This window comes from Melospiza melodia, chromosome 5, assembly GCF_035770615.1.
Source record: "Melospiza melodia melodia isolate bMelMel2 chromosome 5, bMelMel2.pri, whole genome shotgun sequence".
Classification (NCBI taxonomy): domain Eukaryota; kingdom Metazoa; phylum Chordata; class Aves; order Passeriformes; family Passerellidae; genus Melospiza; species Melospiza melodia.
Window position 1 is genome coordinate 20,041,701 of NC_086198.1, and position 62,341 is coordinate 20,104,041.

At 41.5% G+C, this 62,341-nt stretch overlaps 2 protein-coding genes and 1 long non-coding RNA gene across 8 annotated transcripts; 1 reads left to right on the top strand and 2 right to left on the bottom strand.

Moving 5' to 3' along the window:
* The first annotated feature begins 743 nt into the window (after positions 1-743).
* CSGALNACT1 (chondroitin sulfate N-acetylgalactosaminyltransferase 1) lies at positions 744-42,498 on the top strand. Of its 5 annotated transcripts, none has more exons than XM_063156518.1 (10): positions 744-856; positions 1,790-1,858; positions 24,676-24,929; positions 26,537-27,459; positions 34,234-34,450; positions 36,072-36,173; positions 36,967-37,145; positions 37,487-37,581; positions 40,588-40,669; positions 41,028-42,498. In XM_063156518.1, exons 4-10 carry the CDS (start codon positions 26,826-26,828, stop codon positions 41,309-41,311), a joined length of 1,593 nt encoding a protein of 530 aa, XP_063012588.1. In that variant the 5' UTR covers positions 744-856; positions 1,790-1,858; positions 24,676-24,929; positions 26,537-26,825; the 3' UTR covers positions 41,312-42,498. The 5 variants fall into 5 exon arrangements, with proteins under 5 accessions (XP_063012588.1, XP_063012584.1, XP_063012587.1 ...); XM_063156514.1 differs by lacking the exon at positions 744-856 and adding an exon at positions 1,171-1,314; XM_063156517.1 differs by lacking the exons at positions 744-856; positions 1,790-1,858 and adding an exon at positions 1,171-1,314.
* Positions 34,305-36,075, bottom strand: LOC134418355 (uncharacterized). The gene is made up of 2 exons (XR_010027761.1): positions 35,878-36,075; positions 34,305-35,828 (listed from the first exon to the last, which is right to left on the bottom strand). It is a non-coding gene; the product is annotated as an uncharacterized LOC134418355 (long non-coding RNA).
* Positions 42,499-45,047: 2,549 nt separating the features above from the next.
* On the bottom strand, positions 45,048-55,444 carry SH2D4A (SH2 domain containing 4A). 2 transcript variants are annotated; one of them, XM_063156520.1, is made up of 9 exons: positions 54,853-55,439; positions 53,920-54,079; positions 53,251-53,410; positions 51,135-51,200; positions 50,588-50,723; positions 49,145-49,361; positions 48,612-48,742; positions 47,988-48,208; positions 45,048-46,509 (listed from the first exon to the last, which is right to left on the bottom strand). In XM_063156520.1, exons 1-9 carry the CDS (start codon positions 55,025-55,027, stop codon positions 46,417-46,419), a joined length of 1,359 nt encoding a protein of 452 aa, XP_063012590.1. In that variant the 5' UTR covers positions 55,028-55,439; the 3' UTR covers positions 45,048-46,416. The 2 variants fall into 2 exon arrangements, with proteins under 2 accessions (XP_063012590.1, XP_063012591.1); XM_063156521.1 differs by lacking the exon at positions 53,251-53,410 and having other exon boundaries at positions 49,145-49,356; positions 54,853-55,444.
* Between the last annotated feature and the right edge of the window lie 6,897 nt (positions 55,445-62,341).

The window sequence follows — 62,341 nt, forward strand, 5'->3', positions numbered from 1 at the left end:
AATTAACCAGCTGCATATGTTTGTCCCCACTTTTAATTCTGCAGTCACATTGAAAAGTGCATTCCACAGTTTGTATTTTCCCTTTTCTATTCCTGTCCCTTACCAATGCCATTCTTCCTTGCAAGTTCTTTCTGCACACACGTTGCAGGCATTCATCGCCTTGTCATTTGGAGTGGCACTCATCTCTAAAAATGTTGCTGTCTGCAGCCTCTTCTTGGGAAAGCCATCATGGGTTCCCTTTGTAGGCAGTGAAGTCCAGAAGGCAGCTCAGCAGACCAGATGCAGGTTGGAGTAGGTTGAACAATGCTCTGAATGCCTTTGCTCAGATCTCCATGGCTTGTGAAAGGAATGCAGGGCGCTGTCCTCACCTGCAGAGATCTGTGTGCCAGTTTCCTGTATGTGGGGATGAGTGTGGCTTTACTAATGTTTAACTAGGTTATTCTGCTCACCTTATGTACACGGGTTCAGCCCCTAAAGATGTCCTCAGTGATGGAGCCATCATTCCTGGGAGGGATGGTTCATTCATTCCACGTAACTGCAGTCTCTGGTGGCCTTTCGAGCCCTCTGCACTACACACAAAGCTAGGCAGCAGCATGTGACTACTGATTTCCTTTAGTGAGAGAGCACTGCTGGGGCTGCAACATCCCAGTGGAATTGCATTAGAGGTTTCCTCTCTAAGTACTGTGCCTTTCAGAATTGCTTTCCAACAGCACACTGAATGGTCTAAGTGGGGAGGGGAGTTTTAGCAAGCAGTCAGTCATCAGGAGCATCCTGCTCTTAAGCCAAGGTAATGATGGCTAGTTGGAGTGTGCCTACATTTTCCCCAAGTGCCTGCAGGTCTGCTCCCTGAGTGCAGGTATGTATACGTGTGCAATTGCCCTCATCATGTGCAGCCAAGCCGGGAGAACAGTGTGTTTATAGAAACTGTCCTTAAGAGCGATTGCCTCTTGAAGGAGTAGAGCCCATATAAGAGGAGTGGGACTGTCTCCAGCCAGCCCTGGGAGACGATGCTGAGAGCATATTGAAAAGCTGTCTTCAGCAAAGGCTTGCCAGTTTAACAACTCTGTTCACTGTTCCTATTGCACAGTGGGCTCTTTGACGCAACAGAAAGAGCTGCCTTTTTTTTTTTTTTTTTTTTTTTTTGCTTCCTCTTAAATCCGCCTGGCCAATTTAAAGCTTGTGGATATTTCTTCCCCCTCGGGGAAAGCTTATGTGAGGATTTTCTTTTTTAACAGTTCATTCCGTGAAACCATTTTTTTTCTCCTTGTTTGCTGTTAGAAAATGTTGGAGCTGAACATAAGGCTTTCATTGCAGGTCAGTGACTGAACTCTTGACCAGAGCATTTAACATTTGAGTGTCACTTTTGTAAGCACTGTCATTTGGGAGGAAAAAGCAAGTTAATAAGGCTGTATCGTGTGAGCCCATGTGTGCCTACTACTGGAACAGAAATCTTTTTATGTCTCCAGTGTCCGGGTTCTGTGTGGATGAATTTACAATCTTCCTTTTGTGGACAAATGTACTGAATTAATATTTTAGTGAGCATTGAGGTAATATCACAGTTAAGTCTATATTATCTAATTCCTGAATGTCTCTACTCCCTTAAAATGCAATAAATCATACTATGAATTCCAAATATATAAAGTTCTTGTCTTTTTTTTTTTTTTGCAAGGATTGTCTTTTTGAGTTTTAATTTTTTTTTTTCTGCACACTTTATTGGGAAGTGTGTTATTCCTGGGCACATGCTGTCTGAAGGAAAGATAGTTATTAGCTACTTTGTATTTCTTCTTAGATTGCTGTCAAGGGAACTAAGAAAAGATGTAGGCATATTGTTAATGTCTCTCTTCAAGCTGTATTTGAGGTAAGGCAATTTTTTATCCTTATCTCTGAAATTAGACTATGAAGTAGATGCAGTATTTACTTTCATTATAGTTGCTAAGATTATCCTGTTGCTATTTGTTTTTCTTATTGATAAAATGTGTTTAGACTTGTCACAAAACTGTTCCTTCCCTATGTAAGAATGAAAATCCTGTATTTTTATTTCAACAATATCTACTACATATCTGCATGTTCCTATTAGCTTGTGTTCTCTGGATCAATGAAAGATCATTTTTTGTAGTTGCTTTGGATTTGTCCACTATGCTTATCATATTGTGTGGGAGTGAGTGGATTTCTTGACCTGGGTGGGCAGTTCTTATGCAAACTTTGTAAAACTGAGTTTCAAATTGTTTCCACTGTGAATCACTTTCCTTGTAAAAGAATTACTTTTATGGTAATGTTTAACTTGAGTAGAATTGTTTTCAAACATATACAATGTACTTTTTGTGTATTCTTTTTTAAGAGCAGTCCAAATAAAATAGTTATTCATATCAAGCTGTTTACTTCCTTGTGTACTTAATATTGCTTCTTACAGGAAGTATATAGCTTTAAAAGGTTGAATCATTATTTTTGAGCATCAGAATAGCTGAAAGGTGTCACTGCAACATTGCCCAATGCAACTGCATTGAAAATGGATTTGTGTGGGAAACCACTATTGGTGAGTTATGATTAGTGCATGGGGAACTAGAAAATACTATTTCTTGTTCATATTTCTTTTCAAACAATTTAAGAGCTTGCCATTCAAGGGATGTTAATTTTTCTTTTCTGTATCAAGGTTGCAGTTTTTATAATTCAAGATTTTTGCTCATGCTTTCTATAGTTTTCTCATTATTGAAAGCAATCTATATGAGTATTTGGGGCATCTTTTTAAGGCAAACATGCTGTACTGCATGTCCAGAAACACTTTCGATCTAGCAAAATGTTTTAAATCTGTCTTGTTTGGCTCCTCACATCTCTGAAACTGTTTGCTGTTTGAATTCCACCTAGTGTTAGTTCCATTCAGAAGTGTCCTTTAACAGTTTGTCAAGAGGGTTTTTTTTTACTTGGGATGGGGTAAGGAATGATAGAAGGCAGAGTTACAAAGTTACACTAAACCATTTTTCATTTTATAGAACAAAAATATTTACCCCTGTAAATATTTACAATATTCAAATGAATAAATTAATTCTAAGATAGTTTTAAACCCATTGAGGCTTAACTTCCTTTAATCAACATTACACCAAATCTTATTATTTTCTGTCATCTTATTATTTGGAGTTAGAAATCCATATCCTGTCACAGTGCAAATACCTACTTTATGTCTGCAATCTCTTTTCTCTGTCAAAAAAAAATCTCCTTTATTCCCTATTCTTAAAGTTATCTCAAGTTGAATGTTCCTTTAAAAACTGTAAATTAAGCAGTTTAATAAACTAATGCAGTCTTTATAGAACACGTTTTCTGAACCTTTTTATGAAAAAATAGATAGGATCTCTGATTCACCATCCCTGGCAGAGGGTGTATTGGGCTGCCTCCCTTCCCTTCTGATCTCTGGTTTGTGAGGTAGCCAGTACTGCTTTCCAAATCTTATTAGACTCCCACCACGAAGTGTTGACATTCTATGGACATTACTTTGCCAGAAAACATGAATAGGGAAGGAGGATAAGTGATGTGTATGGCCTGGTGTGTTCTTTGGGATCTTTGGAGTTGATGCAATATCTTACTGGATTCCATCCTTCTTGCTTCCCAAGACTTACTGGAAGGTGTTCATTTTTTTCCATGAAATTTATGGTGTCAGCTTTCTACCTAGTCAATGTTGGAGAGCTCATGGCTTGCTATATTTCACCTTGCATGCCCCAAACTGGGCTCCTATTACCTGGTTAACTGAGTGCTTATTTTCTTACCTGTGTCTTGCCAAGGAAAGGCTCATTAGTCTAAACCATGCACTATACAAGAGAGGTTAAGTGGAAACGCACTATCAACTTTTGTTTGTAACAGTTAAAATCAGCAATGCACTTAGAAACACTTACTAAAGATATGGACAAAAAACATAAGGCAAAAATGCTGAATCTATTTACACCTAGCTTCTATTTTCTTTCACCCTGTCCTGCTGACTTGATCCTCTTCTGACAAATTTTTTTTGTTTGCATGTAGCTTACCTTTCAGGTCACATCTCCTGGAGAAAGTCTTCTCACAAGCCTCCATCAGTTAGTTACCCTCTGGTGAGAGAAAGCTCTGTCACACTGCATCTTTGTCCACACCACCACACCTCAGGTCATTCTCTGATTCTTGAAGAAACTCTCATTTTTTATTCAGTTGCACTACAAAAGTTTTGAGACAGTGCAGTGTTAATCTTTCATCCTCAACTGTTTGTGTGTACCCAGATAAGATGTCAACATTGTCCTCAATGATTTCCTTGTTAGAGACTCACTGATATCTTTATTAGTGTAGGTGTTACATTCTTTTACTTGACTGGTTAGTCAAAATAGGAGTAAATGTCTTCCCCTCCCTTTGGGACTTAGTTTGCAGAAAAAATGTCTTCATGGTGAGCTGTATTCTCTACCAATGAGTAAATTAACACATTCAATGTTGTGCAGAGGTTTGTCTTTCTTCTGACACGGAGACAGAAAGTTGATTGTCAGAAGATAGCAGAGAGCTGTGTGTTTTTTTGGTTTTGTTAAGGTACCTCAGTGTTAGGGTAGTTACAGTTCTGGATTCTGTTTTCAAGTTCATCATCAACAGGTTTATATGTTTTAGGCTAAACTGTACTTTTTTAGGCCAGTTCCATGCCAATGGGAATGCTCCTAAAAGTACATTAGCATTAAACATTGTTTAAGGATCATCTAGTTCCAACCCCCCTGCCATAGGCAAGCACACCTTCCACTAGATCAGGCTGCATTGCCTTGATAACAGAAAAATGTTACTGAGTCACTTGGACATGACCATCATCCTCCTAAAGTAACAGAACAGTGATAGAAACTCTGCTGAGGTTAAATCCTCAGAACTACTTTTTCCTTTTCCCTCTCCCTTATGTGTCTGACAATGTTGTGGTTTGGCAATTTACTGGCAAGAAGACATGGAACAATATGCACTCCAGCAACATTGGAACAGTATGTAGATACCCCTGGGAATTGTTTCTACTGGAGATGATTGGGCAGCAGCAAGAGGTTTCTGGCTTACTATTTCTTAAAAGAATTTTTTTTATAGCTGAGGCTATAAATAGTTGACAGTTCTTAAATTGAATAATCCCAGCTTCCTTTCCAGGATAAGAAACTGGATCAAGATTTTCAAAGCCAAAAGTCTGCAGCCCAATATATCTATTAATCATCTACTCATAATGTTGCTCAGATTTTGAGGCAATTCTCTTATTGTTCCTGTTTTGTGTATGGTGAAAAGACTCACACAGAATCTTGCCACTGGGCCCGTGGCAGAGCCAAAAGCTGGACTTATATGTCCTGCATTTAAGGTCAGCTTTTTGCCTACTAGATTATGTTTTATTGTATAGCCATATTTAGAAATCAGAATCACTTAATTCAGACTAGTTGAGCGATCTGTAACTCCATCTGGTTTACTAAGAGATAATTTCTTTTGAAAGTTGGCTTAATAAAGAATTACAGGCCAAAATGTTCAAACCACAGGAGTGATTGAATATCCAAAGGCCTCCCAGGCACATGCACCAAGGCAGAGAGCTTCAGAGAGTTTCATGTTACCCAGACCAGTACTGATGGTCAGTGGTTTGTGTTGCACTCGCACCTTTTACTGGGATGTGAATGGTGAAAGGGAAGGAGATGTTCTGTCACCTGTGCTGCCATTCCTGCTACCGAGGTGGTACTTCAACTTCATCTGGGAGGGCAGAATATTTCAGTCTTAAAAGTGGTATTTTAATACTTGTACAATTTTAAGGTTTTTCCAGTATTTTCCCCTATGAATTGATTTAATAGAAGGTAGTTATGAAAGTCCTGGCCATGATCATAACAGAGGTAGACAGAGCTACATGTACCAGCGATCAGTGGTAATCACTCAGTGAACCAAGTGGCTTCCAGTTTTGAGGGGTGCATTTTTATTTTTTAGCTTTTGTAGCCAGTCACCCAACCCCTGATAGGACAGTTAAATTTCAGCTTGCCCAGACCAGAGTATGTCTGTATTTGTGTTCTTTGATTCATGTATCCTACAACTGATATTTTCATTAACATTACAATGACCGCGTACGTACCGTCTTTCTTCACAGAGGGAAACTTTGAGTTGTATTGATTTTGAAAGGAGGAGCTTTACATCAAATAGTCATTCCCATGTGTGCTTTTAATGTGGAGCCAGTATTTTAGGAAAGCATTCCTCTTCAGTTAGAATAGTCTGAAAATAGAGGTAATAGAGGTAAATTTTGAAAAACCCTTTGTACAGGAAACTTTGTATTATTTTATTTGTGAGAAGGTGTAGCCTTTAGATTTCAGGGAAGAGATTTTAAATAAACTTTGGGAAATCTTGTAAAAAGCTATTAACAAAATATACAGTGGTGTGCATAGTGAATCATGTTACCTGCACTGCTTTTTTCTCATCATACTGCTATTAAGTATAAAAAAACTGTCTGAAGGGAATATATAACACATCATAATGCTACCTCTAATCCTAGCAAATTTAAACAGAAATATTTTAGATTAATGAACTTACTGTGAAAGTAGTGGTTGCTAGCTTAAAAATTGATACAGAGACTTGTTTGAGCCACAGGGATAGAAAACATGCCACTGAACTTTCAATTTACAGGATAGTGTAAGGTGATTTCATGAGATAAAAGTCAGTGGTGAAGTTTTCTGATACTTAATTGAACTATGTATATAAATTTATGAATTAATAACCTACTCCAAAAATATAGCGGCTTTCTCTGAAAATTGTTCAGGAAATGAAAAGCACTTACGTAATGTTAAAGGAATGAAAGGAAAATTTCTTAGCATTAGAGAAAGGAAAATAAAGCTTCACTCTAAAATCCTTAGGAACTAACTACACTAAGAAACTAGATCTTTGCAAATGTAAGGTACCTGCAAAAACAGTTTTGAGACACATTCAGAACCCCTTAAGAGTGTTGTTATGAATTGGTGGCTCTAGTTTTCTGATGGGAACAAAAAAAGTTTAGAATTCAGTGGGTATGGATGTTTGCATTTGTCCAGTGTGGTTTAGACTTTGTTTTTCTTCCCTGCTATTGGATCTGCCTTTTGCTATGACAGCCAGGTAGAAGAAGTTGAAGAAGGCTGCTGTTACACACCTTGTTTCCCAGCAATTCCAGGGAGTGGCAGGAGAGACAGAGCTATATGAGGCACCTGCATGTGCTGTGCACTCCAGCCACAGGAGTATGTGGGAAGCAAAGCACTTCAATTTCACCCAGGCACCACTTATACTGGAGTGCTGGTTCTTCCTGGTTAGCCCAGGTGGGCAAGTGAGGAAGTGAGTCACATCCAAGGAAAATGTAAGCTTTTTTTAGAGATTTTACAGATGTATGTGACAGAATTTTTCCAGTAAGTTCAGGGCCATAATTTTCTTACTTTCTTTCAAGCAGTTCATCTGCTTGAGTTGGTGAAAACAGGCTCATCTGGTGGTAAAGCTTTTTGGTTTTCTTAGGGTATTTGTCTATTTCTCATACTCTGATTAGAATCTTTTGGGCTATTAACTACTACTAAGGTCAAAGCTTCAGAGCCCAAGTAAAAAACTTGCCTGGCAGCTACTTAGTAATATTGTAAACTTATTAAACATCAAGAGAAAAAGAGACACAAAGGTGTGGATTAGATTTATGAATTAGGATTTAAAATAAAATCTCAATTTTACCTCTTTCCTAGGAGAAAGGAGCTTGTAAAATGCATTTGAAAAGGCTTTGTATCCCAGCTGGAACCCTCTGGCATTTTATTGAAGTAATCTTCATTTGTTTTCTAACCTCCATCACTGATATAAAGGATTTTTCACTTGTTTAGTATTACAGTATGATTTCACTTTCATGCAACTCCAGCATGCCGTTTATGTGGGTCATATATTCCTCGTCCTCCTCTATATTGGTCTAGCATTTCTAATTATTTCCATATTCATGGAGCTCAGTCACTACACAGCCAATTGAAACAGGCAGGCTGCTCAATGTCTTTTCCACTCCAGGAGTAATTTAATCAGGGAGTGACTGCATTATTTTTTCAGAGCTGAACTGTGCATGCCAGGTGATCTGCAGCGGAGAAGAGCATCATTATTAAAAGGCTCAGACGTTCCATGCCATTTGTGCTTCTGTGACTTGTAGTGCAGCTAACGGTACTGTCCTGATGTTTTTTCTCATATGCATGATTCAAATGTAGTCAGTTAGAGGAGGTAGAAAAGAGGATGGATGTATAAGGGGACTGAATTTATGCTGCATGAGACTGAGTTTCAAAGATGTGGCGTCCTGTGAGATCCTTCATCGCTGCTGTATTTGTTTTACAGAAGTGCTGGTACTCACAGAGCAGATTAAGTGAATTTCTTTAGTTTCCTTTTGAAGTTCCATCCTAGAGTTAAAAAATCTTACATGGAATTTTGATATTGGTACATTCCCACATAAATATTTCAACTTTCATAAAGCAGCAAAGGAGACATTTGGCTTTGGGGGAAAAGCCATCAGGGATCCATTATAATCTTCATCTGGGCTGATAATGTGCTCAGACAACCAGAGGGAATAGGTAAGCCTTGGCTGTCACAGGTACCTTAGAACCATAAGGATTTCCTTCCACTGAGAAGAGCCGAATGGATGTCCCTTGCTATCAAAGGGAGTCCAAGGGAAGGGTAAGCTCTTTTCCAGAGTTACCAAGGAAAGAGAGAAGGTGTGGGTGATGCAGATCACAGAGTGCTTGTGTCATAAATAGCTGTGCTGTGTCAATTTCTTGCTGCTGGGGACTGTTATTTAGATGAACATTGGGTACAGGTGACAACTACATTTTTCTTTGGAGTCCTTGGGCTGGGCAAGTCCAAGCTTGCCCACAAGCTTGTGGGCATGATTTCATGATGGAAGAATGGCACAGGTGAGGTGAGCATTGCCTTGAGAGTGCCACTGCAAAACTATCCTGAGGGCCCCTTTCAACCTGGTATTCTATGATTATATGGTTGCTCAGTAAGACTTTTCTGCTGTTTCTTTTAGGAGTTGTGTTTTCACTTTTATATTGTCTTCAAAAAAATAGAAGTTGAAAATATTTAGGGATTCAAATAATGAGAGTCAAACTGTGTCCACAGCTCCTCTCTGCTGAATATGCACAATCATAAAGATGATTGGTGATAAAATCATCTGACTCTTATAGTCACAGAGTCAGTTAGACTCTGTCTAACTGATACTTGAACCTTTACAGTGGCATGTTAAAAGCTTTCACGTTGGTCTAGACTTCTTTAGTTTCTTATTTCCTCACTGCAGCTGCCATGGGCATCTCCAGTCTGGGTGCATTTCCCCCCTCCTATTTGAAGTACATAGACATTTTCCAATTAATATTTATGATAACATACCTGTGTAGAGAGAAAAACTCCCACCGTCTAGAGGTGATATTCTGATCTAGAGGTGAATTCTGATCTTTCACCTTGAGATTTTTGGAGAAGCAGTATTCAGCGTATTAATAGTGATGCTAACTCTTACACTGCTAGGGTTGAATTTGGATTGTCCAATTCCAGATGCATTTCAGTTCAATATCTTGTTATGCTTCCTTGCATGATAGTGAGGAGAAGAAGCCACAGCAAATTATTTCATCTTAAGTATGTATCCCCTTCTGTTTATTTTCAACATCTTATCAAGATGCATAATACAGTGGGCATCATCATTATTGTTTTTGCTACAGCTGGAAATATCAAGAGGAAGACAGGGAAATGACTTGCACAGGATCATCTTACCTTCAGGAAGGAGACTTGGCTTACTGCTGTTCAGTCCCATAATATAGTGACATATATATCTGTCATGTAGGAGTTGATCAGGACTATCTTCCAGACCAGTTTCCAGACTCTTTCCTTTGGAAAGGTATTGGAACCTGCATGTGGTGACCTAGAAAGTGCAGTAGTGTTTTGGAAAGTTCTGATGTGCTGTACGCTGGTCACCTCAATGCACTGAGAGGTTTTGCTCTTTCTTACAGTATTCTTTTGTTTTTACTCCATGGGCTTTCTTCAAGAGAGGACTTATTTCCCTATATGAAGGCTGTAGTGTACTTTTGCCTGATGAATGACACAGCTTCTGAGCTGTTGCTCCTCAGCTTATGGTACACACTTAATACTAAACTTTTGGTCTTTCTCATCAAACTGATGTGTATGGTCAGTAGCAGTTCAAAGCAAACATTTCAGATTTCTTAGGACTGAAACAACAAAGCCAAGCCAAAAAAGTGTTACCAGCACTTTTTATATTGCACAGGACAATTTCCATTCAGCTATATCTATTTTCTGGCTAAATATTTATTTGTTTTCCTTGGATATTACATCTTTTTCTTAATTTTGATCTCTTTAAATTTTTTTATTCTCTTTCATCTTGCTGGTGTTGCAGATTAAAATGAATTCACTTGCATTCCTCAAGATTGTATCAAGGTAGAGGAGAAGAATTTCTAAATTGCACTGTTTTTCAGATCAGAAAGCAACTATGACATGAAAACTTACCAGTGGAGAAGATCTGTTGCAATTTACAGAGGAAAAAACAGCGGATGTCTTTGTGTTATGGTACTTATGTCAAAATTAAGGCCTGAGTCTGCATTTGGTTCTATATAAGCTGCAGCTAGAATTGGATTTTTGACAGTTTCCCAAGCTAAAACTGACATGGAGGTGCCTTTGTTTTCACAAGTTCCAAAATAGCTGCTTTAAAATTAATCCAGAGAAGGCTGAGGTGATACAGGAGGTAACAGAGAAATGAAAAGCTTCTGTCTTGCCCAGTGTATTATTCATCAAGCCTAGGACACCAAACTGGGCTGAAGTATCACCACTCTGATATATTGACACTTATTGTCAATACTGTACTTCTGTCTTCTCATCTATTGAATAATCCTGTTTAATGCCCAGAAATGTCAATTTTTACTGAAATCTGGTAGGTCCCAGTAATTTAATTTTGACTCCTGCTGAGACAAGACAGCGATTGTATGTTATTATTATGTTTCTGCCTTTTTGGTGCTTCATACTTTGTGTCCTCATACCTGTCTCCAGAACAGTCTCTTATGCTGAATATCTGCTTTTGTCCAGGTTTCCACCAAGTGGACAGCCTCTCTCTTAGGCTGGCCTAAATTGTGATGTACTTACCACAATAATTTTCATCTTTCCTCAGGTATTTCAGTATGTGCAGTCCTGGCAGCCTGGACTTGATGCCTCTTTCCAGGGTTCATTTGATTTCTCCTATTTTTTCCTCTGTCTCAATGTCTGATTAGTTTGATACAATTCACATAACTGTATTGTGCTGCTGACTGCATTATCTCTGAGTAATCCAAGACACGCAGACTGACATTTGATTTTCAGTGGAATAGTAACTGGGGAAGAGGTCTAGTTTGTCTTCACAAATATATTCACATGCAACCTATATTGTCATACATTATTTATGCAAGGATAGGCTGAAAAGCTTCTGAAAGATGGAAAATAATAATAAATTCCTATGAAGTAATATTGGGGTGCTTGGCAAGCAGTGCAGATATGTGCCATGGCCCTGAACTTCCACATGGTAGAAGGAAACACAGTGAGGTTGACAGAGATCAAAGAAGTAACACTGATAACCTATAAGGAACTGGCAAGATCCTCTTCAGTTTCTGCAGAGGAATCTGAGTTCAAGCTTTTTAGGGATGTTTATTGTTCTCTGTCTCAGGAGCTCAGTTAGGAGTCCAGAGCGCTGAGCTGAGGTGTGCTTTTGGTCAGAGAGCAAGCGCAAATTTATGCCAGAAATTTCCTCAGAAAATGATTATGCCATATGGCTTGTGGGAGATATCTAGGCTATGTTTTGACCTTATATTTCAGGCTCTGTTGCTGCTTACCATGGCAATGGGAACTGTGGGGAAATGCTGGTCATAAATAAGCACTGATACCTTTGATTCAACTGCATCACAGGACAGGTGACCTGTGTCTGAAGTGCAGAGCTATGGGCCTGGGGAGGGAGGCAGACAGTCAAAAGTCTATGGGGAGGAAGAAAGCCAGATAGAGACACCTGCCTAGGGTCAGAGAGAAGGACTAAGGTTTCATGTGGGGATGTGTCCTTTCTGATGCTTTTTTTTTTCCTGCCCTGGTTTACTAAGTTCCAGTAAACAAATAAAATATGTTCTCTTTTTGATGTAGCTTGGCTGAGTCACTATATTTCATAACAGTCAGAGGTGCCCAGAAAGTTTGTTGTAGCTGGATTCAGGCCTATTGGACTTGCTCAGATAAATAGACTTGGTGGAAAGAGGAGTGTTAAGAGCTTTCTAACCCAGCCTACCTTTGGGAAGAAAAAAAGCTGGTTGAGGCTGCACAGGGAAAGTAAGAGAGCAAACTGAGTGAGAGTCCCTGTGCACTCATCACTCCTTCCTGGGGAGAGGTGTGGTTCTCGTCCAGCCCCTGTTGAGCTCTCTAAGGCTCTCCTGATGTTCTCTGCAGATATGTATGTCTTGAACATGTGGGGAGTTTTGTTGTTTTGTTGGGGACTTTTTCCCAAACACATTTCAGAATCCAGGCCAGCTGCTACAGCTGCTTCCCTTCAGCAAAACCGCTTCAAACCATGCTGAGGTTTTGTGGCTCTTTGTAGCTGCAAACCTACTCACAGCCAATTTCCTCACTTTACAAGGGTATTTTAGCAACATAGTAATTCTAAGTGGTTCCATAAATGCCCTAATCTTTTGTCTTCATTTGTTTACTCCTCACTTCTTTCTTCCAAATATATTTTTCCACGCCTTTAGCAAAGCCAAGTGAGTCCATAGTGCTCCAACAAAGGTATATCAGTGTTGACGGAGGAGACTGGAGGAATGCTTGAGGACAGCACAATCCATCATTTAACCCAATCCCTTCTGATTCCTAGGATGCAGATTTCAGCAGAGTGGTTCATTTTCTCACAACCATATGGCTTCTTTGCATGCATGTGGTCTGAGCATTAAGCAGCAGCAATCAGAGCCAGCAAAGAGCCTGATACATTAGGAAATCTAGACTGTGCTGCTTGTTTACTTGGATTGTAAATGTCATCTTGGCAAGTGATCTCCTGTCTTGCATACACAATTTGTAAGTTGATTGCTGAGCTTAAATGGCATCAGCTGGGTAATGAATTTTAAGGTTTGTGTTTCTGTTCTTTAGTGACCCTGTGCACATGACATGAAGGTGCAAAGCACCTCTGAAGCTCCTTTCAGATGTTCAATTGCAGTGTATGTACTGAGCTAATCAGAGGGATTTGACATTTTGCTATTGAATAGATTCACTAAGGACTAAAAAAGATATTACTGTAATTTTCAATGAAGTCAGGCATGGACTGGTCTAAATAATGGCTCTGGTCAGATGGTCTACTTGCAATGTTCATTAATAGCAGTTACTACTGCTGTACTGATGTTTATTATACCAGGAAATGGCCATGCTGGGGTCTTCGCAATCATGCACTTCTGGTGTAGAAAGTATTTAAACTGTATAACTGGGCTGTCTTCTGTGGGTGTGGTGGAAGCATTTTTTCATCATTTCATGATTTTTTTTCTGGTCAGCTTTGCAGACTGAAATGAATCACACCTGAGAACTGATTTGTCTAATGAGTATATTCTGCATCTTGCAGGATTGTGCTAAAGTGTGCGTTTGAGCTGAAGGATGGCTGTGTTTTGCCAGTGCTTTAGAGCACTGGCAAGCTTTATTTCTTCTCAGGCCATAAAATGTGCTGCTAACAAACACTCGATTGCACGAGCCTCTAGTGCAGTGTGTATTGAGAAAGACTCTAAGATTGAGATACTCTGGAAAAGGAAGCTGCCTAAAAGAAGCAGCCTCCTTTTCCACCCATTACATCTAGTTGCCTTTAGTTTTGCCCACTTTGGCTGGACACCAGGGACCCATATCTACAGGGACTTCCATGTGCAGTTCAGCATCTGAGGAAGCCACTTCTCAGCTGCTCCTCTTGTCTCTCTTCATGCTGGGAATCCTTTCCTGCCTGTGCTAATGGATATAGAAGGCTTATCCTATAAGTGCAGCCTGGGGGTTTTGTGTGTAGCTGCCCTCCTTAAACTGCAGCTTTCTGCTTGTAAAGGAGAATGTGCTTGGAGGGAGTGAATTTCATGGGCCTTCTCTTCTGGAAGTCAAGGAGTGTGTAGAGCCTCCACCCAACAAATAGTGCACATATCAAAATAATCATCCTGAGGGTGTACCCTTCTTAAAAGAAGGGGGTGGAAAATGATGCTGTGAGATCATGATGCGGGTATTTACCTCACATTTATTCTTCAAATTCCTCCTAGTGCTCCTGTGTGACAGACTCATGTGAAATTCCAGATCTGCCAACAATGAGGAACCTCACTGTGTAGCTGCAATATGTGCACAGTATTTAGTTTTACACTCCCGATTTTAAAGGCTAGATGAGATAACAGAGTTCTAATTTCAAGGTATTTACCATTTTCTTACCCTTTTTCCTCTGGGCTGGAGTCATAGTTTGTACCATATTTAAGGTTTCCAGGCCGATTGCCAGCACTAATGCCTCATTTCAGTAGACCAGCCAAGCTGGTTCTGCCAGGGCCTCTGAAGTGGCCTGCACATCTGTTAGGGAGAAAGAAGAAGCTATGGGCCATCATCTGGTATTGGATGCCTTGCTGTCATAACAGATTCATTGAGGGCCCAACTGGACCTGATTTCTACTGAGCAAAGTAGAACAGTAAGGAACACAATTGTTGAACAGTAAGGAACACAATTGTTCTGGGAAGGTTTGCTGTGGATAAATAGAAAATGGGTAGGAAATGTGCAAGGAGTGATAGGAAATTGTGTAGCTTTCATCTGGAGCAGACCCCACTGCCTGGGAGCCTGGACATTCTGAAAGGAATGCAGCAAGACCCCAGGTAGAGCAGTTGGCTCTAACATCACTGATAATGAAGGAAATATTTGCCTCTGGAAGTTGGGATTAAATTGCTTTATTTCTTTAACCATCTGTTTGAAATAGCTTCTTACCATCTTTTTTTCTTTCATCCAGACATTACTTTTATATCAATATGCTACATTTTGCTGTCCTAAGAGCTTCTCAAAGCTATTTTGGCTTTTTACAAGCTATTTTTAGGCTTGTAATAATGGATGTGTGCATGACTCCTCAGCTGGCAAGCAGCTTATTAACTCAGACTGATGCCTGGTTCTTGCATCTTTTTATATTTTGAGTCAACTGTATCTTTTGAGATAGAATATTTTAAATAAGCAGAAGTAGGTGTACAAAACCAAAGGGGAGGCCAAAACCATCTGATTTTCATTATATTCTTTCCCTTTTCTGCGGAGTGCATCTTGGGTGTGTTGGACTTGCTGGAGATACACGGAACTATTGCACTGTACAGGTTGGCTGATGTCTTTTAATCCTGTAAAAGTAACTGAAGTTAGAAATAAACTGAATAAACAGTAGGACACTGGATTAGTCTTACAGGGGGCAAGTCAGTGTGTAAAAGCTAGCAGGAGGGTTTCCACTCCCTAGAATGTTACCTTAGCTCAGTTGTGGCTGTAATGAACACACTGTAATTATGTAAAATAAGTTAATTGGCATTGTGTGATGATGGCTCTTCAGGTGATTAAGTTAGCCAGGTAAATTCCCTAGGCTCCCATCAGGAATGTGGCTAGATGAAGTCCAGAAGACAATTCAGGAGGTAAGTGCAGGAGCCTGACCTTAGGTAATGTAATAAATGAGGTCTCTCAGCAGCATGTCTCTTACAGTAAATAAGGGAGAGTTCTGCCTATGATTGTCTGTAAGATAATCATGTTCTTTGAACTTTCTAGTTATTTACATATAATACACTTTTCTTTGTCCTTTTTGACTGCAGCTTAATAGAATCAAGTACTGATCAAGAAGAGTAGCTATTGAAATTGGTTGTCCTCTTTCAGAAGTAGCTAAAAGCAATACCTACATATGTAGTAGTATGCAACTTCTCTGAGAAGGAGATGGGAAAATGCCAATTTTGAAGCAATGAAAGTCAAAATCAGGGTAAAAATCCAGAAAAGTAAAGAAGGAAAGTAACATTTCCCAAACAGAAGAATTGTTTCATATGCATATCTGCAAAAATGCAAACTTATGCTTGGGGAATAAATTGATCATCACAATCACAAATTTATGCTCAGGGAATAGATCAATCATCAAAATCACAAACATTAAAAAGATTTCTTTCCTGTACAAGATTTTTTTTTCACCTTCCAAAGCACTTGGAATCCTCTAAGAGATGCAATGTAAACCATTACATAGATGGCTGATATCATCTGCTCTATCAGGCATTTTTTCTTATCTATACTTTCCTTTAAGAACATAGGGATTTGCCACAGCTTCTTCAGTTTCACTGAATTTTTGTCACGCTTTCAATGCAAAGTTTGTTGTGAACAGGAGAGAATTAAACCACCAAAATCCCCTGTGCATGCACCAACCTAGTGCTTAAAAATTCTCCCTCTCTGTGAATTTTGTTTGAACCAGGGATGACTTGCTTTTTACCACATGGTCCACATCCACATGCTGAGACCATTTGCTCATATTTCATTCTTTCCTGTAGGAACTTTCAACTGCTGTTTAACAACTAACATGTTCCACCAGCAGTTACTTTCCTTCCTCTTTCAGACAAAAGGCTGTTAAATTCTCTTGAGATTTGTCCTTAAGATGCCAGTCCTGGAAAACTCTGCCTGTTATTTTGACTGCAGTTGGAAAAAGGAAATGCTTTTACATGCATAGGAGAATGATTTTTCTTTTAGGGACTAATGAACTATTTGTAGTGAGACATTTCACTGCTGTTTCTAATAGCCCTTGTTGAACCCTTGCCCTGTGATAATAGAACAACACAGGGAAAAAAATTAGTGGAGAGTTAAATTTTAGGGAGTTAAACTGAGTTAAGCTGCCATGAGTTGGTACTGAAAATGGTATGATTTTAATATTCCACAGAGAACTGTGGAATATTAAAAGGAGGGAATGGAAGAAAACTGTAAAGGCACAGCAGCAATTTATTCTTTTTTGTTTCATTAGCTTACACAGCTGTGCCAGCACACATCCTAGCCAATCTTTGTTAAAATAAAAATAATGCTGTCATTTGCAGACAGGTTTCCATGTGGAGAAAAACAAAGACTCAGTAGCATGAAGCTTAAACTCATAAGGAAATTTCTTTACTTCAAGTATTCTGGTGGGCTATGAGATTACACTTTTTTCTCTATTCCTGTTTTTTGAAAAACATTGCACCTAAGGAACAAGGATAAGCAGAAAACTGTTTTCTTAAAAAATTTAACTATCCTTAAAAAAAAAATAATTGTTTGCATCAACTTTGACACAAAGTTACATTAAACCAAGTCAGATAATTCCATGGTACAATGAGGAAAAATGTTACAGAGTAAGATCATATTGTGTGCATTATTTCATAACTTCACATGAAATGGTTTTGCTTCTGATTGAAGCCTGAAGCTCTTTCAAGGGATAGGCTCTTTGTAACTTTTCAGGAAACACTGAGCTGACTGCAGGGTGTACCTCTCCTGTGTAACAAAAGGGGAAAAAAGGATAGCTCCTGCTGGTAGGGGAAACTGGCTTTACTTATGTCGTCAATCAGCTCTGTGTTAGGGAACCAGGATGCCTCTTGTGTAAACTGTTAACATTTAATGTATTTCTAGCTAAATGACTGGGTTTAAGAGCTATTGACAATATGCAATAACTGCAATTAAAATCTCCTTAATAAGCAACAGTTTTAATCCCAGATACCAATACAGTCAATGAGGGAACTGAAATTTCTTAAGGACCAATGAGAAATTATGTTTATGGCTGTAATTTGGTATATCAAAGAGGTGTAAAATAGAATATCAGACTACTTGTTTGAATTACTTGTTAGAATTGCTAATAAAGCAATTGAAAGATAGATTCCATTTTTAATATGATTTGAGGATCAGAGATGAAAACTCAACCAAAGCAACTGTGATTAGGTGTCTCATTAACACTTGAAAATGTGGCTCGGTTTAACTAAAGGATATAGAAATGTGAAGACATTTTTCACAAATTTAAAAGAATATTTTTTTCTTGTAGCCATTTGACCAAAAGCAGTTTTCTGTGGACCTGTGTGCATTCTGACACCTTCAAAGATACAGAAACTGACAGGAATTGGAAATTTGAAACCCTATGATTTGTTAAGTTAAAACAAAGTAGGCATTCTCAGCCTATTGGAATATTTTATTTAAAAATAAATCTATATAAGTAATGAAATATCATACAATGATAAACATCTTCATTCTGTTGAAATCAATCAACCTGAATGAAAGGTTGTAGACAGCTCTGTTTTGCAAGATAGTTCTTTAATTTTTGGTTGTACTCAGGTTTGGGGTTTTTAAAATTCCTTTTTGGAAGCAGAATTTCATGGTCAAGTGGATAGAAAACTGTATAATATTAAATATAAAAAAGCCTTCCTTTCTTTTCATCTCTGCCTAGACCTTTGCTGTGATTTATCTTTTCAAGTTTCCATAGTAAAGAATTAGCTACTTTAATGATGAAGGTGAAGTCAGTGAGATTCAAGTATTATGCGAGCTCCAAATTAAAAAATGGAAAACATACTTGGAAACTTCTTCTAGAAAGAGAAAAACTGTTTTACTGAAAAAACTGAAAGAGCTTGGGCTTTTCAAAGAATTGCTAGGAGATGGTTTCCTGGTATATCAAGGAAATGCTAGGCCTTTGACCAAAACCACGTATCAAAACAGTGGTGCTGAAGGAGAGGAGACCTTGTGGCACGTTGTTTCCGAGTAACACTAACCTGGAGGAGGAAGGAAGTGGGGGCTGGATCGGGGCCTGGCCTCTTCCTGTCAGTACAGACCAGACTGACAGCCAAATGCAGATCAGTGGAGCTTGGGGGCAGGTACAGGAGAGCTGTTAATGCTGCAAGTATTGGGGCTCTGTGCAGAGCCTGGGTAGCTTCTCTAATTCTGAACCAGGCTGCAGTTGTTTTCTGGCTTCATGGTTATTAGTTTGTATTCTGAAACTTGATTTTCCCCTGTAATGTAAACCACAGATTAAAAGTCATTTTGGTCAGCAAAATTAGTTCCTATCCTGCTAATTCTTGTTCAGCCTAGATAACCTACCTAATCCTTAAGACCTTGACTATCAAAATGTTTTTTCTGTTGTCTCCTTTGCTCTTAATTATTTTATTTAAAGCTCTGTATTGATACCACACTACCCAGAAAATTTAATTTCAAGTACAAGGAGCTCAAAATTGCCATAAAAATATAACATTAGACTTGTGGGAGCCAGATGTCTCTTCTCAGTTCCCACATGCTGGACTCAGGAGGGAGGAAACCTCTTCCCCTGCCAACTCTGCTGGAGTTAATGAAGTTCAAGTCCACATCCAGCTTGGTACAGAGCATTCTAGCTGTACCAGGGATTTCTGGCAAGGAGAGGAAGACATAATCTCCAGGTCAGGCTGGATTGTTCAAACATCTTAGACCTCTATTGCTATCTTACAGGCAGTCATTGTTACTATACTTTATCACCTCTCAGCTTTTCTCAAATCAGGGGTGCTTTCACTGCACTGTGCACTTGTAGCTGCAGGCCTGGACTGGCAGCTAAACATATGAAAGGTTTTATAGCCTTGACTAAAGAAGTCCTAGTCAGATACTGGGAGAGACACAAACTGCTTTCCACCCTGCAGCTCAGCCTAGCTAGGCTTTCCCGTTTCTGAACACAACTTAGCCATTCACGGATAAATTATGCTTTTGTTTAATAGATAGGTGCTAAACCTTCCCTGATTCATGACCTACATCACAGGTGTGCATACACTGGGCTTCAGATTTCATTGAAAATCTGGCTGTGGAACTTTGGGATGTACATCTGGCAGAATCTTTGGGGTTCCTTGCATAAAGTGACATCAATATGAACTTTGTATAAGAAAATGTTTCAAGTAACACTCATGAAGAGATGGTCTAAACCAACAAGCATTCACAGAGTGTCCCCACATAGGTGTAGATCTCTTCAGTTTTACAGGGCTTGCTGACCTGAGCTACTTTCATAGAGCTGTGGACACCTTCATTCTTAAAAGGAATGACTGTTCATTCCTGTGGTGGCAGTCAGTTTTCTTTTGCTTCTATGAATCACTGAGGGGGCATGTGTAAACATTTCAAAGTGAAATAATAGCATTTTTTCCCAGGTACAGAATTAAATGGAAAAGCAAAATTTATCCCACTATTTGTTTTAACGAGGAAATACTAAAGGATTTTGTGTTTTTTCCTTACTACTCTGATTCTAAGATATTTCATAAGCTGGTATAGATTGGTGTTATGTTAAAGCTGAGTTAGTCTATCTGGAAGCTCTCCACATGCACAGAAATTGAATTAGATCTTAAAATGAAGTAAATTAGAGTAGCATTATTTAGCTGTTCCCTGACTGTAGCTTGTCCTTGTTTTGTTAGCTAATTTCCTACAAAAAGAAACTGCTCTCAGCATGCTGCTATATTTGATGTTGTATAGGGCTCTTGCAGCATCATATGATTGGACAAAAATGCTCCTTTTTTCCATATGTACAAAGCAGAGAGGGTACTTACCTAAATGAAATTAAAGTGATGGTCACATTCAGAAGATGCTGATCTTCCAGCTAAGTTGAACGTCTCAGCTGTCCAGCCCTACCACAATGTTTTAGTTCTGGAAACTATGGTAGTTTGCTAATTTGCTCTTAAAAGACCAAGCTGAATTCCAGCTCAACTCAAAAGCATAGTTCTTGTCTCTGTTTTAGCAAAGTTCAAAACATTCTTGGAGTAACTGAATTCCTAAAACTCCAGGCCAGAGCCTGATAATGAGAAATGGACCTTTAGAGAAAAACCTTGTCTTTTTGTCTTGTAGTAGCATGGAGATGGTCTTTGTGAGTCACAGCATCTCTGCAGCAGCATCGCATGCTTGTCATCTCTTCTCTGCATTTTCTCTTTGGAGCCTGACAAGGCATGGATCAGTCATGTCCTTACTGGAGGAGGGACAGAGTGGTGGAAACTCTCAGGAAAGTCCTGTGAAGGCTTTTGGAAGTGCCCTGTAGTACCCCCAGCTGATAGCTACACTGAGGATGTGCAGGTTGCACATCTATAGATCACCGTGTTTAGCAGAGAAGGGTGGTGTGTTTTGGTTGTAAAGTGGAAATCTGAGTACCTCATACAAAAAATAGCATTCCTAATACAGACCCTTGGAATGGCTGGTTATTGATCTCTGGAGAACTGCCAGGTCTTACACAGATAACATTGCTCTGAGGCAGAGAAAGCAGTTTTAGGAGTGTTATTGCAGTTACTTGAAGTAATGGGGTTTTTATCAGAAAAAACAATGTTATTGAATTGTGGAGATAATTTTAGGTATTATACTGATTCTTTTCAGATGTAGCTAGAAATTAATTACTGTTTATCCTCTGTGGTTTTTTTAACTTTAAAACTAGTTTCATTAACAGTGGAGAAAGGAAAGCAATGGTGCTTTCACTCTTTTGTGTGTATACACATTGATAAACCCACACACAGAATAGGTATGCACTGGAAGGACCAAGGGACCTCAGTACTCCTTTTGAGTGCTTTATTTAAAACAGAAATGATACTGTAGAAGAAATAATTATCACTGGATGTCTACTGTAAGAGTAATAATGGCTACTGTAAAAGTTAAAACAACTCTGGCATGTTTACTGCATATGACAGCAGAAGGCTTTCAGAGTAATCTTGATTTCTGTTCTGGACTGTCTTTGGGAAAGTTCCCTTCATGAGCAGTGACACCACATGTAAGTGGATGGTCTAACACAAGTACACATGGACCTCAGAATTCAGCTAAAGTGGCACAGCAGATTAAGTTAATGCTTCACCCTTATAAGAGGAACCCAATTAAATTAGCAGAAATGGGGTCCAGATACTATCAAAGGCAAAAGTTAGGACTTCTGCACTGGTTTTGTATCTTCCAGAGTGAGAAGTCTATAACAGTATCTTGAATATAAGCTGCTTCTTGAATGAAACAGCTACTTCTCAGTTCCCTTACAAGAGGAAAATACAGTATTTCCAGGACTGTTAAAGTTTTGAGGGCTTCTTTTGAAGTCAGCTTCTAACTGTTGTTGTAACCTATTTGCAAGAGGATCAGTCTGTAATTGTTATTTACAGAGGGGAACAGTGTAATTGTCCTTCTGTGGGCAGGGTTAGATTTTGAGGATTTCTGAGAGAACATGTGACAATGTAAGTAAGACTTTCTGTTGAAGATGACTCTAGAAACAAAGATTAGGAAATGAAGAGTTTTACAGTAAGTTGTCTACTGTCTTCAACTATTAACTATTAACATTTTCATTCTGGATACTATTTCTTACTAACCCTTTATTTGGATTGAAGATTGGAAACCAGATGTTAAGATTTTGAGTGGTTTGTTTGGGATTGTGTGAATGTCAACCCAAGAGGGAGCAGTGGCATTTTTAACAGGGGACAATACAAGAAAGCCAAGAATGTACACCCAGTCAGTTTGTCAGAGAGGCTTTTTGCTTTATTCAGCCTTCTGTTTAATTTAGCCCTAGACAGAAGAACTGGGCTGAGAAGTAGTTGAGAAATCATGATCTAACCATAAGGAGAAATAGAATTAATTTTTGCATAAAATATGTAAATTGTTATGTGAGACTAAATTTTAATCCCTGTGACATGTTCTATTCTGCTGAGGGTCTTGGATTTCTGTTGAGAAGCTAAGGGGAAAAATCTTGCTTCTAACTTTTAAAGCAGACTAATTTGTCTGCAGTGCTATGCACAGTCCTTGTAATTAAGAAGATCAAGGCAAATTACAAGTGGCTGCAGAATGTCTTTCTCTATTTTTGTAAGGCACTTAAAGTCTGGGTGGAACATCTGTTTCCTCCTCCCCACAGCTCATCTCAGAGATTATTATGATTCTACTGAAATCTCACAGTGACATGTGCTGCTATTCAATGAAGATGTTTCAAACACCTACACAAAACCTAATTGCAGCTTCTGCCACTTACTGCCTCTACTGAAAAAAAAGAAAATAAAAGGAATTTCAAAGTTTTGTGAGCTAAAATGGGAGTTGCCAGTCTGAGTTACACCTACAACAAGAAGCTGTGGCAGAAAGTACTTAAAAACATGGAATTATCCAGCATTGCTCGTGTCACATGTGCTGAGAGATCACTGCCTCTGCAAATATGACTGAGCTTTTGCCATTCATTTCTCTCCTCAACATGAGGTGTGCAGAAATTGTGAAGCTCAGAGAGGAGATATATACACAGAGATCCTTTGGTTTGAGTCCCTTTCTCCTGCACAGATTCTCTGTGTGGTTTTCGAGAGTCAAAAATTCAGACTTGAAATACATTGTTATTTCTGTGCAGAGATGAATTTCCTGTATCTCTACAGTCCAATAAAAGTTCAGATGTTGGTGAGAAACAGTGATGGGTGCATACCATCTGAAATTTCAAACCAACCAATTTTCATTTTTTGCTGCTCCCTGTGATTGGGTGCAGCACCCTCCACTGTGCAGAAGTGTTTATAGAGTGCTTAGAGTGATGACAGAATCTGTTTCTGAGTTTAGAGCATTTCTGGGGCCCAGGCTCCTTGAAAGCAAGTGAAAAGCACCTCTGTGAGCAGGGCTGACCTTTGGTTGGGCTAACAGGTTGAACTGAGGTTGGAAATGTTTTTGCAAGTGAAGGCTTTTTTAAGCATTAATGTCCTTTTCCTCAGCCACCAGACTAATCACTGCATATTTGTTACAGCTTCTCCTTGCAAACAGACTAATGCTGCTTGATGCAGCTGACTGCTGTGAAATACAGAGCCGTTTTTGTCAGTTCCTAGGAAAAAAACTGACATTTCAGTTTGTCTTCATCTCAGTTGGTGTGAAACTGTGTTGGTCTGGTGAAATCAACAGAATGGTTGTTAGGAGGAGTCACCATCCCTGGCTTTCTGGTACTTGCCTATGCAGCTGACATGCCTTAGCTGTGACCACCTTTGGTGTTGATTTAAAGTAATCTGCTTTTTTTGGCACTGACCTGGATAGGGACTGCTTTCACAAGCATGTCCATGAGACAGTAGTACAGTAGCAGCTGTATATTTAAATGTCAGTCACTGTAAGGCAATGCCACTGAAGCTACCAGTACAATTTAATAAGACAGATCCAGAGTGCAAGCAATGAAAGCTTCTTGTCAGGATGTCCACAGTCATAATGGTAAAATCCTGTGAAGAAGGTTAAAGTCCCCATAGTCTCAATTCCTTACTATGAAAATGGTGTTTCAAAGGACAAAGTAGCTCTGCTAATTTACTGTTCTGAAATGTTTATAAAGATGCATCTTTGATGGCAGAGATTTCAAACCAGAAAACTATATAGAAAAGAGATAGTACCCTGAAGAGAGAGATAATACATTTTAGTGAAGATGGTTATCTATATACATATATATTCTAAGGTCAACGTTTGAAGAGCTCTTTGACCAGAACTCAAGTCTGTAGCTGCTTATAGAAATTAAATAGTGTGTTTATCTAAGCCATTGAGATGTAATTTCAGTTTATACCATGTTAGTACAACTAATCCTTTCACTGATGTTCAGCTTCTGCCAATTCAGTCAATGGACTAATTGTGTGAAGGGAAGCATACAAGCACAGCAGTGTTTTATGTACTACATCTCACCACTTCCTGACCCTGTCTCCCTGCACACTACCTTCTTACAGTCTTCTAGCCAGATCTGTTGTACAGTTAGAAATGCCCAGATTAATTTTCCCTGCTTTGACAAGCTCCTTTACATTGCAGGAGGCCAACATTTTTAGTGCATCCATAGGAAGCGTCTCCACTACAGCCTTTCACCACACGAGAGACAGACTGAAGATGTAGGCAGCTGACAAATGTGAAAGCAATGAAGAGGTGTTCTGAGGTTGACAGCACTTTTCATAGTACACTCATTTTCTGGGAAAGGCATGAGAAGAGAGATAAACAGGCAATGGTTTTGGCAAGCTGAGAAGAAGCTGTAGCAGACCAAGATGTTCCAAAGAAATCACATCAAAAAGGTAAGGGCGCCAACTTCATCCCGTCCTTTTCTCCTGCTGCTTGAATATTTTCTTGAAAATCAGCAAATCTTTCTTTGAAAATGCTGACATTTTCTGGAGAATCCTAGAAATGCTATAAAAGTAATTTAGCATTACTTTGAAAAAAACACAGTACTATTTTTATGGCTCATTCTAGCCCCCTCAATTCCTGCTCAAAGTTGGGTTTTTTCCCAGAAGCTCCGCAAACTGATAAAATAATAACAGTCCAAACATCAGAAATATCTCTGTGTAACTGCTGCATATGGAGTAACAGTCAATCAAGATGGGGGGGAGGGCAGGAGGGGGGAAGCCACAGAGCAGTTTTATAAAAAGTCCTACATAAGACTTTGATTCAAGACTAGAAATAACTGAAAATAACTCTGAAAGTCTTATTCTTAGTCAAACTGCTTTTGCTTAAGGGTGTGCCAGCAAGGATTTATGCCTAAAAGGACTGTGACTCTCTCTGTCAAAAGAGTGTAATGATGTCATGCATGCATCCAAGGGGAGAGCACCAGGGGGTTAATTTGATTGTGTTTATGTCTAACAATGTGTAATGTAGGATGTCACTCAGCCTTGATACCTAAGTGTACAGGGTAAATGATGAAGTTCCTTGTACCAGCATGGATTTGAGTCAAACCCAAGGGACTTGAAAATCTCTCTGGTAATGTTCTCAGCGCAATTGTTTTAATGTAGCTTATAGCTAGATCAATATTCAATTTCAATAATCTAATTTTTTTCCCTTATCTATATATACTTGAAGAAGTTTTATTAAAAATTATAATGTTCCCAGTTCCACCTTCTCTGTGGTCTATAGTCCTAGGCAGACTGGAAAACATGGTCTTACTGTACATTTTTTCAAAGATCTTCATAATGTTATAAGAAACAGAAGAGGGTCTTGAAATGTTAAAAAAATGTGCAATGATGACAGTTTCAAAATTGCAACAAAGCTTCTGTTGAGTTTGGGTAAAATCGGTCTGAGTGTTCCTAGAATATGTCCTCTTCCTCATTATCTGGTTTTTATGGGAGCATCTGGTAGGATATGTGTCAGACAATGATAGTTGTAGTAATTGGCCTTGATAACAGTTTTTAGATTTCTGGTTATCAGATTTCTACTCCAGGTCAGGCTTCATATGTTTGAATGAACTATATTTGTCATGTGGCATTTTTGAAAAAATCTCCCTGGAAGCTAAAATGTATGTGGTAGCTGTGGGACTGAGTGTCTTCCTTTCAAAACTTGAGTGAACACTCCAAGATTTGAGAACACCTGAAGGGCCATCAATGCCTGGATGAACCGAGCATTTTAGCATCTGACCACTAGACTCTTCCAAGTTATGGTGAAGCATGGGAGTCTTTGAGGCCTGGACTAGTTTCCCATGGGCAATGGGCCAAGCCATGTTATTAACAATGAAAGGGATACATATGGGATTTTTCACATAAGGATCTTGGCACCTTTAGGGTCTTAGCTCAAGCACTTCACAGCTTTGAGATCTGCTAGAGCAGCTGAGAAACAAGCTAAATTAGAACACACTAAATGGTCTGGACTGAATGACCAAATTCTAACTTGTCTGTCTTTGTCATTTATCTTTCAGGTCCTCAGGCTCCATCAGCCACCATCTGATCATATTGCAACAACATAGGTGTTGCCATGAGGATCAGGACGTGTCCTGTTTGCTTCACAACTTGTCTTTTGGTCCTGCTGAGTACACACCAGAGAGAGCTCCATATAGAGGCAGAGCACACATTTCAAGAGAGCTGACAAACCAGTTCCTGCACATACATGTATCTGTGTAAGAGTACTCCAAGACCAGAGGCCTCTGTGGCACTGCATGGATATAAGAACTGTTGCATATGTGGGGTTAGACTCTGCTTTTTTGAGATATGATGCTCCGACGAGGATTTATTCTATTTATTCCCCGACTTATAGGCCTGCTGGTGGTGGCCTGTTGCTCAGTGTCTATTTTTTATATGTTGGCTTGCACACCCAAGGGTGACAACCAGCAGCTTGCCTTGCCCAGGGTGCACAGTCCAACTGTGAAGGAGGGATATGAAGCCATTCTGCAAGAGCGAGAGGAGCAGCACCGCAATTACATCATCAGCTTGAAGAAACAAATTGCCCAGTTGAAGGCTGAGCTCCAGGGTAGGACCGAGCAGCTTAAGAACATGCAGAACCAGTACCCAGCCCCTTTGGACATTCATCTTGACCACAGTAAGCCAGAGAAGGCCCAGGCCAACCTGTTGGCCTTCCTGCGTTCCCAAGTAGACAAAGCAGAGGTGCACAGCGGTGTTAAGCTGTCCACAGAGTACGCGGCAGTGCCCTTTGAGAGCTTCACCCTCCAGAAGGTTTACCAGCTGGAGACAGGGCTGACACGGCACCCGGAGGAGAAGCCCGTAAGGAAGGACAAGCGAGATGAGTTGATAGAGGTGATCGAGTTAGCAGTGGGGAGCCTGAACAAGCCAGACGGGATCAGCAAAGCAAAACCCCGCCTATACACAGCCTCTGACTTTGTGGAAGGTTCGTATGCAGAGAGCAGGTCCACACAGTGCTGGGGAGGAGTTCTGGGTGGCTGAGTTGCTGAGGGAGATGGGAGCCGTGTCAGAGCACAGATGTCTGGGATGGTGTCAGTGCTGTGACCTAGTGATGCTGTCTCAGGCACTGTTGCAAAATGGCAGCTTTCCTGGGGAACAGGACCTGGTGACAACTTTGTGTCCTATAGTGACACCAATGTGTTCTCACAGCTCTCTAGTCATGTGTTTGCCTCAAAACTGACAAAGCAAGGAGTGACTGACCAGACTGCAATCCCAGATCTATTTCCAGAGTTAACACTGGCAACTGCAGTTCAAATCCATGCTGCCATTCTCCTCCTTTCTGTTTGTTGTTTGGTTTATATTTTCAAAATATGTTTCTACAGTTTTTATAGGTGCTGAACAAGCAGGTATGACTGTTTGGCACCATCTTTTCCATGTGAGAAGGTGACGAGAAAGGAGATGTTTCCTGAAACACATTGCTTAATATCAATTAAGCTGTGGGCCTGCCTTTATGCATAAGTAAGAGACTTTGACAAAGTACCAGTGCTGAGCTCAGGCAACAAGTGCAGAAAGATGCGGGGAAGAGATGCATGCTAGTGCTGGCTCTGTGGAGGTTCTTCATGCACTAATGGTCTTGCTAGCTTTCTTATACCATGGTGAAATTCTCCAGAGGGAGGAAGTCTTTCACATGATTTAGAGCTCAAGAAACTGGAGGCCTCTGCACAGCTCAGTCTGAGCTCAAGGAACCTTCCTTATGTCCTCTCCTGTGAGGCAGGTCCTTACTTCTGCAGGTTCAAGGGAACAAATTCTAATTCTCACTCATCAGTGCAGACTGATCTGTTTGCCAATGCAGTGATCCATGTACTGGGGCTGGAAACAAAGAGACGGGGCAGAAAATTTCCCTGCCAAATCCCTTTGGACATCTCTGTGACTTCTTGTCACTCTTTTTTCCCCCCAACTTTATTCTCCCAAGAATGGCAGAAACTGCCAATCAAAGGACAAATCCATTGCTCTGTGTAACTTCAGTATGTGTAGGGAGGACTGAATTATCTGTTCCAGTTCTGCATTTCAAGTATAGTTTGGACTCTGAACTTGTTTTGGAAACAGTGCTCTGCAGGTGCTACTGCCTACACAATGAGTAATAAGCTGGATTCTGTGTCAGCTTCCAGCAACTTAGTATAAGTCCAGCAACACAGCAACCATGAGTCCACTGACCCAGCCACCAAGCCAGCTGTTTTCATTTTCTGGAACTGCCATGGGCAGCTGGAGATTTCTGGGAGTGCCCAGATTTGCACTGAAAGTAATAGCACTAAGCCTCTAAGTGTTTTCCAGCTGCTTAAGCAATAACAGCACACAAAACTGTGTGCCTCTCATGTTAAATGTGGGGCTACAGCTCTCATCTTAAGGTTGTTCAGGTGGAGAGATGTGCTGAAATGAAAATCAGGTAATCAGGGTCAGAGACAGGATTTAAAATCTGAACTGCTGCTGTCAGTATGTGGGATTTGTGTCCTTATTTCTGCTCTACTTAGAGACGCCTTTGACACCAGCTTTGCTCAAGTGTGTTTCTGATCCTGAGTCTAGCTAGAGGATAGAGTTGTGCACAGTAATCTTGTTTTCTCGGCCTCCTGTGTGGATTTTTCTTTTCTTGTGGATCCTGGCACCTGCTATCACTTTTTCAGTACTAGTTCATTGTTAGGCAGGGTGGTCGTGTGTGGCAATAAACTCAGCTGGGGTCTGTATCTCTTCCTTTTTTTAATTTTGTGCATTTATTCTTGTCTTTGCAGAGGGGAAATGTTTCTTCAAACACTTCTTGCATTAAAGGAGAAATGTTTTGTCTCTCTGGCATCTTAAAATTAGTGTTGCATTCTCTGCAGTTTCTAGACAGAGTAACTTAGGAAATTAGACTATGACCCTCGTACCTTACATCGGAGTTAAACTCCTCGGCAGATTTGCTGCTACATGAAATTTGGATAGGATTCTCAGTTCTCCCTCCAGAGCAATAGCTGACACGTAGTGGAATTTTCCATTTCCCCCCCCCCCCCCTTAATCAAAACCAAGGGAGCCACACCTTCTCCCTGGAGCTTGAGATGTATCCATCTGGCTGCTTCTCTGCTTAGCTTCTCTCCTGACAGAGGCAATTGGACTGTTCAGCTGCTATAATGCTCCCTTCTCCCCTTTATTCCTCCCACTTATGAACCAAGTTCACTAGCTTTCTGCCAAGGGGAGTCAGTAAGAAACAGCATGGGGAAAAAAAAGAAATTTCTGCGTATTATAAGCAGGCAAAGGACTGTTCTGTTTCCAGTAGAAAGCCACTTGCTCAGAAAGCAGGATAACAGGTCCAGTCATTAATTTATGTAAATAGCAGCAGCACCAAATAGATCTGGGAGTTGCTCATTTTCTCAGAGATGGAGATGATAATTCGGAGACTGACAAGCCTCAGTAGTGTGTTCCATAAGTGAATGGAATCACTGCCTGATGATATTCTTTCCTAATGTGAATAGCTCCAGAAAATCCCTGGATTTTTAAGAAATGCCCTGCCATAACACCTTCAAATATGCTGGATCAAAAGTTTTCCTACTTGAAGCATGTGGCTGCCTAGTGACTGGAATTTTAATCAAGGTCTCAGAGGCAAAGGAAAAAGGAGTAGCTTTGCTTCCTCAAATGGGCAGCTACTGGTAGTGGTCTATCTGATGGAATTTTGCCATGGTTGCTTACTGGGACAAAGGAATGATGCTTTTCATCAAAGGATAAGATGCTGTATTTTATTGCATGTGAAGTGGGAACACCATTGTAGCACTGAGTTAAAACGAGGACAACAAATCCTGATAAATCCTCATAGTGGCTTCTACATCATCTAACAGAAGGGAACTACATGAGTCCAGGGAGTGTTTCTAGAGACACTAGGAGACTTGAAGCCTGTAGTCTGTAGAACTGAGACTAGAATTGTCATCCACTCAACAGCATTTCGTTATGAATGTGTGGCTGTTTGCTAGTTACACATTTCATGTAGATCCATATAGCTGGCAGTTGTTTGCCTGCCCTGCTGAGTAGACATCAGGTGTTTTCCATTTCTTTAGAGAGCTCTGGGAATTGCTGCTCTGAAGACTGGAGACTTACTGCTCTTTCATCAGTTCTTCAGCCCAGGCCATTTTTGCTTCTCACTTGTTCTTTCCCTTCATCTTAGGGCCATTCTATCTGCTGACACAGAGCTTCTGTTTACTTTTTTACACTGGGTTTCCAAAGGCTTTGACTTTTCTCTCTGCCTCTCAAAGAAATGGTGCATATTCTGAAACATATCTGCTGTAATGGAAGCAATAGGTGATCAATTAACCTTCTTTTATCCCTATTTAATATCTGGCCTTTCCAAGGCCTTCATTTCAGAAGCAATCTTTTAAGGAAAAGGGGGTTTTGTTTACTTTTTTGAGACTACTTTTTTCCTCTCCTCATAGTTCATGTCTCAGAATTGAGGTTGTTTGACACATCTTCCTGAATCACATAGAAAGTCCTGGTGGCACAAATAAAGTAGAGCCTTTGGAAATGGAAAACATTTGTAAAAGGCAGGATGTTCTGCTGGGTGAGTCGCCAGAGTGACTCAAGACATTCAGACTCATTTCCAAGGCTCACTGCCTGCCCTTGGGCAAATCACTTTGTTCTCTGCTTCTAAAAAGAAGATACTTTAAAAGGAAAGAACATTTTTAAAAATGAAAAACAAACAGTTTAAATATTCATGAAGAATAGCCATATTTAATTAGAGGCATTAAACTTGCATACAGTTCTCTTCAGTATAAAATGTCGGGATTATAAATTCTTGGATTACCATTTTGTACAAATGCCTGCACCTAAACTACTTGTTTTCAGCCATAGTAGAGTACTAAACAAGAACAAAACTACAGATTTAGAAGCAGCCTCTGTATGTATAGCCCTATGAGGGACCCCAATCAGGTCCCAAATTTGCATTCATCTTTAAGCTACTTCTTATTTGGCAAGGTTTCCTTTATTGGATATTACATCTCTCCAGGGAAGTGGAATTTGTGGGGTCACTGGTTCTTGGCTGGGGTAGGTAGAAGAGAATGTAAAAGCAAAAACTGAAATATTGTGTGGTAGATACTATTAGATTTGTTAATTTAATTTAGAACTTTTTTATTATGAAAAAATGTCAGTTCACTATGTCAAACATATGAAACAGTCCTATCAATTTATCTCTAAAGGGAATGAAAATCAGATTTAATTTAGAATTTTGTTTATCTGAATGTCAGAAGGTTGCCTTAAACTTTCAAACACAAACATCTGTGGTAAAACCTGTGTTCAAAAACTGCCTGAGCAAATGAGTGCACCCAACAATGCACTCAGATCATCAGCAGGCTTTCTGTAAGAATAAATGGGTGAGCAGGGTTCAAAGGCCCAGATTTCTATTCTCTGGCCACCAGGAGGAGGAAATCAAGGGACTATTAGGCCACTATTCAGAGGAGTTCTGTGGGAACTCAGCACATCACTCCAGATGTCCAGAGTTACCGAGACAACCCTTGGGGAGCTCAGAAATCCTGGAATGTTGCCAGAAGCGTCTGGTGGTTGGATTTTGACCCTGCAAGGGATGTGCCACCTGTTTGAGGACAAGAGAATCACTTGGGAATGAATGGTGTAAGAATGAAGTATTTACAGGGTGAAAATGTAGATTTTGGGATTTTGGTACAGGGGGGGTTATGGAGACAAGATGGAGGGATCAGGGCTTGTCTTGTCCTTCTTCTTTCTTCTTCTTGTCATCCATTTTCTGTGGTTATGTTGGCACTTTGGGATTGGTCCTTGATGAAGGTGCATTTGCTAATATGGGTGAAAGGTATTGGGAAATAAAGGTAAATATGATGTATGTAGTTTTTAGTACAAAAATAGACACCCGCCCAGTGGGAGGTCAGAGTGCCCTTGGCTGCCTTGCTGGTCAGACCTCTGTCGAGCTGGAAGAAAATTTTGTAGATAAGAAATAATAAACAATTTGAAGACTGAAAATCTGAAGAGTCCAGACTTGTCCTTTGAAGCGCAGGCTGTCCCAAGGCCATCCTACACGTGACCGTGCAGAGACGAACAGCCGGAGCGGTCAGAGCTCCATTCAGTAACAGATGTAGTTCATGGTCTGCAGCTTGGGCAGACTTTATGAAAAAAGCTAGGAGGAGTCAAGGGCACAATGCTGAAAGATTAGCAGCAAAAGAATTATGCAGCTCCTATCTCCCTAGATTCATTTACTATGCTAGAAGGAGGATTGGAGCATTTGTTGAATCAGCTTATATTAAAAATAAAACATGAAGTGAATAACAGATCAGCAAATCTGCATATATTATTAACCAGCTAAAGTGTTCATTAAGAATAAAAGACTTAGAGAATGATAGTGAAGATAAGACAGCCCACAGAACTCTCTCCAGATAAAATCACACCTAATCAGTTTTTGGATTATACCAATGTAAAAGCTGCAATACAAGATGAAGAGATTATGTCACTGCTCTTTGAAGAAAACTTTGACCCAGACTTTCACAAGAAATACAGACAGAGCTGACAGCCTATGGGTCAGATGCCCAGCAATGTTACACATCAGGGAATAACCAAAATTTTTTAAAAACCAAGCCTTATTTTGGTCTTGTTTTTCATAACCAGAAGAAGCTATGCTTCCTAGCCAGATGGAGAGGAAAAAAAAAAAAAAGAAGAAAGAAAAGAAAAGCAAGTTAAGAGGAGGAGTTTTTTTCAAGACATTTGTGCTTGTCTCTTTAACTTCTGCAAGAGATGGAAGGCATTGCAATTATACTCTTGTACTGATTAAGTTGTTAAGATGTTTACAGTGGCTTATGACTGGTTGGAATTAGCGTTAATTTTTCTTTCTTAAACCTAATGGATTTCCAGTGAAAAAGCTTTATTTCAGTAAACACTGTAGGGACTGAAGAATCATTTACAGTGGGTAAAATCTATAGCCTTTTTGCCAATTTGATCTCATTTAGGATATTATAGTATTTTGGTGGGGCATGATCAAGGCTTTTATAGTTCATGCTGGCTCTCAGCATGAACCAGAGCAATTTCAGCCATCAAGTATGTCAAAAGTTTCTTCCATACAGGAAATAAATACATGATTGTATGAATTAAGTATCCTGGTCTAGCTCTGACAAACTGTAGTGTTATCCTTGCAGACCATTACTTGACCAGGAGTGGGCATTCATACAGAAAATAGCAGTCTCTTGAGAACTGAGTAACAGGAGAGTTTTGTCCTGACTGAAGGTGGGTGAAGTTGATGGCTGGGGCCTGTTTGCAAAGTTTTATCAGGGGACTTTCCAGAGAACCTCCCAGTGCTCATCAGGAAATTGCCTTTCTGGGAGATGGCCTAATCCCTTCTGTTGCAGAGAGGCAGACTGCCTTTGCAGTCCCTCTGCATCCCATTACCATGCATGTCTGCAGTGTGCAATTGGAGCAGTCTGAAAAATAAGGACAGTACATCTGCTGGGTTATACTGAGAGTGAGCAGTTTGTAATCTTCAGGGATTTGTAACTCAGCCAAGCCTTGGAATGTGCCTGCAAGAATACCAAACAGCTCCTTCAACCCAGGGCTGTGTCCCTGCTACAGTGATGGCCTCCTCCAAATGATAGTGGACTGTGTATTGGTATGATAGTAAATATCTCATTGCCTCTGCTGTTTTCAGCTTAGATGTAGCAATTTAAGACTTTCCCCCTTTTCCCCCCCAGGAGCCCAACTTTAATACAAAAATCTCTTCATTTTTGTTTTCATGCAGGGATCTACCGTACAGAAAAAAATAAAGGCACCTTGTATGAGCTGACTTTCAAAGGAGATGCAAAACATCAGTTCAAGAAGATTGTTTTATTCCGGCCATTTGGTCCTGTAATGAAAGTGAAAAATGAAAATGTCAATATGGCTGACACACTTATTAATGTCATTGTGCCGTTGGCCAAGAGAGCCAGCAAATTTCGGCAATTCATGCAGAATTTCAGGTGGGTTTCCTTCAATGCTGCCTTTACTTTTTCTTACTAGGAAAGTAAGATGCAATTAAAAGAGTTATCTGTGGTATTCACATGCCCTCTGAAAAGAGAGAAGCTGTGAGACAAGCAGAGAAGAAGGAAAACACAATTCTTTTCTCTCTCACCATGGCTGTATTGTGCCAAAGTAGAATGCAATATGGAGATTGTTTACCCACAGTGAGGATGTTTTGTTCCCTTGGCCTATCGGGGCCAAGAAGGTGTGTGTGTGAGACTGTCACGGGACAGACACGAGAGAATCAGAGATGAGTGCAGTTCTGTGCAGTTGTGAGCAGGAGTGAGTGCATGACAGATTCAGTTTAGATGAAATGTATACAGTATAGTATAATAAAGTAATTAATTAGCCTTCTGATGATGAGTCAGATGCATCATTCTCTCTCCCCTTCATTGGAGTTGCCTTTGATTTACAATAGTTATCAAAACCTCACTCACTGCTACTTTTACATAACAGTTCATTGTGCCACAGAGTGATTTTTGAGATTACAGACTGAAAGGCATTTGACTGCTTAATGCATAGTGATTACAATAAAAGCAATTATATTCCAGTCATCAGGGTTTCTGATTTGCATGTACCTGACTCAAGAGTCTCAATCTATTTGCTGGGCACATACAATTGTGGCAACATGAGAATGCCATGCACTTGTTGCAAAGGGGAAAAAAGGAAAAGGGGAGTCAGTGCTCCCAGACACTTTGCTGGGCTCCATTAGGTAAAATATTAAGGCAACAAAAGGCAAGAAGGAAATGTGTTTAAGCTTTCAGCATAGTTACTCTTAAACTATTACTTTTTCAGCACAGACATGATGTTCAGAGGAAGAACTGAACTGAGATGTAACTTTAAATAGCTGCCCAGAAAAGACTGTGTTATCAAAAGATACTTACTCTTACAGTGGGATGTTTTGTCTAATTACAGCCATCTAAAAATAGGCTCCTTGTCTAAATTAGCCTTCTGATTAGTACTCTGATTATCTTGTTTTAGACTGGTAGAAATCGCCCTCTGGTCATGCTGATCTCTCTGCTGATTATAGATGAACTCTTACAAACTAAACTTAGTGCAAGTGAGGCACAGTTCTAGCATTTGCTCAGACTGGTCTTACCCTTGAGCTACATATTTGATCTCTGCTAATACTTAGGTTTTAGTAATGCCAAAGATCTGAACTCTGGAATATCTGTTGCAAAAACTCAAGGTTATGAGGTAGGATATTATAAAAATCTCCTTTCTCATGTTCTCCTGAGTGCTGAAGTTATTGCCTGCCTGATTATTCTTCCTGGAGCTGGATGGCCTCTTTTAACAGTATCCTATTAATATAACAAATGCTGTTTAGAGAGCTGGTACCTTAACAGTATCCTATTAATATAACAAATGCTGTTTAGAGAGCTGGTACCTATCTGCCTGAAAGACTTCTGTCTTTTCTAAGGGAGAAAGTGAGCAGCTTTCTCAGGACAAGAATGCCTGTCAGTGAATCTCGTCCCCAGGAATGCCTCTGAGGTTCACCCTACTCTGCCTTCTCCAGCTGCTGTAGGTTATTGAAGGAAGGTAACTTCTGGAACAAGTCACAAATCTATCTCTTTTCTCCAGGGAAATGGGCATTCAGCAGGATGGAAGAATTCACCTCACTGTAGTTTACTTTGGAAAGGAACAAATGAATGAAGTCAAATCAATACTTGAAAATACTTCTAAGTAAGTACCTGAACATCTGGTGCTGTTCATATACAGCGATCCTACGTGAAGTGGAGACTTGATAACTCAAAACTCATAGTTGTGCCAAAAGGTTCTAAAGTGCATTGCAGAAAATAGCTTTCTTTTTGTATCAAATAAAAGTGGTGTTACCCAGAGTCCCACTGAGTGGTCTTTAGAACTGCAGAGCAGATTTTAACTCAATTTACCTCAGTGCAACTGTTTGGGGTTTTTTCCCTCCCCCCCACACACTGGTAACTCTTTAGTTCTTTGAAAGTGGTTTTGACTGTTAGGACTGAAATCTGACTTCCAAAGGCAGGTGGAAGACAATTTCAGTAGAGCACAAAGGAACTGGATACTTTTGGCCAGTTCTGCCCTGTTAAGTTTGTTACATAGCTGTATTTGTCAAGATCATGTGGCACTGCAGCCTTTTGCTTGTCTTCTCTGTGTAGGAAAAAGACCCTTGTATAGATACAGTAATGTACCCACAGGTAATTGAAATTTGCACACTGAAGGTATTTTTGTGAATCTAAACCTTGTTGGGATTTTTGTGAGATCTGTCCAAAGAAAGTCTGTGACAGGAATGCTAGTGTGTGCTTGACACAGGTCAAGCTCTGAACATAGACAGGAAATATCCTCAAGAGTCAAACAGGACATCTCTTCCCTCCAGTTGCTCTCAGAAATGTGATACTACAGATTTATATTAACCTGTTAATTCTTTCATATGGGGTTCCCACCCCCAGCTTGTATTAAGACTGGATGGACAGGGTAAGTTGCTGAATATTTTCCTTTCTAGGTCAGCCAACTTCAAGAACTTCACCTTCATCCAGCTGAATGAAGAGTTTTCCAGGGGCAAAGGGTTAGATGTTGGTGCTCGATTTTGGAAAGGAAACAATGTTGTTCTCTTTTTTTGCGATGTGGACATATACTTCACAGCTGAATTCTTGAACTCCTGTAGACTGAACACACAGCCAGGTACTGCTCCTCATGAAGTGCATTGTCTTTCAACAGGTTCCACCTATTATGTAAAATCCTTCACCAGAGTATTCTTGTCTTTGAATTGGTAATGAAGCTACTGTAAATCAGTTTTAACAGTTCTTGCTCCCAGTGTGTAGAATCTCTTGCCTTCAGCACCTGTTCTTTCTGGAACAGGATCTTTTTATTAATTATATCCTCACATTCTCATGGAAAGAACATAGGCTTAGTGCAAAACTTGTGTGATTTTGTCTGGATTTGGTCAGGTCTGGACTGTACCTTTTAAGAGACAAGTGTGTTTTATACAGCTTTTTAAAAAAACAACCCACTGTCATTTCCAGGGAAGAAGGTATTTTATCCTGTTCTCTTCAGCCAGTATAACCCCAGTATAATTTATGGTCACCATGATTCCATACCATCTTTAGAACAGCAGCTGGTAAGTACATGCATCTCTGAATACCTGCTTCTATTTGAACAAAGCATTTTTTAAAGGTACATGTGCTCTTGGATAGCATTTCCCTATTCCTTGTGCACAGTGACTGCCACACAGACAAAATTAACTACAACACTCACCTTACTGTGAGTTCTGCAGGTTTTTCACTGGGAAGTACATTGGTGCCATTTATTTTAAACCTTTTTGGAGTTTTTACATGGAAACTAAGAACTTTTTAAATGTCTGCTTCTCTGTTAGAACTAGTGAACAATTCCTCCACGGTGTGATATTTTGGGGTGACAATCATTGACTTGCTCTGGTTTCTTCCTGTCACTGAATACTATTTGCATTTGAAGACATGACATTTGTAAAAAACAGAGCTGTCCTCAGATCAGTCAGTAAAAAGAGAACTCCAGGAGCTGTCACAGTTATTCCCCACTTACTTGAGCACCTTACAGCGGCCTTTCCCTTCCCACAGTTCATGACTGAACTGACTGTGAGCAGACAGTGTGTTTCTGAAGTGTCTGAGTCAAATCACATGCTTGGAACTGTCACTTTATTCTGGCACTGATACAACACAACACAGCTCCACTGATTTTCATCTCACCTGCATAATTTTGACAAGTGAAAAAAGCAGTATTTTTAAAAACATTGCCATAAGGCATATGATTAAGACATGTAGGAGTCTCCTGAATGAGAAGGGAGCTGTTGTGAGGAAGAAAGAGCACATAGATTAAAGGTTCACATGAATGTTAGTGATGAAGCCATTGCCTGGCACTGCTGCAGACACTGTTCTCCATTCTCTTGTGCTCTGGTGTTGCACTGTTGTTGAACCTAAAGGCCTGATAGAAGGGAGTCTTGCTTCTCTCCAGTTCTCTACCCACTAGTGCTGCTAAGTGGCTGAATTTTCAAATTGAAACATAAGTCAACTCTGCAGCTTCATTCAGTTCCTCTGGGCCAGGTCCTAACCTGCCACATCTGCCTCTCTTACTGCCAGGCACTGCACTCACTAGGGCTCATCCTGTCCCTGGCTGGACACTGTCCCCAGAGCATCCCAGCTTCTATTGCTGTTCTGGATAAGTATGAATTAAGGTGGTGTGAGCCCAGAGACAGTCACAGTTGAAAAAGATCACCTGGTGTCTGAGTCCAGTCTTCTGTCATCACTACCCCCACCTTGTACAGTTCCTCTATAAAAATGAAGAATGAGAGTTTGAAAAGTCAATTCAAAATATTTTAAAGTAATTTTTTTAAACTACTCTCTGTGTTATGAGACATATAGCCAGAAAGCCTTTTACTGAAGTGTCTGGAAAATTGCTTGTACTGTTTTTTTCTCAGAAGAAACTTGTTCTGATCATACCATGGGATTCACATAAGCTTTTCTTTCTCTGCTCAGAGCCTGTCAGGGATCCTCAAGCTTGTAAAAATTGTGCTTAGGGAATGAAATAGAGTTTAGCTTTCAAGCTAGCATAAATTCCACAAAGTATGTTGTCAGGATTGTGAAAATATTTATAGCTAATATTGAATCATAAAATGTGATGCTTATGTCAGAAAAGCTTCTTGATTTAAAGAAGTACAGCCAATCCCATTTTTATGTATATTTTTGTATTTTTAGCCCACATTAGTTGCCAGGCATAAAGCCAGATCTATGCCAATAAAACAAGACAGTGTTAGCTCTCTGTCCTGGAACTTGGGCTGCTGAGGAGAAAAACAAAAATCCTTCAGAAATCTTGGATAGAATTTGATTTGTGCAGCAGCCACTTGCCCTAATGGGAAATAATAATGCTAATGCACATGAGTAGCTTGCTGTAAGGGCATTGTGATGGAGACTTCTTGTTACAGTGCAGGCCTGACAGATTCAATCTTATTTCCTTTTAATTGGCTTCTGCAGTGACTTGGCTTTTTCAAGGAAAGGAGAAATGAGAAATGAAATGTATAGCAATGCAAGCAGTAAAATAAATTTTTTAAAAAAGCATTTGAAGTGACAAGAGTTATGAACAAAAAGGGGAGGCATGAACAATAAATCAGGAGAGAAAACTTTGGAAGAGCATTTCTTCGTAAAAGAAATACTAGGATTTGTAAAACCAGAAATGGAAGTTCTCTTTCCTCATCTTCTGAAATTCTGTCATGACTAAGTCAAGATTGTCTAAAGAAACTGCTAATGGATAGGTTTTTAACCAGGCATTCAAGAGTGTGAAGTACTGCTGACTTGCTCAGAGGATTTAAATGCCTATCCCTTGAAGCTCTTGGATGTCTCTCCAGATTGGGTTAGGTCACTCACATGCATGAATTATGACCTTAGAGATCTGTACTTGGATATCTGCCTTTCTAAATTATAGCCATTGTTTCTCAGTGCTCTGATTTTCTACCAGTAATAATAATATTTTGATTGTCCATCTCAGGAAGGCAGACCATTCATCTTTACAAAGGCTTTCATGGGATATATATCTATCACCAAGCATTTCTGGAGTTCAATTTTAGGTGGATATAGCATTTTCTGTAATGGAAAATTATTCTTGTTACTCAAAATCAATGTAATCAAAAAGCTGTAGATTGTGTGATCAGATTAGAACCACTGTTTTCTTCTAGAGCTCTTGTGGTCCACAATGCAGATGCCACCATCTGTTCTGACAGCAAAGTCTGGCTTCCCTGGTTTACCAATATGTTTCTTACATCAGGTGTGAATCCCACAGAAACTAACAATTTTGGAGGATGATTTGCCTGCAAAGAAATTATCTCCAGAGGTGTGATATTGTTCTACTTGGTCTACAACAGCAGGAGCGGAGCAAAACCTGATTGTTCTGGGTCAAGGGGGTTATCCAAGATAGCTAAGAACAAGCTGTTTTGGGGTGGCAGATATATAGATATGTCCAACGAATATCTACAAAAATGTGTTCAGGACCAGCTGTGGATTCACATGGGGAAGAATAATTTCTGACCACATTTCAGGTCAGAATGCTCACTCTGAAAGCATTTCTGCTTCTATATAAATATTCCTTTCCCTCCATGCAGATTATTAAAAAAGAAACTGGATTTTGGAGAGACTTTGGTTTTGGGATGACTTGCCAGTACAGATCTGATTTTATCAACATAGGTAAGAAAAATACATTCCAATACACCTGCCTTTTTGCTAAAACAGAAAATTATGATCAGCCTCCCTTTCCTTTGCCAATGTGTCTGTCTCACTAATTTGCAGCAGTGCTGGGGTTAGATGTTCAGGCTTTTCCCAGGTGTAACAGAATTACTAGAATCTAAACACTGTTTACAAATAAAATTACAAATAAAGAACTTTTCTCTGATGGTGAAATATTTGAAGACGGGCAGTTAAATGTTCACAGAAAGTGTGTGTGTTTTAAAGGGCTGACTGGAATCAGAAAACAGCTGCAGTGCAATTAATAGCACTGAGTTTGCTAACAGATTTCTAGTTGTATTTTGAATTTTGTCCGTGTCAGGTGGCTTTGACCTGGACATTAAAGGCTGGGGTGGTGAAGATGTGCATCTGTACCGCAAGTACCTTCACAGCAACCTGATGGTGATCCGAACGCCTGTCAGGGGTCTCTTCCATCTGTGGCATGAAAAGCAGTGTCTGGACGAGCTGACTCCAGAGCAGTACAAAATGTGCATGCAGTCCAAGGCCATGAATGAGGCTTCCCATGGCCAGCTTGGGATGCTTGTTTTCAAGCACGAGATTGAGACACACCTGCAAAAACAGAAATTGAGCAGTAAGAAGATGTGAATCTAGAAAGGGAGGTTGAAAGCCTCTGAACTGGACTTCGGGGTGTTTTGGAAAAGAAGTTTTAACCAGAAAAGTTGGGATGAGACTGAAAGAGGATGGAGATTCCAGCAGGATGGCAGCAAAAGCAGAGGGAAAGCGTCTGTCCTCCATACTTTTGTTTTTATTCTAAAGAGGTTTTTAAGTACTCCACTATCCTGACTGTTCAGCACTTGCTTCTGGGGAAGACTTGAACACTTGATGAAATTCAAGGTCACATCATAGAGACAATGAACATTATATGTTATTATGTGACCAGTGTGGTATTCACACTAACAAATGGATGTGCTTTTCCTTTGAAATGTTTGTAAGATGTGTACAGTTATTGAAAGGATTGATCTTTTGGTGGGCCAATAATTAGGAATTATTTCCTACATCTAACTTGACATATCTAAAAAGGGCTATTGTTTTACAAGTCCAGGGACTCCTGCTCTGAGGACATCTGATTGTTAACCATGGTAAAGCTGGAGTAACCAAAAATACTTTTTCTTTAAGGGGCTGGGATGGGGGCACAGCAGCAGTTCATTAACAGGCCATTCCCAGTTAATCCAGAGAAAGAGCTTTCTCAGAAAGTGCTTTCTAAACTTAAAGAGAAAATCTTACTGGTCAAGTGTGATGGTTGAAAAACCATCAACTGGAGGGTACTGTTTGTTCTCCTCTGTGGACAGTGAGCCAAAAGCAATGAGCCACATCTGTATCATGTGAATCCCATAGTGTATTTCTGCTTTAGAATGCTGTATGTATTTCAAGATTTATTTTTAAATGAAATTCATTTGGCTTGAGAATTATTTTGCCATACTTCAGGCTTTCTACTTCTAGCCTTAGTAGGAAATAGTAAACCTTCCAATGCTTGGAAAAGGCTCTGCAGATCTGTGTTCCTGTGGATGGGAACTGGAATAGATAAGTGATTTTTCTACACAACCTGGGCACTGGAAGGCAGAAGCTTTATCATGCTGAAGAAAATGAAATACATATCAACTTGCAGTACTGATTTAGCAGGAGGCTTTAAACTCCAAATGCCAGATACCAACAGTGATGAACATTTTCTGATTTTATGCCAAAGTATTTCTTCTAAACCAAATACAGAGTCTTGCCCAGGGTACAAAAAGCTTTCTGTAATTAACAAAATAAATTTTTGTGATGGACTAGTGGACCCTGCAAATTCTCTTATGATAATTATAGGTACTAACTGTAAAAATTACTAATCTTCTTGATAGTTTTTGTTGCAATTGCCTAAAACTGTTGAAAGTTTGAGTTACTACTCTTATAAAGCATTTTATTTTAATGCTGACTGCTATTTACAGTTTTAATATATACTAGCCAACAAAAACTGCACGGGCTTGTAAATCCCATTTGCTTACCTAAATGCTGTTTCTCTGAGCAGCCTCTTTGTTTTTTGGATTCAGATTAATTCAAGGCAGTCTGAACCAGATTTCTAATTTGGTTTTTGGCTTGTAAAAGCTGGGGGAAAGAAAGGTAGCACTGAACAATGAATGAGCTACTCTTTGTTGTGCAGCTGTGCAGTAGGAAGAGTGCTCTTTTGAAAGCACTGCATGCAGGTTCTACAGACAGAGACCATGCTGCTATAAGTATCTTTTCCTTGGACAGGTTTATATGTGTTTGACTTCTACTGGTGCAAAGGATCTGCATTGCACTCACCTTGCAAATCACCAAGTATCTAAAACACTGCAAAAATAAAAAAGAATAGAAATGTTGTATACTTCAAAACCTCAACCCCAAAATACATCACTTACCATAGAAACTTCAGTAATCACTCAAGTAGATCCTCCAAAGAACTGCTTTGTTCCCAGAACACGTGATAAATTATTTATAAAGGGCTTTGTATTGATGAAGTAACTTTACAAACATTATGCAATAGGAGGAGACAGGTATGACTTGTTGACTGCATATCAAAGTGTGGTTATGCAGCTGGTCCAAAGCAAAAGTTGTTCCTACAGTCCCACTTAAACCTGAATTTGAAACTGGGTGTTGTACACTATGAAAGTTTTGTAATCATGATCTGTGCCAAGCCTCACCTTAACTATTTCCACGATTGTTTTATTCAGTCTTCCCTAAGCCACACTTGTAGAGCAGAACTAGACCAGATATCTCCAGAGGTCCCTTCAAGCCTCTATTAGTTTCCAGTTCTAAGCACTGGGCAGCTGTAAATTCAGCACTTCATTACTTTGCAAGCACATCATCCAGATCCTGTCAGAGTTTCACAACTTATGTTTTTAAATAGCACCTTTGTGATTTTCATGTATGTCCTTTTCCACAGAGATGCTGTTCCTCTTGCCAGGAACAATACTGTCTATGTAGTTGCTTTCCTTGGCTGCAGAAGCCAGTCTGGCAAGAGCTGAGATGGTATCAGTGATGGAGAGATCCAGCCCACAGTCATTGGTGATGTGCAGGGCAATCTAATCACAGCAGAGATCTGTCAGGGCTCTCTTAGAGGTGGAGGCTGCACTGACAGGAGAGGTGAGGAACAGCATGAGAAAGGGAAGCTGCTGTTACTCATGTTTCTGTCAGCCAAGTGGAGCTCTAACAGATCTTCCAGCCCAGTTAGAAAAAGGTGAAATGCAAAGAGAACAGTCAACAGAACAATAGATTTTGTTATGAAGGTGTCTACCTTCCTTGTCCCCAAACCAGCTTGTGATCTTTCTCAGAATGACAACTGATTTTATCTTGGTTGAGGAGGGACTAGAGATGGCCCTCTGCAGGTGGGGAGGCCATCCAGGGACTCCTTGCTTTACTTTGTGATGACTGCAGCATACTCTGGCTAAAGGCATAGAGCAAAAACAAATTCCCATGCTCCTCCAGGATTCATGATCTCTCCAGCAAGCAATTTGCAAATTAACTTCTCTTGTAATCCTTACACAGCATCCCTTGAAGAAGGAAAGATTTTACAGAGAAAACTCCCAAAGGTATGTCATCACCCTAGATTCTCAACTGCTGCAAGACATCCTTGCTCCACAGACTTTCAGGGTAACTGGATTTGGAGCAATAGAAGAGCCAGGCTTAAGGGGATCTGTTCTAGCAAGGCAGTTGCCTTTGCAGTCAGTCTAATCATCTAAATGTTCATGTTTCTTGCCTCACAGCAGAAAAGTGGGTCTTTGAAAAACAAAGGCATGACTCAAACATGTGGGATGATGTAAACATGGATAGTGGTTTTCCCTGGGCTGTACTGAGACAATATTTGCAAATAAGCAGTTTAATATAAAGGTAGTGAATCTACTGGTCCACTTGTCAGCAGGTCAACCCTGAGGAGTTTTACTAAAGATCTTAGAGCTAAAATTGATTATGCCCTGCTATGTCCATGACAGATTGGCCTGCATCCTATTTAGCAAGTTAACACCCTGAGTCTCAAAATGCCTTTTTAGAACATACTTCTCCTCCCTATTCACCAGCCCAAAGGTCTGCAAAACACTTCACAATTTGTCTCAGCAAGATATCAGCTATGACATGTTCTTCACATGAAAACAGATGTTTTTCTGAAGGACCTTTCATTTTGACAAAAGTTTTAAAAGAAACAGTTCATAAAGAGGGAAGGAGGGATGTTTCCCCCCCTACAAATAATCTAACACCTTTTCTCATGATTGATACAGATTATATTGAAATTATCTCTTTGATACATGTGATATAGTGCTCAGGAAGCTCATTAAGTCATTTGCAGTGGCAGAGTGTCTTTAAATTCAGAATCTCAGTTTACATTAAGGCTTTATTTCTAGCAAGTGACACTTGCTGAAACTGGAGTGTAGTTATCCCCTCTTTCCTGGAATGGAAACCACCTGTCAGCATGGCTGTAAATTTTAAGACCAGATGATCACAGTTTCTTTAAATCTGTATTCTGCAAAACCCAGATTAATGTAAGACTGAAAGTTTTGACTGCTTCTTCAAGTTGAGTAGCCCTGATCTAAAAGAAAAAAGAGAACAGGTAAAAAGAGGTAAACAACTGAAACAAGACCAACTCTTATTCACTATTTGAGTATTGTGCCTCTAAAAAATGATGTTTGCAGATTCAGACCCTCAGCTGCAGAGTTTGTCATGTGCAACAACATTGGGGAACCTGGATGAAGACTAATTTCTTATGTGATTCTTTCCAAGCTCTCCCCCAATCTTCTGAATGATGTATTCAAAGAGCATTGTAACAGATAAGAAAAAAGAACATTATGTTGAAAGAACAAGTTCTATAATGAAGTTTACACAAGATGCATCTCAGTAATTGGGACACAACTTGCAATAAATAGCTCCATTTTGGAAAACAGCATTCTTTACTGGCAAAAACTCTTCTGTAAACTGTATTAATACTGATATAGGTGTTCCTTCTTACATTTGCAGGCTCTGTACATGTGGTTGTCACTCATAAAAATGACTCTGCCCCATCTCCTTTCCTTTTCAAAAAGGATAATCCCTCTCAATGCAGAAAGGCCTGTGTGGGAGCTAAATACAGGTTAAAAGAGTGAGGATCTATATTCAGAGGCTAGAGGAGTTTAAAAAATGCAGTCTTCATGTGTGCCAATCTCTTGTCACAGAGAGCATCTTTCACTGAAAGGCGCTCAGGGTTTGCTTGGATGTTTGGCTGAACATCCTTCCTTCCAAGGACACAGCATTTTATAGAATTAAGCTTCACATTTTGCATATGACATATCAAGATTGATTCACCTCTCCAAGTTGTTTTGTGCCTTTGGGAAGGTTATAATCGCATTCAATTGTAGGTACTAATCTATTTCCCAGAGAACCTTGCATTCAAGAACAAAAGGCAGCTTGAATCAAGAAGTCCCCCAAGAAACCTTCAAAAACCCCAATGAAAAACCATGGCAGTATCTCCCTGATCAATGGATTACTTCATCAACTCATTCTCTCCATCTTGTGGGATGTGTTGAGGTTTGCAGCTTGCTGGGCTGATGCATCCTGTAGCTCACAGTACTTATCCTCCTACTGCTTTGTTGTGAAGGATACAAAATATAGGCACTGATCGTTTCAGGTAAGTATCAGCAGCTCTAGTTCCAAGTCCAGTTCCAAGTTCTTTGTGAATGCAAGTCCAGGGCTGCCCAACAAGATGGGGAGGTTTACTCAAAGAGAGCGATGTAATCTGGCTCTTGGTCCTCTTGGCCACATGGATAAAGCAGCAGCTCCTTCCCCAAGGAAGTGATGGGTTCGTCCTGTTAATATAGCACATGATCAAACACCAGTTTTCAAACAGATCCTGCCTGTCACAACTTCACAAGGTGGACAGCAGTCTTTCTGCCTCTGTTCTTTTGTGGATGTGTTCCCACCACTGTGTGATACAGCTCAGTTTCCTGGAGAACTCAGGGAAGGGCCCTCTGTCTTCATAACACAATGTGCTCTGTGCCATAACTCAGCGACACAACTCTGGCAGCTCTAGGAAAGAGCTGTGCTCATCCCTGAGAAAACTACAGCTTCTCTGACATGGAGAGGTGCCCTGCCTAGAAAGTGCTAGAGCCAGGAATGTGCAGCATGCAGGTAGAGCAGGACCAGGGATTGTGAACTGTGCTTCTGACTGTGTTCGTGGGAGGGACAAGGGTGGATTCTGGAGAGAGCACACATCCTCTGCTTAGGCAAGTCCTGTTCCAAGTACAGTCTGTGCTTCCAATCTCATTCTCCATCCTAGCAACAGATGCATGGTGGGAACTTGCCTTCTTTCATGCTCACCTGGTAGGTGATAAGCAGAACCCAGTGGGGCACTTGGGCAGAGTGGGTTCATCTGCCCACGTGTGCTGTAGTGCAGGGGAGCTGCAGGATTCAGACTGTGCCTTGGCTCTATATTCAATGTAGCTATGCACAGCCAAGCTTTAAATCCTTTAGCTCTGGTACAAGTAGCTGTATAACTCCTGCTTTAAATACTTTCAGCCTGAACTGTGAAAATCATGCAAGAAGCAAGCTCAGGCAGTCCAGGTAAAGTTCCGTAGAGCAAATGAGTATAGCTATTGTTCTCATGTCCAGTTTTGTTTACCATGTCTGCATTAAGCTAGGCACTTATTTAAAAGAAACAGGGACTTTAAATGAACCTATGAGAAAAATTATTGACTTGTCCCTGGGCAGATCTTACAGTGAACAATCCACCTGGCTCTCCCAGAAACCCATGCAATTGCAGTCAGTGCTGGTAAACACAACTGTTATTGTTGCAAGAGCCTGCCAACCTTCCTCCTTCCCTTCTATATTTTACCTTTGCTCAGTACCACCCCTTGTCGGCTTTGAGATTATAAAGATATGTTGCTCTCTTTCATGCTGAAGCTGAAGGTAAGCAGGATTTTGTGTTTACCCAACTTGCCACTGCCTCAACCATGGAGAGAAGAGAAAGGAGTTTGTATGAGTATGCTGTCACCTCTCATCAACATTTCTACTAAGCAGCTTGTAAGTAACTTGGGCCCAGCATGCAAGGTGTTCTGTGTGCTTGAGGGTGAGTGAATCAAATCTAAGATACCTGAGATGTATTAGGTCACCTGGGCTGTACCAGTCAGCCCAGGCTGATATACCCTTTTGGAGCATCACACAGGGTACCCAGCAGCAGTTAAAATGGGTCTAGTTACCGACTTCAAAGCAACTGAATCTAGTCTGTCTTATTTTGAAGTGCCCTGAGGCAATTAAGCTATTAGTGAATGCATTGCCAGATGTTCACCTTGTGGTAGTCGACAAGGTCAGCCAGTGTTGAATGTTGTAGCTGGTCTACTCCAAGAAAGCTGTAGGAATCACTGGAGGCATCAATGAGGAAATGTTTACATCCTTCCACAGACCGATAGGACAGCACATAGCCTTTGATTTTCTCACTGACCCGGATCAGAAAACTCCCTGGTAGTGTTTTATTCAGAAGCTCTTCTGCTTTCTTAGAGGTTAGGATACCTGTTCAAAACCAAAACACAAAACTGAAGGGAGAAAAGCATTTGTGCAGGATTGGACAGAGCAGTTCTCACAAGAAATCTGCTTTAAAACCAGTCCATGGCACTTCCATCCCTTTCACCGTTTTCTTGCCCAGTAGCCCAAAAAGAAAGTGCTGCCATTGCTAGTAACAAGCCATGGCCAACAGCTCTTTGTTAACTGTGCCACACTTAACCAACAATGAACAGCAAATGTGGACAGCTCGAAAGGACTGTTGCTGTGTTATGAGAGAGAATGGTATTGCAGTTGTTGAATGTTGATTCCAGTGTATGAGCTTTACTCCCAAGCCCAGCCCATATTAGCAGCCATGTTAGCAAAAAAAAACTTCTTAAACACTTGGGTTGGGGTGGAAATTCCCAGGACTCACCATGAAACCAAGGTGCTATTGTGTCTGTGGTTTTCAGATAGCCAGCTCGGAGAGGGAATTGCTCCTCTTTGAACCACTTGATGATGCTTTCTTCTGTGGAATTAGAGATTGTCCTCTGGACTCCCTCTTTCCTGTTAAAAAAGACCTCTGGTTTGTGCATCAGATTCAAAAAGACAGGGTTTGAGTCTCTGCATGAGACTTACATTTTGCTTAGGATTTTAAGACCAGCCCTAAACAGGCAGCTTACACCAGTTCAGCTGTATGGAATACGGTTTTCAGTGGACATCTGGCATCATAGGGGCTCTCTGTGCTCTAGACTTAAGACACTCTACTAACTAAACCTGTTACCCTCCAGGAATGAACACCTGAAGGCCTCATCACACCCCAGGCTGGAATATAGCCTAGGCTCTGTATTTTGCCCTGCTGGGTGTCTCTTCGACAGAAGGAAGAGAGACAATCATCTCAACCATCTCTTGCTAGAGCAAAAGAATCTCATTCCTTCTCCTTTCCACAGTGCACAGGGGCTTCCTTACCTAATTGCTCTCCCATTTGCTGTTGCAGGAGGTAGAAGTTTAGGCTTGGGAGGGAGAGGTGGGTATTGAAGTGGTCGCCGATCTCCTGCTGTGGCACCCTTGGAAATATCTGCCTGCTTCCCTCTGTGGATACCCTGCAGTGAAAGCCTCCTGTAGTCATCTCGGGCTTGCCGTGCAAGGGAGCGTCTCTTCTCGTCTGCTGCTTTGGATTTCTGCACTGGAACAAAAAAGGAGTCCTACAGGAGCGAACAAGCAGCAAGTTTAAAGCTTGCTACCCCCTTTGGCCATCTTCCTGCTTGTTGAAATGTAAGAAGAATCCATTCCACAAGCTGAAAGAGTCACTCAATTGGGACACCAATTGCCACATCTCTCCCATGTGTTAAGTGGCATAGTTTTTATTCCTTTAAAAGACTAAAAACCAATTTTTTTGTGGGACAAGATTCAAAATCTGTGTGTTTTTTCTCGGTACCAGGTCCTTTTGTACTCAGAGACTTCTTGGTTTTGTTTCGGATACTGACTCCTGGTTCAGACATGGATTTCTGTAGTGCCTTTCATGTAAACTGGAGGGGGGCAGAGCTTGAAGCTGCTGGAGTTGAAGCTGCTGAAATGACCCCAAATCAATCATTTGAAGGATTTGAAAGTGCTAATCGATTTTGGAGGGTGGGAAGGAGCCTTGCTGAAACTATTATGGAAAGTGGAGAACATGACTGCAGTTTTGTTTGGGTTTTCTTCCTGTAAAACTGCCTCTATTGTCTAGGTCCATCTCTCCCTGGATGGACTGTATGAGTTACCAGCTCTACAGTCACCAGTTTTTTTATCAAGTCAGAAAAATAAAACCCCTAGACTGAAGTGGAAACAACCGGTGGTACAGCATTGCCATCTACTGAGCAGCAGGAAAGGAACTGGGAAGAAAAGTGCATCAGGTTCTCCTTCAGGAAGCATTTGGCAGCAGTGATGGCTACTACTGCAAGTCTCATGCTACTTGCCATTTTCCTTTCTATTATTAGGATTCATTACATGAGACAGTGCAGAAGGGCTTTACTTGGGTGGGATCATGCTTAAATGACAGGGAAGCCCTTTTTGTTAGCCCCTGTTATTCTTGAGGACTACCCTTGTCCTCAAGAGCAGTTATTGCAAAGTCTTACAAAAGGCCAGTTTCTAGTCTAAAATTAATTGTACTGGCTATACTCATGTGGTTCCTATTTGTTGCTTGTTTTTACCCAGTGTCCGTTGGAAAAGTTTTCCATTTCCCTGCCCAGCTCTAGTCTCAATGCTGTGTGGACTCAGAAATATTCTGATAATACAGTGCTGTACTTCTTGGCAATACTCTCCACCCTCTGACCTATTATTCAGTTCTAGTATGGCAGGGGAAGGGTTGACATGACCCCACAGAGACCTAGGATTTCTCAAGCCTTATAGGAAAAGGTAATTTTAAGATCTTACAGAATTCCTGCCATTCAGGCTCATTCTCATCCGCTTTCTGCAGTGTTCTCTGGCTCTCTGTGCTGGAGTGGCTCTGTGGTATTGGCTTCTGGGGGGCTGTGGTCTCTTCTGAATTTTTCGTCTGTGCTTCCTTAATCTATGAAAGAAACAGTATGATCAGCTTTGTCTCAGGCAAGCTTTAGCCCTACTTTTTAGCTAGCCTTGAAATACTGGGAGCTCATTCCTTTACAGTGAATCCCTCCAATTTCAACAATATAGAGACCCTCTGTCTTTACTGAAGGTAACAACTGAGGCAGGAAGGGAAAACAGCCCACCAAAAATCATCAGGAGCATCTCCTTGTGCTACTCCCCAATCTGCCAGCCTGGCCTGCTTTGTATCATCTTCAAATCATCACACCATGCATGAGGAACATAGCAATACTGGATAAAACTTGTCCAAAAGGTGAGAACATTCCTGGCTCATATGAGGCTCTGAAGCTGACTGGGACTCTGGGATAAAGCACTGACACCACTCAATGTGTTAGGAGCACCCCAGGTTGCCACTTACCTGTTGGAAACTCTGCTTCCTTGCATAGCAATCCGCCAGCATCTGGTGAACATTTCTGGTTCCTCTCTGAGCAGAGCAAAAGAGTGGTGAGAAATAAATGTGACATTAGGACAACTGCTCTTTTTTTTTTTTTTTTTTTTTTTTTGTGCAAAAGGTGCTTAATGCAAAAGCAGTTATATGACATTTGTTAACAAGTTTTTCCAGCCTGCTCTGACAAACATTGTGGGGCTTTTCCCATCACATTTGGCCAAACATGCCACAGGAAGAGAACTCAGGGGTGTCGGGATAGCCATAAGCATGCCTAGGTTTGCTAAGCAATGCTCACAAGTGCTCCCAGGGAGTAGTCCCTTTCTTCCCTTCCTCTAAAGCAATCCCTTGCAGAACTAGCTGTCTACAGCTTTACCTGCCTGTGCATGTTTGCAGCTGTGGCTGGATTTGCTGCAAACTCCTACTTGACAAACTGATCCAACTGGCTGGATATTTCGTGTTCTCTCTTCCCTGAGAACCAGCCCAGCTGCCCTGCCAGCAGTGCCTAGCTGAGAGCTGCCTCTGCAGACAAACTGTTAGGTCTAGCTTCCAGTAAACACCCATCCACCTCCCCATCAGCCCCCAACTGCCTCCCACAGTACAAGTGATGAGTTAACTGTACTAGTGTGCTTACCAAGGTCACACTTCCTTTTAGCTCCATCACCTACTTGGCTAATATTTAATATGAACATGGCTTTACAATTTCCCTCTCCTCTTTAGGAAATTAGGAACTTCAAATGTCTGTGGAGCAGCATTTTTTTGTAGATCAGCCCTATTCTCTGCAGCATGATACTAGGATCTCTCAGATTGAATGGGAACTAGTGTAAATACCACAAACTAGATCTCAGAGAAGACATTTTATGCAGAAGGTGGGAAAAAGCCTCTCTTCAGGCCTGGAAAATACAACAGGAGACTTCAGTCTGGAGCTCTCCTTCTAACAGCAAAAGCCCCAGAAACCTGGGAAGATTTACTAATAATATAATGACAGAAAAGAAAGGAAAATATACAACCCCCATCTATTCCCATGTGCAAGATTTTGAAAGGGAGGTAGATTTTTGGTGGTGGCTTGTTTGTTTTTGGGGGGTTGTTTTTGCTTTGTTTTGGGTTTTTTTAGTCAGTTTTGACTAATAAGTTCCTTTGAAAAACAAGAACCTCCCACATAGTTGCTCAACTTCAGCAAACAGTGCAGAGAAAATCCCCATGTGACTCAGAGGCTTTTGATAAAGGAGATAGCCACTCCAAATTCCATTCACTATTCTGGTAGTAGTAGGAGAGCATTTTGCCAAAACCTAACCTTCTGCTATCATTTTTATACCCAAGTATGGAGTGGCAGTATGATAAAAGAATATACACTCATACAAGTTCATTCAAGGCTGAATGAAAATGCAGAATGAGATAGGACTTCTCCCATTAAATTGGCAGGACGTCCTGTTCCTTTTGTTCAACTGTAGTTGCATGGGTAGTTAATTTAACTCTTTATTTTTTCCTTCCTCTGCAAATGGCTTTTTGTAGACAGCTTAAAAGCACAAATATATTTATTGCTGGAAAAAATATTTCTGTAATGAAACACCACAGGAATGCAGGCACTGTATTACTGCATTTGGAGCTGTCCTGTGCTATCAATGTCATAAGCTGTTTTCTGTATTAGAAGACAAAAAACCCCAAGAAACACCTAAAATGTGCACATCAGATGATGCTGGTAAAATTATCTTCATTTGGTCTTTTATAAAAATAAGTGATCTGGCTGAGGGCTGTGATGTTCCATTTAAAAATCCTGGTCTTGCCCCAAAAGCCATTCAAACCAGCCATGGAGCAGAAGGGAAAGTACTTGCACCCCTTGTTTTACCCACAGAGACCAGAAGCAAAGCAATTCAGAGTAGTTTATCCATTGGTGCAGAGCAGATCTATCCCAGCTGAGAACAGCGCATGGACCTTCTGAGTCTTAAGGACTTCTTCTTCTGTAGAAGAAAAGCTTCAACACATAGATGGCTTTTTCCTTTAGATTTGTATTTACAGCAACCAGGATTTGCTGCACTTCCTAGACCTCAAAAAACATGTTTCTTATAGTTATGGGAAAATGGAAAACTACCTTTGTGAGCTCCTGGCTTTTTCCTGTTGTATCAATATCAGTCATTCTTCTCCCATGTGCCTCCCTTTTCTCCGTGTTTTTTGTATTCCCATGAAGATCTGTCTCAGCCAGAAGTCCTGGCTTTGGGTGTAGAGACCATGTTGCAGAAGATTCAGCCTCTCTGAAATGCAAGAGAGAGAGGACTTAGGAGGGAGTCACTTTCTGATGTCTGAGAATCTCATGAGGAGGCTGCACGTGAGCAGAGCTGCAATCACGCCACAAGTGCACAGGCAGTTATATCTCCAGATCAGGTAGGTGGGTAATTAAATTAATGACTCGTGGTGAGTAACCGTTGTCCGGCTGTACCCAGGCACCTGCCGGTGAATCAGAGCGATCTGAGCCCATCACCTGCTGCAGTGGCAGCATCAGCATTTCCTGTGCTCTGCAGAGGGTCCCACGCAGCAGCCTTGTCACAGGAGGCTCAGTGAGCCGGCCAATTCTCAGGTCTCTGGTCTCTGCCAGCACTGTGTGTCCTCTCGGAAAACCAACCGTTGCCTTTTGCCAGCACAACACAACTAGCACAAGAGTGCTAACCACAGCCCCTACAGAGAAGACCCAGCTCATGTGTCCCTAGACAAAGCCTTCTCCTCCATATCTGCCCACCGAGCCCTTCAGCTGAAGGGTGCTTACCTGCCCTCCTGGCCTTGCTCTCTCGCTAAGCGCTTTGCTCTTTGTGCCTGGATCTCTTCACAGATGGCTGCATAGGATTTATCTGAAGGATGTTCACCCATCACCCAGACCCACACTTCATTGTCAGCACCAAGTTTCCATGTCACTGACTTCCTGTTGGCTGGAAAAGAAGCAGCTCTTTGGCAAATGCTGTTTGCTGGATAGCTCTCTGCAGGGCCTGTGCTGCACTTGCTGTGCCCTACCATTTGCTGTTGATTACAGAGCCCCCCGAAAGCAACTGTACATGAAGAAACTAGACTTGGATGCAGCCCACAATTGCCAATTTTTTCATACTCCTTGAGCCAGGTCAGTGAAGGAGGCATTTCTGAGACTAGGAGCAAAGGAGAAGAATCACCACTCTTTCTTTTCTTGCCTTAACTCCTTACCACTGTCCTCCCCCAAACTGTGTGAGGGTGAGCTACTTACAAATAGAGCACATGAGGCAGACCTGGGAGAAGAGAGCTATCTTCCTAGCAGCTGGCGTGCTGGTGTAATCCTGGCAAGGGAACTTCAGTGGGAACTGCCCATCAGATCTAGTGCCTCAGGAGAGCTATTCAAATCCATGGTTATGGTAAAGACAGATTCTGAGGCACCATTTAGTGGGAAACTTAATGAGATGCATCTCCTGGGGGTAAATAAGCCCTGTCTTCCCAGCTAGAGGAGTTGAGCAATTTGGTCAAGGACAGAATGTCTGAGCCAGGGAGTAAAAACCATTGTGTGCCTGGCCAAAACTACCCCATTGCGGGTGGATTCATTTATGTTTGAAAATAAGCCTATGCCATGACCCTTGGAGAAGAAATTAATCTAAGAATACATTACTTCCTATCTCTAGGAAGCAGTTGACTAGGCCAGATACATGCCAGAGGGTGAAGCAGCCAGGAGGCAGAGACTTACCTTTTCTTGGCAGTGGCTTCTTTGCTGAAATCTTTTCTGCAGCAGCTTCTCTTTCCTCCCACCGTCTGATCTGTTCCTGCCTCATCTTGAAGAAGAGGATCTGCTTCTGCTCCTCGCTGAGTTCTGCCAGCAGCTCCGGATCGATGTACATGTCTGATAATATCTGTTTCAGCATGGCTGCAGGTTTCACTTACGCACGTTCGTGGCGATAATCTTCAGGGATCGGATCCTCTTCCAGGCTCCGACAAGAAAGAGTGCCTGCCCGTCTGAGACTGAAGCAGGAATGCAGGCGTGCCAGAGCAATTATACTTCTGTCTCTTTCCTTTTTTTTTTTTTTTAGCTCAGACTTCCTGTGCAGACCAAAAAAAGTAAATAAGTACCTTAAAACCTGCTGTTAAGATTCCTTGGAATAAGAGGTGAGCTCAGCTCCCATGCAGCCCCTGCCGCTCTGCAGGGAGAGCTGGCCAGAAGGGGCGAGGCCTGGAGTGGGGAGGTTGTGTTGATACTGTGATAAACCCGGCCGATAGTATATCAAAGAGAGAGAGCGCTGCCTGTTAGTCATCAGAGGTGCGGCTTGGCTGTGCTCAAGCAAACATTCTTGCTGGGCAGGGAATCAATGAACCCATGACTAGATGGCTCCTCCTCCTTCCAAACAGGAAAGCTTTGATGATTGAAAGCCCAGCCTGCCTCATTTTACCAAAGAAAGACAGGGAGGACATTCGACTCTGCTTTTGAGCTGGGAGCGGGAATTTTGGAGTGCTCCCGTCCATCAAAGTCAGCCTCTCAGCAAGTCAAGGGAGCACAAGGAGTGCAGCTGGTTTGATGAAAGGCCATTTGGATAGCCAGTGTCCTAGACAGCTTCTGCTATGACACATCTTGCTGATGCACCTCCCACGTGGTGAGCCTGGCATGGGACATCGTTGTCTGACAGGATGAAGCTGATGGGGAGAAGGGGCATCCCTGTTCCTGCCCAGGATACAGGCTCATGTCCACAGCATGCTAGCAAGGTACGAACACCGGCACAGCCTTGCTTTGTGCTCATGGATTTACATTTACAACAGAGATTTCACTGGAAAATTGAAAACTCTCCTGTCACTTGGGAAGGTGACAGATGAGAAAGTAGAAATGTGGACTAAAGACCTTGAAAACAACTATTTTCCTTATCTTATCTGGATAACTCGTGGAGATCAGGAGATTGGCAGTGCTTTTGGTGACATGGAGAGGCTGACAGTCACGTATTAAGTGCAACACCAGAGCAGGGTGGCTGACTGGCCACAAGTGGCAGGGACTTTCTGGACAAATTCTTGAGAAGTGTTTCTATTGGAGTACAAAGAAAATTAAAGCAGTGGTTTTGTTCATGTCCTTCTGCACAAATCCTGGGAGTCTGAGGAACAAGCATGTCAGAACCTAGCACAGTAGGTGGTAGGCAGAGGGTTATCGAGGCAGTAATGTGGAAATGCAAAGGACACAGACATGGCAGGACCTGTGCTAGGGTGAAGGGGGAATACAAATTAAATGAAGTTAATGGGGTCAAATCAATTAGCCATCTTACAGAAGAGAGACTAAATTTCTAGGAACCCAAATGGTGGAAGAAAAGTGCTGGGAGCATCTTCTCAGTATGGCTGTTTGGCTTCTGACAAGAAAAAAAGCAAACAAGGAGGCAGCCAAGCCAGCAAGTGCAATACTGAAGCTTCCCAAGGAGCATGCACAGAGCACACAATTATTTAGATGAAATGGGACAGCACAACAGCAGCCATCATGAAGTCAGACTATCAGAACAGTATCTGCTGCGTTGGTCCACCTTTCTCCGTCTTGCACCCATGTTGGGAACAAGCAGTCTGTCCCAAGCATCCTCCTGCTTCTGAATATGGCTTGCCTTAAAACTGCCAGAGACACAGCTGGCTGGAGCCCCACTCCAGTGAAGTCCCCATGCACTTTCAGCAGGAGGAGCTTGGAGCAGGGGGAGGAGCTGTAGGCAGGGAGACAAATTGCTCCTCAAGGACCTCAAGGAAACAAGGGAGCAGATCATGGTCTCAGAAATGCATAGTCTGCAGCAGAGGCCAGGAGCAAGTCCTGGGGAGTGTGCAGTTACCAGGAGTTGGTGTTAAGTCTCTCATTTCTATTTTGTTTCTCTGATTACATAATACTTTCCCTATTAAAAATGTTAACTTCATTCTAGAAGAAACATGAAGCTGCTGTTCCAAACCAGTATCAGGATTTGGTTTAAACAATTTACTTTATTGATTAAAAAAAAGGTTTTTAGGGGAGATGATCCGACTTGAGCAATGCTTTCTGAGTAACCCCCTGATGGCAGAGATTTTTCAGCTCAGCAGCCAGAGGGTCTTGGGCTGTCCTCGAGCCATGGAGACGGCAGATATAGAGGGGGAAGAGCTTCCTGGGACATGACACATGAGAATCCATCAGCAGAATGCATGCAGCAGCATGTCCACACTGCTCTGGCCTCTCAGGAGTTGGAATGGCTTTGCTATGGCATTAACTTGGGTAAACTTGATGTGCTTTGCCATATGCCATGGTGACAAACTGGTCCCTCTTTTCATGTCTGGGCACACAGCGTGTTGACAAGATGGAAGGTGCTCAGCAAACAAGTTTCACAGTACCAATGCAGTTTTGCAGAGTTGGATTTCCTCATAATTTTGGTTGTAAGAGGAGACTTATAATGCTGTATTCCAAAGGTACCCTTTAAAGCACCAGCTGTTTTAACATAGGGAAATGACATAAGGATCTCAAGAGGTCTGCAATATTTCTGTGTTAGCAGTCATTTCAATAAAGGTGTAGGAGCTGGAAATCCTTGTAATCAGTCATATACCGTTCCCAAAATCTGAATCAAAGCCATGTTACTGACACCTGGCTGGAAGTGGTTTTGCAGATGCTGTTCCAGTAAATAGTATATTTACAGTTCAAACTTTGTGAAGACAAAGACTGCAGTAATGGCACAGGGACCTCCAAGCAGGTAACTTACAGGAAAACTATCGCAGAGGTCTTGTTAAGCTTTCTACTGTTTGCATTTTTTTCATGGGAGTGGTAGGTGGGAGCTGGTTTTGCAGAGAAATAGAGATGGGAGTAGCCAAAATTAGCAAAAAACTAAGTGGGGGGATGTGGGAAGCCAAACCAGGGCTTTGGGGTTCTGCCACTCGTGTATAAGATACTCAGCCTGAAAGCTGTAAGGATAAACACAATTCAAAGGCTAAATGACCCTTCAAAATGTTAATGTCCCTCCAGTAGGAGATTTAAATGTCCTTCACACAACATTTAAATCTCCTACTGGAGGGCAGCCTCTGCTCTGTGCTCCTGTAAATCATCTACCATGAACAGGGGAAGTAAGTCTATGAATACACATGAAAGTGCCATAGCTTTGAGAAGATCTGGCACAAGCTCCTGCTCACATGTGCAGCAGGTGACACTTTGGACACAACAGGCTCCCAAGGCACTCCCACCTGGCCATACTAGTCCTGGTCCTCACCATCAGCGCTGCCAGCAGAGGAGAAGTTTCTCCAAGAAAACAACAGACAGACAGAAAATCATAGATATGTGTTGTCATCATATTGCAAAGGTTCCATACCTTCTTGGTGATTTCTCATGGGCTCTCCTTGCAGCACTGACTCCTTCTTCTCCACAGTACAGCCAACAAACTCCATCTCTCTTCACAGCACAACCAACTACAACGCTCATCACCAGCTAACCCTTTTGTAGCACTCGTCTTCTTATTGGACACAGCTGTGGCCTATTTAAGGGCAGGCCTGTTCCTAATCTTTGGTGATTAGTACAGCTGCAACTCCTCAGGTGTGAGACTACCTTCTGCACTATCTTCATTTTCTTACATTCTATCCCTCCACAGATATGATTTTCACCAAGAAATCAAACAGCACAGTGTAAATGTGCTCATTTTGAGGGAGGCAGCTTACTCAACCTGCTGCACACATCTCCACTGTAAATGTGACAGTAACTGTAAATTTAAAATAACTCAAGAAACCCAACAGTGAGGAGGAAAGAGAATGTAAGAAAAGCTGCTTCAGGGTACAGGTTGATGACCTAAGAGGATTTCTATTCTCATAAAGTAGTTGTCCCCTTAAAAGGCAGATAAGAGCACTTTGCTCAGTAAATGGTGAACTACATTATTTTGAATCAAGAACTTCACTTTGGAGCTGATTATTTGTTTAGTAAGAGGTGGTTTCAGAGAGCCACTGGGAATTCTTTTCCCTGATCAAGAGGCTGGACTGTGAGAATGCAAATGAATTTCCTTTCACTTGCCAAACTAAGCCTTGCAGCACTAGGAAGCTCAAGTTTTTCTGGATTTCTCCAGTTCCAGCCACTCCAATGCCATCAGCTCTCTGCCAGATTTCATGAAGGCATTTCTGATTTTTTTCAGAAGTGAAGCAAAGCAGAATTGCAAAATCCACCTGAAATCAGTGCAGCCAAAATAAATCACCACCCCAGCCTTGCTCTGAGTACACAGGCCTCCATGGGTTAACTGTTACACATTGGTTCGTGACATGCACTTGTGTCAGAAAACATTTATGTTAGCAGCTGCACCAGCAAGGTTAGTACCAAAACATCCTTCCGTGCTTTGGGGTTTGGCTGCTCATTTGTTTGTTTTGTTCTTTGGGGCTTTTTATAATCCTCATCCTGTTCTAAATAGGAGAGTGATTAATTCCTCTCTTTCTGTTTAATTTTGCTTCAGCCTACTGTTTTTGTTTTTTATTTTAGACGGAAGGAAAAACATCTAGTTTGGGTATAAGAGAAGGAAAGCACAACTGCACAAGCACAGCCCCCAAAAGCCAGAACCAGACCTGTTTGTATCTTAGCATTATAGAATGGCTTGGGTTGGAAGGCACCTCAAAGATCATCTAGTTCCAACCCCCCTGCCATGGACAGGGCCACTACAGCAGGTTGCTCAAAGCAGCACCCAGCTTGGTCTTGAACACTTCCAGGGATGTTCCAGTGCCTCAGCACCTTCACGGGGAAGAAGTTTTTCCTGATATATAATCTATACCTGCCTTCTGTCAGTTTGAAGGCATTCCCCCTGTCCTATAACTCCATGCCCTTGTCCAAAGGCCCTCTTCAGCTGTCTTGTAGCCCCTTCATGTACTGGATTCTGCCTAAGGCTGGCATATAATGCTTGAAAGAACAACACCAAGGAAGTCATCACAACATAAACTACCTTGAAATTACCTAGAGCTGAACTGACTTGCCCTATAGGTCCCTGATATTGCTGGAGGGGGTAGCAGTTATCTTGTAGCAGGTAAGAATGGATGGTAATGACAAGAAGGAAAAATAATTTTATATAGCACCAGCTACTGAACACAGTCTGAGGCCACAGGGCTCTATTTTCAATGAAAATGTTTCTTCCCTCCTAGAACAATGTGCAAACATTTCTTGGATCATCTCCCTGTATGAAAATTACTGAGAGAATTAACAGTGTGGTGAAAAGGGTGAGAGCTACTATAGGTTAACACACCTGATCAGATACTCCACCAAACTCAGTCACTGTAAAAAAGGAGATTTCTCTAACCATGTAATTATATTTACTGTTCTGCACAGAAAGAGGTGCTGGGTGGTATATCTCAGAGCCAGCACCCCGAGGCACAAACTTGGGCTGTTAAGTCTTACTTAAATCACTACTTGGCTTAAGTTGTTATTGGCTCATCCTTTCTCTACCTCAAATTAAAGCCATTATGTCCCAAGAAATCATAGCCCATGCTTGGTGAGTAGTAGTCCTTTTGTAGAGGGAGATGCCTGAGCTGGGGTGGGGTTTTTACTATTATAAGGAGCAAAAGTTCATCGCTAGGGCAAGTTCTCACTACAGAAGCAGTAAAAACTGGGGATTTTTAGTTCATCATTACACATCCTGGATTAGAAGGGTGTTATCTTTCTGTGGTTTTCCCCTTCAAGAACTTATGCCATCAATTTTCTCTCTTCCATATTCCTGTGATTATTGCTTCCATTGCTTAACCACTTTGTTCTTTACCTTGTTTGGAACTTCACTCCCATTATTCATCAAGGTGGTGAGAGGAAAGCTCATGTCTTTACAACCAATTTGATGAGCGACAGTATTGGTATTAACGTCTTTGAAAAGGGTCTTTATGTCTGTAGTAACTTTAGGCAGCAGGTTTGTTGCAGAGACCAGAAAGCTTGGCTCCTGGAACACTCAAGTGGGTCTGCACAAACCTGAACTTCTGAACTTTGGGGTAAAACAGTAAGTACAAGGGGGGATAGGTTGCAGGCGGCTCGGGAAGGCTGTACCTTCTGAGTACCTCAGCCAATGGAGAAAGGAAGAGGGCAACTGCGGCTGGGAGTTGAGGATAGAGGCTGCCCCCTCTGAAACCTCGAGAGAGAAAACCCCGGGGGCTTGTGTGGGACTCCCTCCCTTTATTAGAATAGAGGAGTCCTGCAAGTTTATCTCCTTTATGGACACAAACTTCTGGCATTTGTGGATTTTCCTGACAGTGGGAATCGGTATTGGGGCACCTGTGGGGAATCCCACTGGAGGCTGAAGGTCCACTTGCATTGGTCCAAGAAGTTTAGTCCATCTTTAGACAACGTACAAATATGTCTGTTCATGTTTAAGTTATGATAGTGATTGATTTGTGGCCCTGTCAAAAACCAAGATCATTTGAACAAGCACAAGCGGTAATGAGCCAGAGCAGAAATGAACTGGAGCCACAGAACATGGAAACAAACTGGAGCTGCAAATAAGCTGAAGCCAGAAAGAAGCCAGGGAAGGTGAAACCAAATTGGAGTCTAAAACATGCTGGAGGCACGAACAAACTCTATGAGCTGAACCTGAGACAAACTGGGGACAGAAGGAAATCACCTGAAGCTGAGAAGCAGGTGAAGCAGAAACTAGAGAGAGCCTTCCCCGTGCTCGAGACGCAAACTAACGGGACTCACAAAGGAGCTGCAGCCGCCAGCTCCCTGCAGCATCTCTGTGAGGGCTGAGCCGGCTGGGCGCTGGCAGGGCCGTGCTGAGGGCAGGCAGCAGCAGCATCCTCCTCGGTGCAGGCATCCCGGCGTCTTCCCGGGGATCCACACCTGGCGCGGCTCGCTGGGGCACGAGCGGCTCCGGGAGCGGCCAGTTCGAGTTGTTCTGCCGCATTACAGCAGAGCCAGCGCGGGGCCGAAGGGCTCGTCCTGCCGGCAGTGGCTCTGGGAAAGAGTCGGGGAGAAGAAACCAGGTGAGGCCTGGTGGCAGGAGGGGTCGCCGGGGGCCTGACCTGGGACGGGACCCGCGGGAAGGGCCCCTCAGGATCCCCGCGGCCCCGGGCGGCGGCGCCCCCTGGCGGGCACTGTGCGGAGCGGCGGCGGCGCGCCCCTGCCCCGCACCGGCGCCGCCTGGCGGCCGCGGCACAGCCCCGCAGTCCCGGGGCGGCAGCGGCAGCGCCCGGCCCGCAGCCAGCCAGGCGCTGCTCTGGGATGGACTGCGTGAGGATGAGGCCGGCCCTCCACTCCTGGGAGTCAGCTCCGGGAGGGA

Excerpts from the sequence above, each read along its gene's own strand:
- CSGALNACT1 (XM_063156518.1), top strand. The coding sequence starts at position 26,826 with ATGATGCTCCGACGAGGATTTATTCTATTTATTCCCCGACTTATAGGC. Across the intron at positions 36,174-36,966 it reads ATACTTGAAAATACTTCTAA|GTCAGCCAACTTCAAGAACT; the intron begins GTAAGTACCTGA and ends TTTCCTTTCTAG. Across the intron at positions 40,670-41,027 it reads ATCTGATTTTATCAACATAG|GTGGCTTTGACCTGGACATT; the intron begins GTAAGAAAAATA and ends TGTCCGTGTCAG.
- SH2D4A (XM_063156520.1), bottom strand. The coding sequence starts at position 55,027 with ATGCTGAAACAGATATTATCAGACATGTACATCGATCCGGAGCTGCTG. Across the intron at positions 51,201-53,250 it reads AAAGCCAGGAGCTCACAAAG|AGAGGAACCAGAAATGTTCA; the intron begins GTAGTTTTCCAT and ends TGCTCTGCTCAG. Across the intron at positions 50,724-51,134 it reads GGAAGCAGAGTTTCCAACAG|ATTAAGGAAGCACAGACGAA; the intron begins GTAAGTGGCAAC and ends TTTCTTTCATAG.